The sequence below is a fragment of the Dysidea avara genome, chromosome 4, assembly GCF_963678975.1.
Source record: "Dysidea avara chromosome 4, odDysAvar1.4, whole genome shotgun sequence".
NCBI lineage: Eukaryota > Metazoa > Porifera > Demospongiae > Dictyoceratida > Dysideidae > Dysidea > Dysidea avara.
Window position 1 is genome coordinate 44,941,786 of NC_089275.1, and position 60,948 is coordinate 45,002,733.

General features: G+C 37.8%; 4 protein-coding genes and 1 long non-coding RNA gene across 5 annotated transcripts in view; 3 read left to right on the plus strand and 2 right to left on the minus strand.

Annotated features, from left to right (window-relative positions):
• The window catches only part of LOC136254204 (uncharacterized), a 5,715-nt gene extending 844 nt beyond the window's left edge, over positions 1 to 4,871 (plus strand). The window contains exon 2 of the long non-coding RNA XR_010700361.1: positions 4,394 to 4,871. This is a non-coding gene — a long non-coding RNA (uncharacterized lncRNA). The remainder of the gene's footprint in view (positions 1 to 4,393) is intronic.
• Positions 4,872 to 8,685: 3,814 nt separating this feature from the next.
• Positions 8,686 to 22,879, minus strand: LOC136252377 (N-acetylgalactosamine-6-sulfatase-like). The gene is made up of 2 exons (XM_066044802.1): positions 22,790 to 22,879; positions 8,686 to 10,450 (listed from the first exon to the last, which is right to left on the minus strand). Exon 2 carries the CDS (start codon positions 10,436 to 10,438, stop codon positions 8,726 to 8,728), a length of 1,713 nt encoding a protein of 570 aa, XP_065900874.1. The 5' UTR covers positions 10,439 to 10,450; positions 22,790 to 22,879; the 3' UTR covers positions 8,686 to 8,725.
• Positions 22,880 to 28,146: 5,267 nt separating this feature from the next.
• Positions 28,147 to 30,440, plus strand: LOC136252376 (ATP-dependent DNA helicase PIF6-like). Its single transcript, XM_066044801.1, has one exon. It carries the CDS (start codon positions 28,712 to 28,714, stop codon positions 29,702 to 29,704), a length of 993 nt encoding a protein of 330 aa, XP_065900873.1. The 5' UTR covers positions 28,147 to 28,711; the 3' UTR covers positions 29,705 to 30,440.
• A 9,466-nt stretch (positions 30,441 to 39,906) lies between these two features.
• LOC136254206 (sialate:O-sulfotransferase 1-like) lies at positions 39,907 to 43,998 on the plus strand. Its single transcript, XM_066046875.1, has 2 exons — positions 39,907 to 40,893; positions 43,489 to 43,998. Exons 1-2 carry the CDS (start codon positions 39,918 to 39,920, stop codon positions 43,821 to 43,823), a joined length of 1,311 nt encoding a protein of 436 aa, XP_065902947.1. The 5' UTR covers positions 39,907 to 39,917; the 3' UTR covers positions 43,824 to 43,998.
• A 2,894-nt stretch (positions 43,999 to 46,892) lies between these two features.
• On the minus strand, positions 46,893 to 60,714 carry LOC136252378 (N-acetylgalactosamine-6-sulfatase-like). The gene is made up of 2 exons (XM_066044803.1): positions 60,567 to 60,714; positions 46,893 to 48,802 (listed from the first exon to the last, which is right to left on the minus strand). Exon 2 carries the CDS (start codon positions 48,785 to 48,787, stop codon positions 47,084 to 47,086), a length of 1,704 nt encoding a protein of 567 aa, XP_065900875.1. The 5' UTR covers positions 48,788 to 48,802; positions 60,567 to 60,714; the 3' UTR covers positions 46,893 to 47,083.
• Positions 60,715 to 60,948: the final 234 nt, after the last annotated feature.

Here is a 60,948-nt window from a genome sequence, read left to right on the forward strand (position 1 = left end):
TTTATTAATTTTACTGTTAGGCCAATAAATTATCTGTTTCCCGTCCACTGCCTGCATCTGATTACTATCAACTCCAATTTTCCATTTTTCCGTATTCTTCTATTATTTCTTTGCATTCTGTATAGGCTCTTGTAACAGTGTTAGCTCATGTGTCAGCAGTGCTATCAAGTCGTCACATTTGTGCTATTTTTGCAACTTAAATAGGGAAGGTACATGCTTTTTTTATGCAGCTTTTTTATGGTTGTGCCAGGCAAATAATGGCTTGAAATCTTACAATGGAATAATGGAAATGGACCACCTGCTTGCATGCAAATATGCCTGAGTCCAGGACGGGAAACAGAGAATTTATTTGGAGTGGCTTTACAAGCACTATAGCTTGCAATTGCCCTACAGCATCACTAATGTTTGGAATGTTAATTTGGTATGTTTAATTTGCTATTAAATTTGACAATTTTTTCTTGATCACCTGAATGTTTTCAATTAGAGTATCTCGATCTTAAAAAGTAGAGGGCTGTAAAAATTTACCAATATTAATAATATTTTTGGTAGTAACTGAAACTTGTATTGCAATACTGTATAGCCGGAATTTTTCAAGAGACAAAACTTTCACGAATTTCACAAATGATCTCAGATCCTGGTTGTTGTGGCTCCTTTGATGCATGCCTAGACTGTATGTTGATGGAGATCAAGTCACCACTGGGTGTGGGATTTTTCTGCATTTTTCACGTTTTAAATACATGTTTCTGACTTCCTGTATTCGCAGGCTTTAAGCCTTCTCACAAGTCCCTAGTGGAATAGCGTTCACACAGTAATGATAGCTTGTTACCAATCGATTCTATACACTGCATTATAGGAAAAATAGTACCAGATGTATTAAGCTATATAAAACAGTCTTAAAGATGGAGAAAAGTATGCAAAGCCTGTCTGTGATGAACAGTCTTGGTATCTCATCTATATACTTTTCTGTTGGCAGAATGTGAAAGTACCTCTACCACGCATAACACCTACACAAAAGCAAGTCATGCACACAGTCACGCCTATAATGTGACTGGATCCAGGATTTCCATTTTATAAGATTTCGTTTATCCAGATAACGGTCCGCTGAAGTTTCAGTCTGAGATTTAGATACAGAACTACAAATTAAATTGGTAAGACAGCAATAACATGTCTACATGTACAGGAGCTTAATTAAATGGTTGTAACTTATGAATTCAGTCTTGTATGGAGATGTAACTCACACCATTTCATTCCCAATAAAACAGGTGAATCTGTTGCTGGGTAGTTATAACTTACAGGTCTTTACTACAACCAGGCAAACTTGAATACAGTGAGAAAGAGCTAGATGAGAGTGAACCGCATGTTCAAAACACAAAGTAAACTACTGCTCATTATCTATCTTCTGTCAAAACAAGACTTTTGAACTCCTTTGCTGTTGGCAATGCCATAGGCGGATCTGAGGGAGGGCCAAGGGGTGCTGTGCCCCCCTCTGGCCCTTCTCTTGCCCCCCCTTGGACTCGCAGTTTGATACCAGAAACTGTAATCATGCATTCACACTGTATTCAAAAGTATAGAAAGCCAATGGGCAAATAGAAGACAACAGTTATAAAGTAATACTGTACATTGTAAAGAAAGTAAGGCAAATAAGTTTGAATTTTTGTGCCAAGATCGAGATACTCTAAGAGAACAGTCACAATTCCTAATGTCTTAACAGTACTAGATACACCTTATTTTGATTTAGTACATTTTACTATCAAACAGGTTTTATCTCAGATAGGCTACCTAATCTTTATATGCATTGCATACACTTCGTTAGCTAAATGCTATCAAAAATGTTTCAAAATTACCTAGGAGGTCTAATTTTTAAAATTTTCTCTAACCACAGTCTTAAATCTATATGTCTATCGTTCATCTAGCTATACTGAATAAAGTTATGCAACTGAATATAACTTGTGTATTAGAATTCCTCTTAGTGGAATAAACACTGTTATACACTAAAACTTCTTGCCCCCCCCGACCAGGAGCATACTGAGGGGGGTTTCCAGGGGTTTCAGGAAACCCCTTTGGACTTTAGACACTACTTGAAACAATAAGAAATTGAAACTTTAGGTTTCCAGAATCTGAAATCTGTCATGGAACAGGAAACATTTTAAACTTTTACCTTAGTTAAATAATAGTTTGTAACATGATAGCAACACTTATAGCATTGTTCTGAATTATGATTTTGGTGAAAAATTGAGATACTCTAATAGAGCAGTCAGGTATTATACAATACTCTAATATAACAGTCACTTAGCTGTAGTGGAAACCCCTTTTCAAAATTCCTGCATACGCCCCTACTGACAATGCCTCCTAGATCCGCCTATGGGCAATGCAACCATATATACCAAGGATTCTACACAACAAATGCTCAAAAAGTTTATGAAGTAAATAAATTATTGCATTCTACTACAAAATCAGGCTTGCACAAACATGTGGGATTCTTGCAGATCCATGCCTAGACTGCATGTTGCTGGGTATCAAGTCACCACTGTTTTTTTTCTACATTCTTCATGTTTTGAGTTACATGTTATTGACTTCCAGTATCACAGGCTTAAGGCGGCTTAAGCCTTCTCACAGGTCCCTAGTGGGATAGCATTCACAGAATTTAGCCACAAATACCTACAGTAGCAATACTGGGCGACCTGTGCTACTTAGGGGGTAGTTGGAAACCTAACTACTAGTCTAATTCTTACTATTCACACTGACTAAACTCGAATCTGGTGGCATGACAAAAACTGGTTACCACAATTGAACGTAAAGATGAGTATTATTTAGAATATAATAGTTGTATTGAGTCATTGTCGAAGTGGACTACAGTTTAATCTGGGCTCAGATGGCACCAGACTAGTAAGGTGTATAAGTACGTTTATATATATATGTAGACTAGAGTTGTGGCCACCACGTTGGCTTTTTCGATCACCATTGGCTGCTTGGTAAACATTATACGTATGGCCCACAATCCACCTTTACATGTCAGGCTATAAAAGAATTCGAGTGATCTGTGAGGTGTCTTTCCACCTATTAGGTGAGGTGTCATAGTAGTCTCGGCTGCCAGCACTTGTGCATTGCTGCACAAAACCGCAGCCAGTACAATATCTGTATATTGCACTGCAGTCGGTGCATTATAACTTATAATGCACTCGTTGCGGTCTGCGAAACCGCAACCAGTGTGTTATAAGTTATAATGCACTCGCTGCAGTCAGCAGGAGTGCCATATACAAATCATGGCACTGGCGGGGCCTTTGAACTGCCCACGCAGAATGGTACATAAATGGATAGGCACTATGACAAGGTCGACTCCTGGGTCTGGAAGCGAATACTGCTGTAAAAGCAACATTAGGTATGAAAAATAAGTACTTTGTAAATGTAAAAGTGTATTTTAAAAATGTCCGTGTCCGACCGTATCCACCTTTCCCAACTAGGTGCTAGGAGTCAGTGCAGGCAAATTCTTTTGTGGGCAGGACTGGTATATACAAGGGTGGATCCAGGGAGGTTCAAAGGGTTCCTCCCTTTGAAAGAGCCTCTCTTACTCGAGATACTCTAATAGAGCAGTCAAGATCAAGATACTCTAATAGAGCAGTCACAGTATTTAAAAAAAAAAATTAATTGATTAATGCTTTACAGCACAAGTGCTGAAGGTCTGTCTTAAGAGGAGCAGTGTAGCAGGCTATGTGTGGAGTTATAAATAAGGAAATATAGTTGGTGAGGGTATCTATGGTGAGGGGCAGTTATTGTCAGCAGGTGATGCCTTTTTTTTTTGGTCTTTGACTTACAGTTAGGCTGAAGTTGCGATTCCAGAGTGGAACCCCCCTTTTAAAAAGTCTGGATCTGCCCCTGATATACTCTGCAGGAGGTTGTACTGTGTCTCATGGGTGAAGGTATGGGTGTCCAAAGTTCCACTTGAACCCCATTCATACATGGACAATTGTTTATTTCCACAGTTAACACCAGGTACCACAGCTGCTTTCCTTGTAAAGCCCCATTGAAATGGTCCAATACACTTTGGCTTTAATCTATCCTTGCTATTGTTTATAAGTTGATGCACGGTTTAGACTATACTACAGTGGTCTGTTATCATGGTAACAGATTGGTTTACACAGTACATAGCATACATTTTCCAGTTGTTTAACTGTAGGTATTTTAACATACAGTCTAAATTACTTGGACACCTCAACCAATAGAAAATGATAAGCTTCAAGTCCTAGTAGCACCCTAGCTCACTGCACTTTTGATGCTATATGCAGTGTCAGACGTTTGTAGCACTAAATCACTTAGTTCCCTTAGTGTTGGTGTATTACTAATATTATTGTATAAACATTTGGCATTGGTTATCATCAATATTCTGTTCTAATAGGTAAAGAATGGAATTTACGAGTGGATATCTATTCCAAAAGATGGCAAGCTCACGTTGAACAGTTCCTAGCTTCAATGAAGACTTCAGTACTAGTAGTAAAATATGAGAACTTGCTCACTGATTTACATACTGAATTGAAAAGGATGATGTTATTTTTGGAGTTTCCCTACACAGAAGATGACTTACAGTGTACCATCAATTCTGCATTTGAAGGTTTTCACAGAAAACACAAAGGAAATGTTACTGATCCATATACTCCAGAGTTAAGAAAACTTGTATCAACACAAATTCAATTGGCCAATAAAATATTACAGTCCTACATCAGTTACTGACTACATATCAACACTTAGATATGAGCACATAATGAATCTTGCATGTGTTACTACTCTACAACATTTCATTTAATATGTAAGTTATTTATCAACTTTTTTTCATTGTAAAATGACTTTCATATACAAAAAATTATATGAAAATTTAATCTTACACGATTTATTTTTGCAATAGAGCAGTCATTCATGTAAAAGTATTTTTTTACACAAAAATTTTATCATGAAAAGTTTAAAATAATTATGGTATATAATTTAAAAAAAAAATAGAATTGCTAGAAAATTATTGATTGTTCCAGTTAGCCAGTACATAGCTAGCATGTAATTACAAATATAATTATATTTAAGCAATCAAAATATTGTCATGTTACGAATATTAGTGAAACAAGAGAAAGAGTTGACGGTGTGTCGAAGTATGAAACTGAAAATGTGGATCTACTGGTCTAGGGTAACAGGCTTAGACAATAGGATAGTTGTTAATCTGTAGGTGGGGAATTACTGTAACTTTATACTTTAAATTGTTTGACATGATGACAAATAAAATATTAAATGTTTCACAACTCATCAGATCAGTTTCTCCATCACGCATGGTTGAAAAACAAGCCAACACTATATTGCCTGATCCTTTCACTGTCTGAAATGCAATTCCTTATCATATAATATTGTACTACGTAATTGGCTACTGTTCCCTCCTCCTACCACAATTTCTGTTATATAGGCACTTAAAATTCATTTCTGTCAACTAGCCAGCTGTACATAAGATGACTGTAGCATATACGTATATACACAATTTTTCTATATGGATACTATGTGTGTGCATGGTTACATGTAAAAGGACTGACAGAATTGTGAGAATGTGTCACTATATCAACAAAGGTCATAGCCACAAGCACATCCTATTAAGCACACATGTGTGTGTAAACCACACAAACAATGATCCACAAAGACACACCCAGCTAGTGTATGATATGGACATGTTTACACCATTATATTCAAGCACACACATAAGTACAATATGTAATATTATGTACATTACGAAAAACACACACACACTACACTACACACACACTACACACAAATACATAACAACAAATGCGTGATGCAGCAACCAAAACAATACGTCTTAGCTGACATTAATCACATAAAATTTCCATCATAATAAAATTCCTAAGTACTTTGTAATGATGGAAATTTGCAGCATCGCTTGAAAACAGGTACAGATCAAGCTGATGAAAGCCATTCAACAATTCAATTAATAATAATAGTGATTTAACAACAGTAAGCTTTAACTTATTAACTACTAGCCAGAACAAGTTGAATATCAGCCTGAAGGGTCTGCTCCACAGTAGGTAACTGTGACTAAAAAGTAACTCAGTGTCATCGGTAAATAGGGATGGGCGATATACCGGTATTGTTAGTAATCTGTGATATTTAAATCATACCGATTTTGATACCGCCTGTTTTTTTTTTAATACCGCCATACTGTCTGGGCACTATGGCCTCCCGTGGGCTTGTTTCATCCCATATTTAGAAGGCAACCAGACATGTGACAATGTTTGTAGGCAGGTGCTGATGTAGTCAGCTAACCAAACTATGTAAACAAGTTTGTTTGTGGTAATTTGTACCTGAGGTTTGCTGAGTTACCATGGGTATTTGGTACTTTTGTTGAGGTAAATGGCAGTTACTTTAATACCAATGGCTTTAACATTAATACTGTGATATTTAGTAATACCGTGATACTTTTTATGGAAGGTATACCATTTGCTATTTTTCAATACCGCCCAGCACTAATGCCAGCATAATTTCGGGCATAATAGGTATGTGTGGGAATCAGGAATTATGCTAGCATTTTGAGGTGATTATAAAGCTTTAATAGTAGCAAAATCTACAGATTGCACAATTTCGTTAAAAATGATCGAGATACTCTAATAGAGCAGTCAGAAACTCTAATTGAGCGGTCACTGAATATTATTTACTCTAATAAAGCAGTCACATTGAAATGAAATACTCTAATACAGCAACCATCTAAAGAATTCAAGGCTATCTGAAGCTTAAACATCAATGAAAATGGTCTGATACAGCATTAAACCGGCATTATTAGCCAATTATGGTGGCATAATTTTGGGAATAATAGGCAATTCTCAAAAGCATAATAATTGATTTTTTGAGCACTGCTCAAAAACATAATGCTCAAGTTTTGGAGCATAATAGCCTCATGCCTATCGGTAAACAGACAATGATATAACATAGGTAATTCATTAACAAAGAAAGCACAAGTCCCAAGATATACAGAGCCTTGAAGGATATTCAACTATAAGTTGCTGATCACTTATGATGAGAAATGTCTACCTTTGCAGGGACGGATCCAGAGTTTGGAAAGAGGGGGGGCACCTTGCTGAAAAAAGTTGAAGAGCAAAGAAAAAACAGGTTACAACAATAATGCACTTGTCAATTTCATGCCCCACCCCCACCCCGAGGGGTGGGGGAATACAGGGGATTTGACAAATCGTGGTGTCAAATTCCCCACTACTGGGGCAAAATCGGCTGTCAAATCCCCACTATGTCCCCACCCCTATAGTAGGGGATTTGACACCTCAAGGATGACTAAGCGCATATTTCATGCATGCGACTATAGTAATAAACCTGCCCTGTAGCTAGTAAAATTATAGCAAGTGCAATTTTATTGTTTAGAAATGCAACTACCTAAAATCGGTCAGTGAATTGGACAACTGTCAATTGCCCCAGGGGTGGGGACAAGAAGCAATGTCAAATCCCCACCTGGGGTGTGGGGATGCCCCGGGGGTGAGGGTGGGGCATGAAATTGACAAGTGCATAATAGCTAGTTATCCTTTATATCACGTATGTTATGTAAAATAAAATCCTATTTATAGCTTCATAGGTAAGCTACAATGCCTCATGAACATTGTGACTGCTTTATTAGAGTAATTGAATGCTCTATTAGAGTATCTCGATCTGGTATGCAATTTCGTGAGGGGGGGCATTTTCCCCAAATGCCCCATCCTGGATCCGCCATTGCTTTGTATATCTCAGATCTACACAATAACGTATATGACCAGGACTTGAGTGAACTACAATTAGAACAATTAATAAAATACAAAAACGTAATGTATCTATCTACTCCTACATTAGCTATCACAATAATAATTAATATAGTATAATATAAATGTTTGGTGTCAGCAAAATATTTAAAGTGTTCCAACAGCATACCAAGTTAACAAACCTATGCATGAAGAAATAGTTACCAGCTAATTCAGCAGCTATGTTCAGTGAACTGGCTTTGTTCATGCAGTTGTGTTTTTTGTTTTAAATATGATCATGAGGTAGCCAGATTTTGTGCAGTACAGGCAGGGTGTACAGGTATATTAATTGACATGATTGTATATATGGAGGAAGGTAGAGCTAGTTACACTGTAAAAACGATTTTGTCATTTTAACAAATTGTTTGTTACCACCGTTTTGTAATTTCTTGTTTGGCCAATTTTTTTCATCAAAACAACAAATTACAAAACGGTGGTAACAAAATATTTGTTGAAATGACAAAATCGTTTTTACAGTGTAGGCCAACTGTTTGATCAGTTTCTTCTCCCCCTAGTTAAGCTAGCTACATCTCGGTTGTCTTGCAAGCAAAGAAAGTGTTGATACACAAGATCACTACATACTGGATGGTTAGTGATTTACTATGTAATTATTCTTACTAAAATTCCATTTTGTAAGGTGCTACTGAGTCAGGAAATAATAATATTAACTAATAATGACACTTACTGAAATTTATATTGACGTTAATATCATTAAACCATTCCTTGGCTGCCACCTTTGATTTTATAACTGTTGTCAACATAATATGGCTACACTTTATTAGTATACTAGGTTTTTTGGTAATTTGTAGATACATTGTAAAATTGTATCATATATCATATTATATAAGTGTATATCACAATAAAATTATTTAATGTTTATTACAAAATCAAATTGTTTTACTAGACATCTACAAATCACGGCTATACTTAATACAGCCTACTTTCTTGGCACTGTTGATTACAGACAACCTCCATTCTTCAAGTTCACGAAGTAACTGTCTGCTGAGATCTGGATACTGATCTTTCAAATCCTTGCTTTCTTTTAAATTTTTCACCAAATTATACAACTGATAATTTATAACTTTACCATTATTGTAGTGAGCAACTAATTTGTACTGATCTCCGCTAACAACGGCATTATAACTACCATTGAAATTTCCTGGAATCAAAAAAGCCCAAAATATAGAGTGGTTCCTGTGTTCTACTTCTCCTCGTAAATAAGGCAGGATAGATATTCCATCTAATGGACGATCATCTTCTGGTTTAACTCCAAGTATATCATAAACTGTTGGCAGGAAATCACTAGAAACAATTGGAAACCAGGACACTTTGTTGCTCTTGATTACATTTGGCCATTCTATTATTGCTGGAACACGAATCCCTCCCTCGTACACACTACGCTTCCTATCACGTAATCCATTGGTAACTCCAGGTGTGCCATGCTCTGGACCATTGTCACTACTAAACCATGTAAATGTGTTTTCCTTTATCCCTAACTCTTCTAAGAGATCACGTATTTGTCCAATTATTTCATCCATAGCTGAAATGGCACCATAATAGTCAGCTTGGTCTGAATTGAAATTCTTCTTCAAGTACATGTTTCTGTATTTGTCTGTCGCAATATATGGTATATGGACAGCATGAAATGGTAGGTATAGGAAAAATGGCTTTTTAAGATTAACTTGCTCTCTGATGAATTTTTCTGCCAGTGACCAAAGAAAATGTGAGTCTTCACCTTCAATAGGGTTTGGCCATGATATAATCTGATCAGACTGATTACTTGTAGTGTAGTAGTTAGTGCACTCTGGGTGTCTCTGAGTGTGGCCTAGAATACATTGAGCATTCTTGAAACAACCACAGTTCAGTGTACAAGTTCTAGCTGATCTTGTGGTAGCTATCCATTGCTCAAATCCATGTTGACCCGGATGGGAGACTGGCCATTTTTTATTCCCATTTTTTAAGGGTTTAAAATCTCCAAGATGCCATTTACCAAACAACGCTGTAGCATATCCAGCTCTACGCAATATTTCTGCTACTGAAATTTCTGATAGTGGTAGAGGCATTCCTTCAGGTACTCCAAAGTCTGGTTCATAGTGTCCCTTGTTTGCCTCCCAAATACAATATCTATTATGATTTCTGCCTGTTAGCACAGTACCTCTGGTAGGTGAACAGACTGGACTACCACTGTAATATCTCTGCAGTAGCATAGCGTTTGTTGCTTTTGCCATCTTGTTTAAGTTAGGAGTAATGGGATTGCCATTGTTATACTCAACATCACCCCAACCCAGATCATCCGCTAGTGCAAATATAATATTAGGAGTGTTCTTTGTGACTTTGTCTTTTATCTTTACTAGCACTTCCTCAGCTTCTCCTGCTGTTGTTGCTTCCACTTTTGTTGTTGATTTTGCTTTCACGTTTGTTGATACCATTGTATCAGTTGTTGCAGCCATTTCATATGTGTCCTGCATTGTATCTCTATCCTCCTCTTGAGATGATGGAAACACAGCATCATCAGTATTAGTTGTACATGTTGCTAACCAGAATCCACAAATCATAAGAACAAGTATAGATACAGTCAATGTAATTGTGGGAGTCTTGTTTATCTGTATTGGTCTGGACATGTTAGACAGCTCCTGTTATTTATCATAGCACATAAAACAAAGCATCAGTATGGATTAATGTGTGCCACATCAATTTAAGAACATGAACAATAAATGCACTCTATACATAATTTCTGTACACCGTACATAGTTTGGGTAGATGTTTGCAAGATAACTATGATAATACTGTGTGTGATCCACTGAGCAAATCCCGGCCATTTTTGCACATTCTTCGGATTCCATTTTATTGCTTCTCTGTTATCTAGAGAGTAACAAACAAGTGAACAGCCAAAGTTTCAGCCCTTTTGTGATGAATAGTCTTGGAGTTATAGCACTAGACAGTTGGAACAGGAGTAAACTCAATTTATACAGCAACAATACTGCAAATACTGTAAAATACAGGCGCTTATTTAATCGATCATTACTCACAAAATGAAACAAGATACAAAGATGGGATTTGGCTCAATCTGTTCACCATGAACTGGCACATCGATCAAGGTATCACTGTGTGGACAAAGAAGAAAGCCATTTCAACAATTAAATGTTTCCACTGCATCATAAACAGTGGAAGACCCAGGGGGGCACAGGGGGAACATGTCCCCCCCCCCTCCTTCATTCCTTTCAAAAAAATTGCATACGACATCGAGATACTCTAATAGAGCAGTCAATCACTGTAATAAAGCAGTCACAGTGTTCATGAGGCAGTGTAGCTTAACTATGAAGCTAGCTATGAATAAGGATCTTTGTAATATTATACTTTATAGTATTTACATTTGGCAAAGGACAGCCATGCTGTGACCTTTTTCCACCCCCTCTTTCCAAACTCTGGATCCACCCCTGGTAAATAAACCCATAACTCACGTACTGTACACTGTATGAACACGAAACAAAGATTTGTTTACTTCCAATGAACAGGAGAGTCTGGTGGTGTATAGGGTTTATTGATTTGAGCTTTGTTTCAGTGCAAACCAAAGCAATTAAAATGTGCGAAAAATTTTTATGTAGCACATGTATTTCTACCTGGTTTAAGTCAAGAACTTTGCAAAAATGGCCAGTTTTTGCTCAACCGGTCACAAGTAATCATGGTGAGAGAAAAACTTTTACTTGATAAAAACAAAAATAAAAATGCGACTAATTCAGCTACTTTTCTAGGCCCAGAAGAGCAGTCTAAGGACTTGATCAAACTGGGGATGGCTGCATGAATCTGGGGTATAATATAACTCAATGATATTAAACAAAGACCTAGTACTGTAAATTTCCTCTCATTTTAGCCAGTTTTGAACCCTAAATAGTACTTTACCTATCCATCTCTCTGTGTAACGCTTGGAAACAACCACTTTACCTCCTTCACTCACCAACCCAATTGTAAGTGATTCACCTAATATGTTCAAATCTCACTCTAGAATAAAGCCATATCCAAGATCACATGTGATTTATACTGTATAGCAAGAATTTCCTGTGAAAGTTTGAGCATTGGAGGTTGATTCATGAGAAAATGCTTTAAAACTGAATAAACAAATCTACTAGCTATTTGTGGAATAGTTATGGTATAATACGTATAATAGTCCATTGCAGATTTCCTTCATAGTAATAGTTTGAAATCACTCCAACAGTACAGTATCAGGAACCAATACATGTTGCATTAATAACCCTTTCAGGTGACATTCAGAATTCACTAGCACATACGAGTATAAAGGAATTTACATAAAAATATGACGATAATCTTGTTTACATACATACATACCTACTGCAGGCAGAGAAATTTTCGTGTACAAATATTTTTGTTTCAGAAATTTTCGAGTAAAAATATTTTTGTGGGTGCAAACAATCCATGAAAATATTTTTACTCGAACTTTTTTTTAGTATTGTATCTCAGAAAGTTATCTTTCTTTGGTTTATTTGTAGATACACTTTTGGTGATGTACCCGGCCGTGTAGCTGGAAAATAGATGGCCTCCAATCAGATCGCAAAGAACAGGGCATGCCGGCAATGGCACCAGAATTAATTACTTGCTGACCAAGGGACTCAAGCTGACTCAGACGCGAAGAGGCAAAGCTCGGGAGTTACAGCAACCAAAAGTGAAACGAAGCACTGGACTTTACATAATGCCAGCTGTTTATTGGCACCGGCAAATTATATTTGCGTGTGGTGATACGAGGGCGATACGATGTTAACTATACACTTTTAAATGCTATACACCTTTAGGCCACTCCAAATAAATTCTCTGTTCCCGTCCTGGACTCAGGTATATTTGCATGCGGGCGGGCGGTCCATTTCCATTATTTCATTATAAGATTGGCTAGCTTTTCAAGCCATTATTTGCCTGGCACAGCCAAAAAGGCTGCATAAAAGCATGTTCCTTCTTTGTAAGTTGCAAAAATAACTCATTGACAAATTTGTGCTGACTTGATAGCACTGCTGACACGTGAGCTGACACTGTTTCAAGATAGCTTTTACTGAGCCTATCAGTATGCAAGAATAACCAAAAAAAACTTAGGTACTTAAAAAAAAGTATGCAAGAATAACCGGATAATAATGGAAGAATACGGAATAATGGAATATTTAGAGCTGGCAGTAACCAGATGCGGGCGGTGGACGGGAAACAGAGAATTTATTTGGAGTGGCCTTAATAATGCATTATAAGCACAAGAACTATTCTAATACTATGCTTACTTTAATAACCTTTGTAGCTGGATCATAGCTGTATAATTGAGGTAACAAAATTTTCGTGGCAAAAAAAATTTGTTTACAATATTTTTGTGGGCTCAGACCAACCACGAAAATATTTTTACCACGAAACTTTCCCTACCTACGGCATAGATTATGGAGAGAGGGGATAGAAAACTATCACGTGACTCATTAAAATTTGTTTTAACAATCATCCCTATGCGATTCTTTATCGCTATCTAGTGGAATAAAATGGTTTATAGTACTCTCTGGTAATGATCACTTGTGTATCTAGGCATTCCATCCACTATCCGCTGCCTGGTCGAGTTTTATTCCGGTGCGCACTGCTCACCTACACCAGCCCACAAGCTTGTGGTACACCTTATACCAGCGACGGGAATGGAATTGGATAATTCTTGACAGATAAAACCATTCACTGATGAATGCCACACCCCGAAACATATTAAAACTTCGACGAAAGAGTCCTTTGGTTGTCATGGTTGAAAGCGGCAAAACATGTTCAACTTCAAAACGATTCATGCCCTTTGAACTGCGAATTTGTGGCATGGCTTACTCCTCGACAACAATGATTAGGTAGCTCTGCTTCGAGTTATGAAGTCACCTTGTGCTGCTGTAAACCCCGAAGAAAACAACTTTTCTCTACAAGCGTTTATAAGAGTTTTAAAAGGGTGTAAATGGAACTGTAGGTGAGGAGTGCGCACGTAAAAATTAGTTTGCTATCCCCTCTCTCTATAATCTATACCTACGGTATATGCCAAATTTAAATGTACATGACAAACATACTTTGTAGCTATAGGAAGAAATTTGAACTCTGCATGAGGAGGTAAATAAGATTGTATATATAAGTTTGATTGATTTAAGACTTGCCTCTCTGTAATTGCTCGATTGAAACTTGCACATTTATTATTTGTTTTTTGTATAGCATGTATAATTTTTCCTGTCATAAAATTGTTATATTAAAATATGACAGTGATTCGTAGAGCTGGGCAGTACTAAAAAGTTTACTATCATGATTATATCATGGGAAAAATATCATGACATTACTAATTATCATGATATCCTTTTCATATTTTGACAGGTGGTCTAACATCAAACTACACTTGCCTGCACAAGTGAATGGATTTGCAAAATAACATATTATTATGCATGATGTATACCATTCATTGAACTATGTGTATATGCATGGAGGTATAACAGACATCAGATAGACTTCAATTTTGCTATATACAACTAAGGATGCATTTTGTACAGCCAAGTGTATAAGTCCCATGCATGACTAAAAAGTCTGCAGACTATATAGCAATAAAAGTGCTCATACTCAGTTTTCGTATTTGCGTGAATGCTCTATTAGAGTGTTCTTGACTGCTCTATTACAGTATCTCAATTCTAGAAGCAAAGGTGTGACATCCTGCCATGTTTACAATAGTCTTTTTTACTATGAGTATATGAATATTTACTTTATGGTATTTACGGAGAACACCGCGGCAATTACAATTGTGCGATAATATCATTTCTAAGAATTTTGCATCATTTCATCATAATATCACGGTTTGATGATAATATCAAGACACACGGTAGTGTGTCGTGCGGCCCAAGAAGCCGGTGCGCCACACTGTGAGTATATTAACAGGAAGAAAGTAAACGCGATTTTCACACCTTTGTAGCTCCGTGATTTCTTATAGAGCAGTTTCAAAACCATGGTAACCAAAAATTATGCAACGGACCACACCCAAATCGCTATGTTTTTGTATATACCAGACTGTTTCATGTTGCAAGTTGAACTCCTCACTAAATTCATGCCAAGACTTATTAATACGTAAGTAAAATAGATGCCAGTGATAGAATAAAGTATGTAGGTGAGTTATTAAGCATTAAAAGATCCGTACTGCCTCCCAACAGGGCAGTTTCGTAGGAAAGAGAAATGCATAAAGATGGATTTGGCCAAATTTCGACCTATTCACTGCCCAAAGGTGGTTAAAACTAGGAGAAACTTGTCTTCATCCAGCACCACAACATCGTACAGCCACATCCAGCCATCCCCGAGTTAGCCAGAATCGCTCATGTGCTGGGATTCCCACTTCATGTGAAAAAGCAGACAGCAAAATAAGACCGCTAAACTTTAACTGGTGGTTGATTTCGACAATAAAACTTAACTCTAGCAAAATTCACCACTAAGAGTCTTCTTTTGCTGGCGTTTTATCACAGTTTGGTAGTATGCCATCACCGGTCTCGTGCCTTTCAGGAGCTCTGTCTAATCTTGGGATAGCTGGATGTGGCTGTACGCTGCTGTGGTGTTGGATAAAGACCTATGCTTCAAGTTTCTTCTAGTTTTAATCACCTTTGGGCGGTGAATGGGTCGCAATTTGGCCAAATCCATTTTTGCGCATTTCTCTTTCCTACGAAACTGCCCTGTTGGGAGGCAGTACGTATCTTTTAATGCCTAGTAACCCACCTACATACTTTATTCTATCACTGGTGTCTATTTTACTCACATATTAGAGGAGCGTGATATGTGAGAGGAGCGCAATCTCCACAAGGTCATTACATCAAAAGTGCTCCTGTGGCCTTGGTGCAACCAGAGACTTAGTTTTTGATTTAATTGTTTAACTGTTTATTTGTATGTTCTAATCTTATTTTCTTTATATCTTCCAAAAAAAAACAAACAAAAAAAAACAAACAAAAAAATTTTTACTTACATTGGCATGAATTTAGCGAGGAATTCAACTTGCAACATCAAGCAGTCTGGTACAAAACATGGCGATTTGGGTGTGATCCACTGCGTAATTTTGGTTACCATGGTTTTGAAACTGCTCTATTGAAACCAAAGTTGCTACAGAAGTGCCGGCTAGGTAGGGGAGTCCACATTCCAAATTTGAAGAAAATCGCTCCAGCCATTTCCGAGATACGAGCGGCCAAAGTTAGGGTTTTTTTTCTTCGTTTTTTTTTTCTTCTACTTCTTTTCGCACACTTCGCAAAATCCGCCATAAAACACGAATGCGTGCTCCAATCGGGCTGAAATGTGGCACACTTAAAGGGCTCATTAAGGCGAATCGTAGTACCATGTTTGGTAGGAATCCGATAAACATTCACGGAGTTATGACCGATTATTTGCGTAAATAAGGTCGAAGGTCTGTCACGCCCACAAGGTAAACCGCTTGAAGGAATGAGCTGAAAATTGCTATGTAGATGGAGTAACTATCATAGCAATGCCTGTTTGTGGTTTGAAAGGAATCCAAGTAAAGGCCATCGAGATATGACACAAAACCCAACCTGTGTCACAATTACGCGATCGATTTTTATGAATAAAAAACTATTAGTTTTCACGCCTACCAGGCAAACTGCTTAGAGCGATGAGCTGAAAATCGGTGTGTAGCTGGAATAATTATCATAGAAAGTCCTTGCAGTAGTACAGAAGAATCGGAGTACAAACCACTGAGTTATGATTCCAAAGCCAACTACGTGTAGCATATGCGAGATCGAGATACTCTAATAGAACAGTCACCCTAATAGAGCATTCAGCTACGTTTATAACTTACTCCATTATAGAATTATATTACATTGCAAGTTATTTGTAGGGAATTCAGCTACAAAGAGTTAATCTTATAGACAATTCAGCTACAAGCAAGTCACCCTGTAGAGAGTTCAGCTACAAATATGTTGCTGTAGAGATTCAGAACATTATAAGTCACACTGACAGAGAATTCAGCTATAAACAAGTCACCCTGTAGAGAGTTCAGCTACAACAAGTCACTCTGTAGAGAGTTCAGCTACAAACAAGTCACTGCGTAGAGGGTTCAGCTACAAAAAAGCTACCCAGTAGAGAGTTCATCTAGATCAGCTACAAACAAGTTACTTTATACAATGTTCAGCTACAAGTAAGTCACTCTGTAGTGCAAACAAGTCACTCTGTAGTACAAACAAGTCACCGTGTAGCTGGAGAGTTCAGCAACCAATCAAAAAAACACTCTGTAAAGAGTTCAGCTATACAAACATGTTATAACTCAATAGAGGAAGTTATAACTCTATAGAGAGATCAGCTAGAAACAAGTCATCCAGTAGAGAGATCAGCTACAAGACATCACCTTGTAGAGAGTTCAACTGCAAACAAATCACCCTGTAGAGAGTTCAGCTAGAAAAAGTCATCCTGTAGAGAGATCAGCTAGAAGGATCACCTTGTAGAGAATTCAACTACCAACAAATCACCCTGCAGATAGTTCAGCTACAAACAAGTTACCCTCTAGAGTGATCAGCTAGAAGAAGTTACCTTGTAGAGAGTTCAGCTACAAAGAAGCCATTATATAAAGAGTTCAGCTGCAAACAAATCACCCTGTAGAGAGTTCAGCTACGAACAGATCACCCGGTAGAGAGATCAGCTAGAAGAAATCACCTTGGAGAGAGTTCAGCTATAAAGAAACCACCATGTAGAGAGTTCAGCTACAAACAAATCATCTGTAGAGAGTTCAGCCAGAAACAAGTTCACCCTGTAGAGAGATCAGCTAGAAACAAGTCACCCCGTAGAGAGATCAGCTACAAAGAAACCATCCTGTAGAGAGTTCAATTGCAAACAGAAAACCCTATAGAGAGTTCAGCTAGAAACAAGTCATCGTGTAGAGAGATCAGCTAGAAACAAGTCACCCTGTAGAGAGATTAGCTACAAAGAAACCATCCTGTAGAAAGTTCAGCTACAATCAAGTTACACTATAGAGAGATCAGCTAGAAACAAATCATCTTGTAGAGAATTTAGTTGCAAACTGTAAAGAGTTCAGCCACCCTGTAGAGAGTTCAGCTAGAACAAGTCACCTTGTAGAGAGTTCAGCTACAAAGAAACCACCATGTAGAGAGTTCAGCTGCAAACAAATCGCCCTGTAGAGAGTTCAGCTAGAAACAAATCATCCTGTAGAGAGTTCAGATAGAAATAAATCACCCTGAAAAGAGTTCAGCTACAAACAATGAGAGTTTCAGCTACAGTTCAGTTATGTAAGAAGTCACCTTATTAACTACAGTATGTGATAATCATTATTCAATGTTAAATATACAAATATTTCATCAGACAAAAGCTATACACACTTGCTTTGTTCCACAATTCCTGCAGTATAGAAAAAAACAAGGTAAAAGGAAGCATCAAAGCCATATGGCCAGCTTTGTGGCTTGCAATACAAAAAGAAGTGATATATAAACCAAAACAGCCAAGCTGTAAAAAAAGAGTGTGGCCCCAAAAAAGGCCAAGGTGAAAAAAGATGTGAAATTCAAGGTGGCGGCCAAGAAATGGCTGTGATGGTAGATTAATGGCAAAAACTTTAATTACGACAATTCAGGTGAATTTGGTGCTGAATCCTAGTGGAGGAGGCAACGCAAATTCACCTGAATTGTCGTAATTAAAATTTTTGCCATTAACCTACCATCACAGCCATTTCTTGGCCGCCACCTTGGATTTCACATCTTTTTTCACCTTGGCCTTTTTTGGGGCCGTACTCTTTTTTTACAGCTTGGCTGTTTTGGTTTAGATAATGTATAGCCTAAATATTTTGAGGGGAACTTTTTGCTGATTTCACAGTTTTGGGGGTTAGCTACCAGCAAAAATTTTATCCATAAAATATTTAGATCTTCGTATAGTCTCTAATACATTTTGAAACTGTTTTGCGAATCTGCAAAAAAAAAAATTTAGCAACATTGCTCAACCTCAAAAAATTTGCCGCTTGAAAAATTTGGCTATACTGTAACCGAGGTACTACCCATGACCCATCCCTAATTGTGAGAACTATACATAGGCTTGAGTCAAATATGCTAGCTAGTTGGTCATGTGTAGCGAAGTGGTCACCTACAATGTAGCTGAACTGCTTATAGTGTAATACCAACATATTGCTGGTATGTTACCTGCTGGTAGTGCGTGCAGTTGTGCACTGTTGTCACATCAGATGCATTTCTGTATCAGGACAGATGAGGTTGTCTGCTGATCACTCTACTGACTGACTTATTGCTGAGACCAGCTCACCAAAAGGATTGCTTTAAGAGCGAAAGAATCCACCTAACTACATGCAAGACAAGTCTTTTGTACTCTCCCACACTCTCCACATGAGAGAGCATAATAAATTAATAATTATTAACTTTGCAGGTAAATACACAGGTGGTCATATTTTGCTAAAACAAAAGTTGAAAATCTTTTTGAAAAGTTGAGTTACTAGCATTCATTTAATCGTGCCTATTTTTGGAAAGAATTTTCATTGGAAAGAAAGGGCAAATATTTTACCTTTTTAGAAGATAAAACTGCTATCTTCCATACGGAAATATCATACGTACGGGTATAAACTAGGGCTGAAATGGATAGTAGTTTTTACTGTCCGGATATCCTGAACAAAATCTTTCCAGATATACTACGGATAGTGACATCATCACTTGCTATAAAAGCATTGTATATTTTGTTGTGAACATGTTTGTTTTACTAGTACTTTAGAATAAAACATAACACTTAAATGAAGATTAAGTAAGTTTGTAATAATGTTTAACTGGATCAAGGAAACATCAACATAAAATTGCTTCAAATTATTAGAAATTATCCTGATGGCATCAAATCACTATCCGGATAGTAAATTATTATCCGGATATCCGGACAATACAGATATCTGTTTCAGCCCTAGTATAAACACATGCCTTGTTATGCTGATCATGAGGAAACTCACCGCAAGAGCAATACCTTGACTAGATAATCACTATAAAGCAAGTCTAATGTCGGCAAGACTTAATGAAATCTATGGGAGAAAACTTTTTGTAGTTATTGCAAGGTTTTGACATCTCTAATAAAACAAGATGTGCAACTTTAATTTAGATAGCGATTCCCGGAGAATTTAAATTGAGTAGAAGCTAGCATAACTTTGTGCAGTAGCTACTCCCTACTCCCTTGAACATCTGGTTTTTTTACACTTAAGCTTTAAATCCGTCTTAGTTAGCTACTACATATACATGAAAGAATGCTCCAGGTTATTGATAGAACAGTTGTCAGTCATTGCTATATGTGCAGCCTGTATTAGTTTTCTGGCAATGCTATGCAACTAATAAAATACGAAGTGACAATCTCCCATACATCATTTGCTTTACTTTGTTCCATGGATACCAATGGCAATGAAAACATTGACCCCATTTGGATGGAGCCCAGCTACCAATGGTGCAATTTTAAACAGTGGGTTTAGTAGAGCTTCTGTTTGGTAAATTTTTGATGGATCTTGGCTCATGTCAAAAAAATGTGCAGGAATGTCTAGAATGTTGTCCATTGCTTTTTTGGCTATGTTACTGGATGAGGTGCTCTACAAAATAAATGGTGATTCGCTGTACTTCAATTTTCACTAAAACAACACTTGAAGCCGGGGTATACAATAAAAAATTAACTCACTGAAACTTACAAGATTGATTTACTAACTCTCAGACACCTTTTTGGATCTTAACTATACCTTATTAATGAGTGAATTCACATGCTAATGCAAGCTGACACTCTTGCTCATGCTATGATTTTAGAAACTTGCAGTATCCATACCCTAAGAATACGCATCCATTTTCAAAAGTATATAAAGACCACTTGTAATGTAGCTACGTACCCTTGATGGAAACGCATACATTGATGTGTGCTAAACAACCAGCAGTGCTGGTGCTGTCATTCAATTTTATCCAAAAAACCTGAAAAAATTCCAAATAAATTAAACGGCACAACAGAAACAGCAAGGGGAATCACCGTATCACTAGCCTATGGCTTTGATGTATGTAGACTTGATTACCCAGAATTGGAGAAGCTATAGATAGGGTCCGCAACGCGAAAAATCGATATCCTCCAATCAACTACCTAACTATTTTCATGTGTTAGGCTAAGTATAACTTGAATAACACCAGCGTGGCAGCCAAGTTTGTCACTTTCTTCTGGTAGAAAACGATACAAATGTCTTAAAATCACGTGATTTTTCGTTCCAGCAGTTCGTAGGGTTCTTCGTATGCCACGATATTCACTCTCAACATTGTTCAAGTGGTCTATCATCAACTCAAAGTATTGGTGGTTTGATTTTATTGGTCAGTTTCCGGTGGCAGCACGATCTGTGCAGCTTTTTGGCGACAGACAAAATGTTTCTTGCTCTGGAGCACAGGACAAGCAGAGCAGCAACTGCGCCGTGGGTCAGCAATGACCAGTACTAGGTAAAGTACCTGCATGTGGAGTATGGTTATAATTGAAGCTTGTTAGCCATCTGGCTGAGCCATCTATATGCTGAAATTCGGCCAAAATGACGCGATTTTTGCAAACAAATACCAGAATGGTTGATACATCAGTGAGACAGTCTCCAACAGCAAGGATACGAAGCTTATAAACACCTAACAATATGGCTATCTTGCCCAGTAAACGCAAAGAGCAATCCAATGCATGAAATAAGCACTCACGTGATCGATATTTAAATCTCGGGAAATACAATCATAATCTATTCCAATTACATTAAAATCACTTGGAATCAAGTGACAATCAGTTTGTGTACATTAGGTTCAAGATCTCGATTAGCCCAGCAGTCTGAGGCTCTCCCTATGATGCCATCACAGCATAAAACACACCCGCACTGGCCCAGACCACGCCTGAGTGAACAATTAACACAAATATTTACAAAAGGAGCACACTGCATGGTTCCTATTCAGAAATGAAAGTAATTTCATGGGTATTTTCGCGATTTGAATTTCGATCACGTGAGTGCTTATTTCATGCATTGGATTGCCCTTTGCGTTTACTGGGCGAGATAGCCGTATTGTTAGGTGTTTATAAGCTTCGTATCCTTGTTGTTGGAGACTGTCTCACTGATGTATCAACCATTCTGGTATTTGTTTGCAAAAATCGCGTCATTTTGGCCGAATTTCAGCAGATAGATGGCTCAGCCAGATGGCTAACCAGCTTCAATTATAACCATACTCCGCATGCAGGTACTTTACCTAGTACTGGTCATTGCTGACCCACGGCGCAGTTGATGCTCTGCTTGTCCTGTGCTCTAGAGCAAGAAACATTTTGTCTGTCGCCAAAAAGCTGCACAGATCGTGCTGCCACCGGAAACTGACCAATAAAATCAAACCACCAATACTTTGAGTTGATGATAGACCACTTGAACAATGTTGAGAGTGAATATCGTGGCATACGAAGAACCCTACGAACTGCTGGAACGAAAAATCACGTGATTTTAAGACATTTGTATCGTTTTCTACCAGAAGAAAGTGACGAACTTGGCTGCCACGCTGGTGTTATTCAAGTTACACTTAGCCTAACACATGACCGGCAATAGTTAGATAGTTGATTAGAGGATATCGATTTTTCGCGTTGCGGACCCTACTATAGAGGATGGCCTGCTCAATAGCGATTTGTCAGTCTAGAAAACCACCCATTTTTTTTATTTAACGTGACAAACTTATCAAAACTGCAGCATTTATTGAGTTCCACAAGATGTTTTAGCTGAACACGAGCGTCTGGTAGGCAGTGGTAGCTAGTTTTGAAGCCGTTTGACATCGTCACGTGGCTGCATGGTGGTATAAAATAGTTAGGCCACTTTAAGTCTCGGGTTAAGTTCGATACTCATGTCTAAGATTATACCATGCATAGACAAGAGGGCATCGAATCCTGTGACTGCGGCCGGCGTGTCATATTTATAGCTAAACACATAATGGCTATTCACAACTTACGCTTAGCTTATTTCTAGAAGAAACAGACACGCTGTAATCAGTAGTTAGCCAGCAATCACGTTGATGGTGAACGTCGTTCCAGTCCCACCCCAGTTTAGAGAGGCATTCCAGTAATGGCAGTATCCGAGTTTTAAGTAAACAAATTATCCGTAAATTCTCCAGTGGCACATAGCTAGTAGCTATCACCAACCACAACTTGTTGACTTGGACTTTATGCACTGACGTTCGTCATCTGTTCGTAACAATTATCCTATCTTTGTCTCTTTTGTTGTAGCTCGGGGTCTGCTCGGTAGTCTACATCATTAGTAAGCAATGACATAATTAATTAAACTTCAACTCCGCCTTGGTATTGCATCATTGACAGGTGGCGCTTATCGATGAAAGAATAGAAGCACCCTCTCTCAATAATGATAAGCCTTCCTTCCCCTGGCAGAAAAGGAAAAAAATGAGACATGGACAGATGCATTGCGACAACAAGGAGGCCATTGGCAAGCTGGTCCAGCCAGCAAATCCTGATAATATTATTATTATTATATTGTTTAATTAGCAGAGCCTGCCTGGGGCATAAGTGCTAATGCGGGCTGGGATCTTTTAGACCACCTTTTATAAACTTTAAGTATTACATATATGTAGATATAGATATTTTTTTGGTGTATTGTAATTTAATTTACTTTTAGTTAATGTAAGTCCTGCCAGGGCTCCTGTACTGATCTATCAACACATGGTACCCCTGTGTCTAGGCCCCTGTATATGCTTGTAATGTATATTTTGTTTTAATCATTAAGACGTTTATTCTCCCTATTAAAATTTTGTATAATAATCGTTTGAAGTTGTCAATAGTTTGTTGGTTGATGATGCCTTGTGGTAGTCCATTCCATTCTGAAATTGTTCTTGGAATAAAATGAGTACTTATAGTTGTCTATTGATGTATGATAGTGTAGGAATTTTTGTTCATGATTAGATCTTGTAATGGTGACAGGTGATAATGTTGGTAAGTAGCTGTATCAGTGATGTTGAAAAAAGGCGGCCAAATTACCAGCCAATTAGAGTTAAAAGAAATTACTTTACGATGCAGCAAGAGTGAATATAGAACACAGCCGAATTATAAAGGTTCAGTGTTAAATTTTTGAATTAGTTGTATATGACCATTCATTCTTGGCCGCTTCAGATATCAGCCATTTCAGTTTCCAGTTACTTTCATGTACACAAATGTTTTATAGCCAAGGTGTTCTTGCATGGATTAAACTTTAGTAATTGTATTCTTGGCTGCTTCAGATATCAGCTCTTTAAGTTACCAGTTACTTTTCACTTCAGCTGAGCTGTTTTCTTTTTGTTTTTTTACATTGGGTTCCAGGTACTTGTAGTTTCTTGGGCGCGCCTTTTTTACAGCGAAGGTGTTTTGGGGGTGGTAATATGTAACTGTAACTAAATAGTTCAGTTGCAAGTAATATGTAACTAGTTACTTTTACAAAGTAACTTGCCCAACACTGATGACAGGTATATAGACATAGCTATACAGAGCAGCTGTTTACCTTAGCTAACACACGTGATCACATCAGCATTTCTGTGCACTTGCATAAGGCAGTCTCGTGCTCTTTACATTTCCATGCATGAATGGTGTTGATATATATTGTATAAATAATATTTACCTGCACATAGGGTAGTTACATTTTTGTAGGGCAGGCACCAATGCCGTGCAGTAAAGCTGGCACCAATACTACTATGCTATGTCATAATACTTCTGTTGCAATTATAAATGACTATGTACTTGGCTGTAGTTTTCACACATGTATGGTAAAATATTTATATAACAGGTATATGCAGGTAGCTATACATTATCAACTTTTCACATCATTACGCCTGGAGCTGATCTATGGCTGCCAAAGAGTTCCATTCATGGAAACCTCCTTTTGGTAGAGCCTCAATATCACATGATGAGGTGCTGACAAGGTCACGACACTCATGTTTACTGCTTGAAACTACTACCATGCATCATAGATGCACTTTCATACAAAATATGCATCTCTATATGTATAAAAATAGTTATTGTATTAAAATATTAAAGCTATTATATATGCTTTAGTTGCATTTTTTAGGGTTTGAAGTTTGACTGTGAAACATTCACAAATAAGAAACATCAATAATTATGACAGGTATTATTTAGCTGTAGCTTACAGCTCTGCTGTATAACTTAGCTGCGAAATCATATCATCATGTTGATGCACTTACATAAGGCAACCTTAGCTATGTTCTTTAAAAATGATATCTCCATGAATGTATGCATTACATAAATATTTGCAAATTTTACCAGCATGTATAGGACACGTTATAGTAGTATGTCACCTCCTTATGTGTTATACCATGACATGTAAGGTGCCCAGCACCTTTTCTGATATAATATGGTATGTATTATAGATTAATCATGCATGCTTTCCTAGAAGCTCATGCTATCTTAATTAAACTAGACAGATGCAAACAGCATCGTGGGGCAATCCTGAACATAATTCAATTAGATGTATACATAATAGATGCAGCTAGCTGATGATGATGAGTGTATTCAAATGAACATGGTAGCAAGATGTGATGAAACAGGGATATATGCATGCTGTACATATAAACTGTATAATATAGCTATTGCACTTTTTAGGTAGCTACTAATTGTGATAGTGTTCAACTGGATGGTGAACTGATGGTACCTTAATTAAACTAATACATGTACATTACAGATTATACACTTTCTGTATAATTATCAGTTTAGTTTAGACTGCTCTATTAGAGTACCGCAATCTCTATAAAGCATGTTTCCTTGTTCTGCTTTTGAACACTTTCTACTATTATAGCCTTAGCTTCTGTGGGACCCCAGGACCAATAATATTCCTACCAGTGCATGCAGCTGCATGATAGAGTACACTTTACTATTATCATCATAACCAAATAAATGCATAGAGTATGTTTTACATACTACCACAGCTTTACACATTTCATTGTACACAGCGCGCTAGCCCTGTCTATATGTGAGATTTTTATTACAAGCTAAATAGTGATCAGGAGTTAATAGTATATTGGTGTTGCATACAAGATCTCCAGATTTGGTGCTTGGCATTGAGGGAGGCATGCGTAAGTTAATATAACATTACACAGTAATTGGTACTGTTATGGAATTATCCATATCTGTCTACACCTAAAGATGCATCAAGGCATACGCCTATATACTCATGAGAGATTAGTAAACTATGCTAAGACAAAAGTTCATTATGGTCTTCAGAAGTGAAGTCTAAAACAAAAGAGAGGAGGCTTTACTCAGGGTTGGCTTCACTGCATAGGCCACTTGCCTAGATCTGCCCAATCTCCATATACGAGAGCAGTACATCGACACTGATCAAACTATAGTGAAGTGTAAGACTTTACATTGAATGTTTGCCTGATCAGGCCTATATAGCTATATATCTATATTATAAGAGTGAAAAGCCGTCTGTCCGTCTGTCTGTCTGTCTGCATTCCATTTGATGTCACGCATTGTACTCTCGAACCGCTGCGCGTTTCGTAGCGTCTTTGGCGTCACGGAAGCGCTGATTTTATTGAGCTCAACAATGACGCTTTCGAAAAGTTCGTGCGAGCTATCGTTAGTCGTCTACGGGCCGTTGAAGGCAGGTGTGTAGACTAAAATTCGCTTGAATTCTTTCTATAAACCGCATGCAAACCGCAAGTAAACACCTATCTCAGTCCATTTGTACAAGTCTTTATAAGACAAAAATATTGCTGTAACAATGTGGTGAAGTAGATAGGTTAATGGTTTAGGTGCCTGTCTTACGTGCGCGAGGTTGTGGGTTCGAGTCCAGCTGGTGTGAATTTTTTTTTTCGTTTTGGGCACCTTTTCAGTACACCTTTTTTCGCACTGTACTACATGTGTTTTTGCCAACTGTACACACGTGATATTTCTAATTCAAATTCATTTGATGTGCTGTGTAAGCATGCCCGAGCATGCCGCCTAAGCGAAAACGATCGTCTACTTTTTGTGCGTTTCAAGCAAAGAGACGCCCGGCAAGCAGAACCAAAGATTGGATCCAGAGAAGATACGGGAAGAAGCAGAACGCGCCGCCAGGAGGCTTCAACTGGAGCTACCACCTCATCCAGTGCTAGGTGTGAACTCGACTCACAACAGAGACGACGACAACGTGACGCAGAAGCCCATCGTGTGGCCGCCAGGACGAAGAAAGAAGATCACAGGAACGGATCCACGATGCAGCTGCCCGTCGACTTGCGCGTGCGGACTCGGCCAGAGAAGAAGAACAGCAGCGTGATACAGCTGCCCGTCGACCTGCGCGTGCGGACCCGGCCACCAGAGAAGAAGAACGGCAGCGTGATACAGCTGCCCGTCGACTTGCGCGTGCGGACCCGGCCACCAGAGAAGAAGAACAGCAGCGTGAAACAGCTGCCCGTCGACTTGCGCGTTAAGACCCAGCAACAAGGAGGGAGGAGCAACAACAAGATACAGCTTCCCATCAGCAAGCTCGAGCTGATCCACTCTACAGAGCTCTGGAGCAGCAGGCTAACACAGCACGTAGACAACAGGTACGTGCAAGCACACACCCAAGCTTTAGGGGGCTTAACTATCAGCCACACAACTTCTTCAACACTACAGATGTAGGCACACTTAGTGTAGAATGCACACACTGCGGCGCATTAAAATTTCCCCAGGAGACCGAATCCCTTTGTTACTTGAAGGGTAATGTCCAGTTAGAGACATTTTCACAGCCCCAGTCATTCTTGAGACACCTGTATGAAGGTACAAACACAGCAGGTAAACATTTTCTAGCTAGCATACGTAAGTATAATAGTGCATTTCAAATGACAAGCTTTGGCTGTAACGAGATAACTATGGCTGGCTTCAATCCTTCTTTTTTAGAGTACAGGGTCAAGTCTATCATCGTGTAGGTAGTTTAGTTCCATCAACAGGTGAGTCTCCTAAATTTTCCCATATTTATTTTATCGACAACCAGCAAACTGAAGTAGCTACAAGATGTGGGATAGTTGATGGGTTAAGGCTTGACATAGTTAGGGGTATTACTGAGCTTTTGCATGACGATAATCACTATGTTCAACTTATTAAGGTAGCTAAAGAAATATTTGAGCAGCATGATGAGCCAGCAAATATTAGGGTAGTGATTAATGAGAACAAACGGCCTGTAGGAGAGCATGCTAGGAGGTACAATAGCCCGATGTGTGACGAGGTAGGAGTGCTAATGCCTAATGATAATGTAAATAATAGGGATATAGTTTTGCACTATAGGGATGGGTCTTTGCAGTGCATTTCTGAACTTCATAGGGAGTATGATCCTTTACAGTATCCTCTTATGGCACCGATGGATGGCACATCAACCTGAAATTGGCTAATGGTAGGAAATTGACAGCCATGGTGTATTACCGCTACCACATCATGGTCAGGCAGCAAGTGCCTGTATTGCTTAAGGCTAAAAGACTTTTCCAGCAATTCCTGGTTGACGCCTACTGTAAGATTGAAACTGAGCGCTTACAGTTTCTCAGGCGTGAGCAAAAGGCACTACGTGCTGATTGCTACCAGGATTTGCGGGATGCAATGGTAGATGGGGATGGTGACCCCAGGAATGTTGGTCGTAGGGTGATCCTACCGTTGTCATTTACTGGTGGACCACGCTACATGCATGAGCGTCAGCAGGATGCAATGACCTACGTTAGGAAGTATGGCCACCCCGACCTCTTTATCACCATGACCACCAATCCTAATTGGCCAGAGATTAGGAACAATCTACTACCAGGTCAAGAGCCTCTGGACCGTCCAGACTTAGTGGCCCGTGTGTTTAGGCTTAAGGTGAAGAAATTGTTAGAGATGCTCACAAAGGAGATGATTTTTGGGAAACCACGGGCTTGGCTCTACTCAACAAAATGGCAAAAGGGAATGATAATCCAATGGGAGGCAAGTGCATGCTACTGTGTGGTGACTTCAGGCAGATTCTACCTGTCATTCAAGGTGGCACTAGAGGTAACATTGTTGATGCTTGCCTCAAGCGATCCCATCTGTGGGACAGTGTGGTGGTTAAACAACTACACACTAACATGAGAGTGCACCTGTGTGGGGATGTGGCAGCTGGACAATTCGCTGAAGAACTATTGGCCATTGGAGATGGGAAGTTTCCTATTGACACTCTACCTGATGTTGTCCAGCTACCTGACACCATGGGAACCTTTGTGGATAGCAAGGAGGAACTGGTTTCCAGGGTGTATCCAGATTTGCTCTCTAACTTTAGGGACTTGGCTTGGCTTTCTGAACGCTGCATTCTTGCTCCTCTTAACAAGACCACTCATTCCATCAACATGACTCTGGTGGAGCAGTTACCTGGTGACTGCTGTGACTACAGGTCCTTGGACACCATACCTGATGAATCTCAGGCTGTTCACTTTCCAACAGAATTCTTGAACTCTTTAGAGGTATCTGGACTACCTCAGCATCTTCTCTTACTTAAAGTAGGCGCTCCTATTATTATTCTATGCTCTCTAGATCCTCCAAGGGTTACTAATGGCACTAGGTGTGTAGTTACTAAACTGTCGGCTAACACAGTAGAGGCCAAGATTTCTCACAGTAGATATGCAGGACACGATATTATAATACCACGCATTCCTCTCATTCCGAGTAACTCGGTTTTGCCTTTTGAATTTAGACGGCTTCAATTTCCAATTGCACTTTGCTTTGCCATGACCATTAACAAAAGCCAGGGCCAAACTTTTAAGGGTGTAGGATTAGATTTGACGGATGAAAGCTTCACACACGGCATGCTTTATGTGGCACTATCTAGGGTAGGTTCAGCAGATAGATTGACACTTTTAGTTAGAGGGGATTGCAAAACACGTAATGTAGTCTATAGTGAGGTTTTTAGATAGGCAAACACATGCACTTTAGTTAGGTTTGTCTGCTGCTACTGCTGCTTTGTGATATTGTGGATCAGTACCTGTGGATGGTGGTAAGGAAGGTATTATGGTAAAAAAATGTATCAGATGGTTGCTTTGTATATATGTGTGAAACTATGTATCTTTTCTATTCTTTTGTCTTTATGCATATCCTGGATGGTTTGCTCGGAGGAGGGATGACTGCAGCTACACAGTGAAATGACACGGTCCCGTGGCAGACTGTTCTTCACAACGTGGGGCACGTTGTGAAAATGGGAGCTATTTATAGACTTTGCAGCAATGATTTGAACTCTTTCTACACATGCATACAAAGCAGAGTGGAGCATTTTTCGGTTTTTCCTGTGCAGCAAAACAAAAGAAAAGGCTGGCAGGTTTTTTCCATGAGCTGTCTTGGGCTGGATGACTCAAAATTTTTTGTTTTCATTTATTATTATTCCTTGCTAGCCCCCACTCTGTACCCATGCTGTTATATTTTGTCATAACAGAATCGTTGTAGTGCAGATTACAGTAATTCATGGTATGTTTGGTTGATGGTAGAATTTGAGCAACTTAAGTCACAAAATATTCCAATAAGAGTGCACTTCTCCACAATTATTGCATTCATGCAATCCTTACACCACATTGTTTCCTTAGTCTTTTATAAAGTATCTATAATAGTATATTACCAACTGTAATTTCATTTAATTTCCATGTCATTGTACATACTGCCCTGCACGATAGGGCAGGTACTACAGCTAGTATATATATATATATATATATATATATGATTTGATATCCTAGACAATCATAATAAAGAAACCATGCATGCAATGACTCAGTTCAAATTCAAACAACCGCATAGCTTAGTGGAAGAACCCTTAAAATCTCATATAGCCAGCTTTGAGATTAGAAAGCTTAGAGCATGTTGAATCTGAAAATCAACGTTTACAATTGCACAGATTCCTACAAGGTCAGCATTTTAAAATTAATGTTATGATAGCTGCCAATGAAGTTAGGAATTTAATTTTAATTTGACATAAAGATTCATCAAATAATTCTCTTAAGACATTTTTACATCTCTATTCACTAGATGTGAGGTATATAATTATATTCATGAAAACTACTAACGAAGTATAGTTTGTGTCTGTTATGCTGCAGTAACTCACAAATGAATTTTAGTGTAAAGAATGAATTAATTGGCCATGAATGAGATATATGCATAACTGGTGGAATATATTAGTTTGGCTTCAGTTGAAGCCTAAGTTAGAGCAGTCACACACTCTAATACAGCAGTCAATTTACAAGTCCATATTTCTGAATTAGCAGTCATTTTAATGAAAATCCTAGCTATAGTACTAGTGCATAAAAGGTGATACTGTCAATTGGCAACAATATGACTGGCTTCAAGAGCACATGTATCAACACATAATAGTCAGGACATGTACAACTTTGTTTAAAATTTATACGGGCCTACATAAAGCTTGAAATCAATGCTTACATCTATACTGCATACATTTGCCTGTATGGTAGTCGATTGGCAGTTTGAAAATAGCAGTATTTAGTTTGAAAATAGCAGTCTCAAATTTCTGGCCTCTTATTGACAGATAATTGCAACAAACACCATTTTTACTCATATAGAATCCATTACTGAAATGGCCTCTAAAGTACTAAGAAAATAATTGATAGCTATTATGCATGAAACAAAATGAATAAGCTACATAATACGAAGATATCATGGCTATGTATGTATGTATGCACATATATACTCAGCACTGTCACTGTTGTCATTTTCGATGCATCATAAGTATGCAGTATGATTGTATATTATAGGGATCATGCAGGATTGAGCTTTTCCAGTTTAGAATAACTACCTTCCTAAAATTAGTCTCAATCTCAATTTCCCTTCATGACAGCTTGGCAGAATCGCAGTCAAGCCAAAAAAAATGTCAACTCCAAACTCTCGTAATAGTATTTAAAACTTTTCTAATTTTATACTAACTGACTGACTGCATGACTGACTGACTGACTGACTGACTGACTGACTGACTGACTGACTGACTGACTGACTGACTGACTGACTGACTGACTGACTGACTGACTGACTGACTGACTGAGTGACTGACTGACTGACTTTCTCCCAGCCAAGCACATAATATAGTACAGGCTTGATTTTGGAAACCGACCACAATAACACATCATGCATCATGGACGTACGTTTGTCCTTCTTTGTGCTTTAGATCTCTTCACTGACAATGCATGTAAGGTGTCAATTTATGCTATATATCGTTCCCTGTTACTGTATTGGCTTATTGCCAATATTTTCCATAGCAATATGATTGATCTTTTAGACACTCGGCTTCTCATGCTGTTCTTTTTTGTAATGTCGTCTAATGTGCAAAGCTTAATAATACTTCAGAGCAATATATAGGCTAATGGATCTGAAATTACAAAGAGAAAAAACCTCACCTCCTGTAAGTGCTTGAGCGTAAATTGATTGGGTGGCTGCAGGATCAAGGTTGCTTAGGTCCAGTCACGGATTTTTCTCTTTCTACAACCTTTTCAAACACACATCTCTGTAGAACCAGGTGTCTCAACACTTGTGCTGTTAAATTTCATCACTGTTTAACTATTTCTTAGTTGTTGTTTTTTAATTTTTCGATCTCTCCTTCTATACTTAGTTAGATGTGCCAAATGATTGTTTTAATTTTTATCATCTCCTGCATGGATGAGAATTGCTTTGTCAACAATGGCAGTGATCTTTGATTTAATTACATATTCAAGGGGTAGTCACTACCAATAGTCCTAGCCTTTTGGTGCCACCCCTTCCTATTTGGATGAATTAGATAATAAATAAATAAAATAAAATGTAGAACCATCTGCGACCGGGATCAAAATCATATGCACTAAATTATCAAGCAATCAAGGCTATTTTTAAGGTGAAATCAAGCGATCAAGGTATATTTTCGTCGATCAAAAACCTTGATCCTGGTCGCAGATGGTTCTACAGGACTATTGCTAGTGACCACCCCTCCCCTTGATTTGTCTGATACATCATACAATCATTCTGTCACTGGAAAACAAAATTTCGTTGCATGGATTTACAGTGGATACTAATATTCAAGATTGCTTTCAATTATTAATGAGTGAATAATGACTAATTCTAATTGATAGGGTGCCACCTCTTGCTGCGGATAGAGGCGTAAACATGTCACAAGAGAATTTATTATGAAAACTTTTACATTGAAATAAAAAGTTTATTTTTAGCTATCACTTTGAAACTAAAAAATTCCAACCTTGCAGGCGGAATCTGTGCAAATGTAAACATTGCATTATTTTCAGATTCCCATCCTCTATTAGCTTTCCAAAAATGTATTATTTTGTTTGCTAATCTCCATAAATTTTGAACAAAGCTGACATATAGAACCTGACTAATAGTTTACCTCATTGTTTCTTTAGAATCCAAGCCATGGGCCTTCCAAGCAGCTGTAAGGCTACCAATTTTCACACACATCCCGTCTTGTTCATGGTCTAACTACATAGCTTCTGCTTTCTTGCATGCTATAGATGCACGGTATATTGTAGTAAAGATTGGAACTAACATTTGTTGTGGCAGAGTATATTGTGGAAAGGGAGGGCCAAAGGGACATGCAGTATGGTCAGTATCACAAAACTGCAATGAACTAAATTGGTCATCTCTTCAAGGGCGTAGAAAGCAAGTACATGTACCTCATCCTACTGTAAATCACTTTTATTATAGCTAGCTATAGAGAGTTTTTAGATCAAGTTATGCATGCATGAATAATGAATAATTATAGCTTGCATTCCATTCTTCTCCTTCATGGCTTTGCCTTTATGTCTTGGAGCTGCAGTAATGCATGCACATGCATGCACATGCCCCCTACGATCAGGAGATTAAAACTCATACATGCATGCGTAACTGCTTTATGAGCAGGGGCTAAAAACATATATTTAATTTTACAACTAGCCAGAACCTAGCTCGGATTATGAATGAGCAGTGGTATCGCTACATGCATGCACTTACACTGATACCCAAGCAGGTCCTGAATGTAGTAGACTCTCTGGTTTGGTAGGCCGAAGATCCGTAAGAGATCACAGACCACACAATTAGAAATGTTTATCTCAAGAACAACTGTATAGACTGTAGCTATAAAGGACAGTTAAGAAATGCACAACACACATGCATGTGTAAAAACTTAGAAAAAATTATAGTTGCATACTTTTCTGCAGTTTGCTATTTTTGTCTTACAACTATATAGCCCACCATTTACAACTATATTAAATATTAACTTGACCCGCTTATATAATTTGTTTTCCTACTGCAAATATGCATGCACAGACAAAACTTTTATTTACATGTTGTTGTCTTATTATTTAAAATACCAAGCTATAACTACTAAGCTATACAATACATTATGGTATCACAACAAGGTTGAAGACTGTGTGTGTGCATGCATGTGTGCAAGTGTGTATGCGTGGAGGGAAGGGGGCGGGGCCTGTGGATCCGCCACTGACTAGAGAGAGAGCCGCAGGAAGGGAAACCAGCTCAGTTGGCATAGCTATAGCTAGGCCGGACACTCACGGTGGCAAGCCCCATGCAGTAGAAATCAGACATTCCTGCATGGCAGGTAATTCAAGCGTAAAATAACTTATCGATATTGAAATATAAACATTGATTAAAACTTGGGCTATATCACCCTAGTGAAATCGCTATGAATATTAAAAGTGCTAAACTCAGAGAAAGCGCTGCCTGTAATTATAGCGCCTTCCAAAAAGCGCTGTCTTCAAAATAACCGTCCTCCTATCAGCGCCCTATGCATATTTTCCTTTCGCCTTTGCCTTATTTTTTAGTGTAATATATGAGTATAATTATGGCACTAATAACACTCCATAGCGTATGGTACATACCATACGCGTACGGTACGATTTTCCGTACCATACGCGTATACGCATATGGTATGTACCATACGCGTATACGCATATGGTATGTACCATACGAATAATTTAAAAATTATTAAAAAATAAATAAAAAATGTACCATACGCGTATGGTACAAAATACGCATATGGTATAGAACAGAGAGACCATTGCTCCTGTTTCTGCCATTCATAATGATGAGGCCCGTGCAGATGTTCGTGCGACTGGATTTTGGGGTAGACGCCAGGGTGCATTTTTTATATAAAGGTTTTTCACCCCAACGCACCAAGCTACCTTAAGACTCAGCCTGCATCACTTTTTCGAAGGCATGAGTTAGAGAAGAAGCGGGAATATGGTGATAGGGTTCGCAGTGTGGAGTGTGGTTCATTTACCCCTCTTGTTTTTTCTACATTTGGTGGACTTGGTAGGGAGGCAACTATATTCTATAGCCGCTTAGCTGATTTACTCTCTAAGAAACATGGCACACCCTATACCAAAACACTTTCACTAATGCGATGTTCCATCTCTTTTCTTTACTCCATTCTGCCATCTTGGCTATCCGGGGCAGTAGGACCATGAGACATGTACATGTGGAGCGCCCCACTACCTCTGCTGAACTGCGCCTGGCAGAGGTTCAGCTTGACTCATCTGTTTAATGTGTTTATTTTATTTTGTATCTGTTTAATGTGTTCGTGTACGATTACGTAGTTTTGGATTGTGAAAAAAAAACAAAAAAAACACACTCTTGAGAGACGACGATACATTTGAGTAGTCTCGCGTAGCCAGACCACTACTTTTGTGTGGGAGTCGGGACTTTTCCTGATTCCCACACAAAAGAAAAGTGCAAGTGTCTAGAGAGGCAAAACTTAGTTTGCTCTCTTGTATTGGTACATCTTTAGACCAAGCAACACCACAACTAGAGGTCACCATCAAAGATTTCTGCAGTTGCCAACAAGGGTAGATGCTTATATGAACTCCTTCTTTCCTTTTACAATAAAATTATGGAACCAACTAGATGATCATATTATCCAAGCTCCATCTCTTGATTTATTTAACAATTATATAAATTTGTAAATAAGTAGCTAACTACATATGTACGAATATACTCATGATTGAGTTTGTACATTAACATGTATATATATATATCTTCTGATCCTAGGCTGCGGGAGTTGGGATTGCATCTCCATCTTGGCGATAATCCCTTGCAGTTTCAGGAACAGGATTACTCCATTTTGTAGTACGCCCAAAGCCAACTTTCCAATATGCCATCAGCATGATCTTTGTATAAGAAGGCTAAAGACCAGCTTATAGTAGTGTCCTTGTGTCGGAAAACGAAGCCAATCTCAAACAACTTACTGTACAATGTAATTTCTGGATTCTGCCATGCAGATTAGAGACTAGCTGTAGAACATGGAATAAGCTATTGACTGGTTTTCACCCTGGGCAACTTTCCTTCCTGTTAAGAGCTTCTTCTGACACATTTCCCACAGCAGTCAGCTTGCAGCATTGGTATATCCATTGTGGTGCCAAGTGTAAATTGTGTGATTCCAACCGTCCAACAACAGCACACATTTTGGGTGGCTGTCCAGTCGCTCTATCACAGCAACGGTACACCTATAGACATAATAAAGTTTTACATATTCTGGCATCCAAGCTAACAACCCTCTTCGCTGACTGTCATGATGTCAAGGTCTACGCTGACCTACAGGGATTTTGCTCCAATGATCCTCCACGTGAAACCATTCCTTCATCTGTCTTAGTCACCCCCTATAGACCTGATGTTGTTATCTACAATGCTCATTCCTCATTGATGGGTATTGTAGAACTCACATGTCCACTCGACTCAGTTCAGCACATCGAATCAACCCGTGACCGCAAACAGTTTAAACCAGAATATCAGCAACTTTTGGCTGAGCTGGATCGTTTGAATATTTCTACCTGCTATAGAACTGTAGAAGTCAGTGTTTTGGGTCACTTTCAACCTAAGTCTATCCATGCAATCAAGGACGTAACTTGTTTCACCCAGCAAGTATTCTCTTTGTCTAAAGCTAGTATTAGAGGACTTTTGAATGAGATGGCCAGAGCCTCAATATCTGCTTCTCAACAGATATTCTTTGGTCGAAGCTCAAAGGAATGGACTATTAACCTGGACTGCTTTTAAATTTACTAAATCTGTTTTGTAATTAATTTTTGTATGTAATTAATTTTTCTGTATGTGTGTGTGTAAATAGTCTTTCTTTTCCTTGCCATGCCCGTATGCTGACCCAATTACTGGTCAGTTGTGCGATCACATGTTTTCTGAGGATCCACTTGCTTTTATTTTGTATACCCCTTGTTCATCATAATTTAATGGTTAATGATAATAATAGTGGTCTGGCTGCGCGAGACTAACATTTGAGCAGGGGCGTAGCTAGCCAGAAGGTGATGGAGGGACAGGCATGCCCCCACGAAACGCTCAAAATCATTCATGATTGCAAAAAGGGCTAATGACCCAATGGTGGACTAGCCAACATACGGTGTTGTATTATTACAGCTCACACAACTAGCTACGTAACTACTTCAGTACTGATTGCTTATCTTTTATCAATGATTCAATGGAGGTACATTCGTCGAGCATCATCGCACGTGCCACAACTGTACTTCAACAAATTCATCCACAGTCCGGTAGAGCTATATTGTTAATATTTTAGTGCTACTTTACGTTAACCACAGCTTGTGTTGCAGTCCTAGCACACTGCTGACAGGATGACATGTTCACTCACTTCACTCGGTGAAATTCAAATGCCACGTATTACATGAAATCCCACCGGTCTTTCTTGCTAGCAGAATTTGTAAGCTTGTGACTGATCCAGGGAGTTCTGAAGAACCGCCCTCTTGGAATAGGCCGACTACACTGGCAGCACTGCCGTACAAAGCCGATCTAGTGTGATCGACTCGAGAAAATAAACTTGGTACATTCAACACTTTATGACCTCATAGGCAGTAGGTTCTTAGCGTCATCTGATCTCCTTTGTCACTTGTGAGTTGTCACTGTGACTCCTGCCGCGGCGAGGTCCTTGGGTTTTACTCTTTTCACCACCTTTCATAACCCTAGGCCTTACGTAATATTAAGCTCAAAAGCATCCAGACTTCCTACTGTAGTTGTTGCTCTCTCTCTTCGACTTTAGGGCACGCATCTAGTAGTTGCCGCGAGTAGTCAACTTTAGGCCACACCAAGTCAAACCTTAGTTTCTGGTCACCCGCCCGCATGGTAAACCTGGAACCCTAGTTTATGAGGACTATTATTAATATTACAGGTGCTTAAGTGCATGTGACCCAGCAAGACACTTATTTTTTACTGTAAAAGATCGAGATACTCTAATAGAGCAGTCAGGGATTCCAATAGAGCAGTCACACTACTCTTAACTCTAATATTAGGTATATATGTCACACTTTTAAGTCTAATAAAATGTTTCTAACTATAGCTAGTTTTGTCCTTGATTATATAGCTGTTCAGATTATAACTGCTACTAATGCTTCTGTAACCAAAGTAATTTCAGTAGCATTAACTACTAGCCCATGCAGATGGGCCATAGCTTTAACTTTATAATTCAAATGTAGTCCTCTAATGATTAGTCTAGTAACTTCAAATTCCTTATCACTGAACACTACAGGGGTATGGAAAGCCGGCAACATTCGGTGAGCTTAAACTTAAACTTTTCCATAACTAAAATTAGATTGGCAAGTAGAAACCCTTATAGTTTAAACATTCCCAGATGATCACTAAAAAACACTAGTCTGGAGCACTCAATGACTCAAAACTTTGACAGTTACTTTTCTCAAGGTTACTGAATAGAAGGCTGGAAACACATAGCTAGTGGGCTACGACTTCACATCTGAATGAAGAATTTATGATGTGAAAATAGAAGTTAAATTTCATTTTGGATCATGATCATTTAAACAACTTAGCTATATAAGTCGTAGTAATATTTTCCTGACATAGCTAATGACTAGTAATGAGACATTTATTTCACTTGGAAAGCATAAGTAGCTACATGAGCAAAACATTTCCTATAGTATATTCTAAATAAATAATTAAATAAATAAATAAATATACTTAAATGCTATACATCAGTGTATAGCTAGCCATGATCCATCAACAACTTTCCTAGTGCATTTTTGCCGAAGCACAACTACTTATGTTGTTGGTTAAGTTTGACTAAAAACAAAATCAACATGAATTTGCTAAATTGAGCAAATAATAATACCATACAGTATATTGTCACAGTAGAGTCTATAGTCCTGAAGTCCTGATCATCCGCCCGCCCGCATCCATTTGTAGGCTTGGGAGTGACCAGAAACTAAGGTATGACTTGGAGTGGCCTTAGGCCAGTAGTTGCCGCAAGTAGTAGACTTTAGGGGAAGCGTCCAGTAGTTGCCACGAGTAGTAGACTTTAGGGGAAGCATCTAGTAGTTTAGCGTTAGGGTTAGAGTTCAGCTTTGGTTTCTCAGTTCTTCACCTTTAGGGTTAGGTTCTTCTTACTATATACAGCTTATTTCGTTAGTCACATTTATAAGATACAAAAGAAGGGAATCAAGGGAGCTAGCAGCGGTAGCATAATTGGTAGCACACTGGACCATCACACTGGGATCCTGGATTCGATCCCCCTTCAAGACTGCACTTTTTTTTCGCCTTTTTGGTTCACCTTTTTTTGTCTAAGTTCTGTAGGGTTATGAAATAGGGTGAAAAGAGTGATACCCCGAGGTCCTTTGAGCGGGTCACTCCTTAGATTCGAAAATTCTCTATCACGTGAGTAATCTAGGCTAAAGAAGTGCGTCTCTAATATTTTCGTTCGGTGGATTCACGAGTGAGTTGAATGTTGTGTGTGCGCGTTCACTAGCAACCCCTGGTGGTACCGCGCAGCAGCGCACATAATTTATAGTCATTTGCGTGTCAGTTTAATATTGGTAAGCTTGTGACGGAGGTTTTTAAAAAAAAAACACTACGGTGATGGGGTGGCAAATGCCTCCCCCTGCCCCCCCTTGGCTACGCCTCTGCATTTGAGCGGTACTGTATAGAGAGCATTTTAATACTTTTTAATACCAAGCACAGAAACAAGTAAAAATTTTATTGCTAAAAAATTTATTTTTATTTTTAGCAACATTGTTCAATTAAGCTCGAAATATTTGCCCCTCGAAATATTTACCTGGTAGTCTATACGGTACCTGGCGCGTAACCATGCGTTGACAATTAAGTTACGAGGCGCTTAGGACCACACCCCTTGTTTTCAAAATGATATCAGTACGATCGTCGAGATCTATGGTGTATTTTGTTGCGTTGTGTACCCTATCCGTCTGCGTACTCTGGGTATTTCGTTCCAGTGAAGATTTTTTGCAGATTAACCTAACCAGCCCCACGAACACACTGTTTGTAACATTCCCGAGGCGTACACTTAAAGTGGACAACAAAAGCATTGTGATGATGAATATCATTAGCACCAGTAAGCCACAGGAAAGTGTTGATAAATCAACTGCAACGGTGAATACACTGGTCTCACAGAGACCAACACACAAGCAGGACAATAGTATCAGCAACACCAGCAAGCCGCAGCAAAGTGTTCATAAATCAAATACAAGACAAGAGCTCACTAAATTTCTCGAAATTCTTCGGAGCAAAGGTAAATCAATCAATGGCCTTACCTATGAACGTCGGTATCCAGTTTTACTCAAATTTTCTGGATCTCAAATTGCCAACTTTGTTAATGACTTTGGGGTACCCGGAAACTTATTTTCTTCAACCTTCAATCAGCAATTTTTGGTTTGTACAGGTCAAGCATTAGCAAAGGCAAAGAAGCCAGTGAACATAACAAATGAAGGAAATGTGGTTATGCCTAAACACTTTCAGAAATGTAAGAGTATAAGTTTTCAGAAAAATCGTAAAACTGTTGCATTGCTGAGCTTCCCTGGATCAGGTAACTCATGGGTGCGACAACTCCTAGAGACCACTACCGGAATTTATACTGGTACCTACAAGGATTGTGATGAAAGCTACATCTCTAAAGGCATGATAGGAGAAGGAGTTTATACTGATAATGTTATTACTGTTAAGTTACATTTTCCCCAAACTAATGATCTGAAGTGGTTATACAAACATAATATCATTTACGTTGTTAGAAATCCATTTGATGCTATCCTTGCTGAATGGAATCGATGGAGATCAGCTTTTAAAGATCACAGCACAGCACATCTTTCTACAACAACTGTCTTTGGTGAGTAATATTGTACGGTAGATCCACTGTAAAGCTGTCCAATAAGTGTTCATGTATATAGTTATATAAGTGAATATGTTTAGATAACTAACACTCTTTAGCGGCATGTGTCACTTTAAGGGGGAACCCTACTAAACAGTACAACCATAATACTGTTTGATATACTAGGATAGTAATAATATTAATTTTACTGTTACAAGTGCTATAGCTTGCAAGTGCCCTACAGCATCACCAACCTTTGGAATACTAATTCGGTATGTTTGGTAATAAGTTTGACAGAATTTTTTTGATATGTACCTTAATGTTTAATTTGAGTACACGAGTGTTCAATTAGAGTATCTCGATCTTGAAAAGTAGAGGGCTGTAAAATTATTTTACCAATATTAATAATATTAAATTTTTTTGGTATAGTCTGTTCGCATTCATCTGAGCCCTCATTTCAGAGTAATTGACTGAGATGTAACTTATATTGAGAGGAATTTGCTCCAAATGCACCATTCTGGATTTGCTCTTGAGTAGAGATTGATTAATAGATCTATAATAATTTCCCTCTAGAAATTGGCATTTACTGTTCTTTCTTTGCAGAGGATCAGTGCTGAAGCAAAGGAGATGATCACCCAACATGCAAAGTTAATTCCTACCTTAGTTAGTTACCAATCAATTCTATACACTGCATTATAGTACCAGATGTATTATGAAAGATGAAGAAAAGTATTCAAAGTCTGTCTGTGATGAACAGTCTTGGTATCTCTTCTATATACTTTTTCTATTGGCAGAATGTGAAAGTACCACTGCCACACACAACACCTACACAAAGTAAAACCTACTGCCATGCACACAGTCATGCCTATAATGTGACTGCATGGATCTGCAAGAACTCAGCATTTTTTGATTTCCATTTTATAAGATTTCATTTATCCAGATAATGGTCCACTGAAGTTTCAGCCTGAGATTTAGATACAGAACTACAAATTCAATTGGTAAGACAGTAACATGTCTACAGGTGCTTAATTAAGTGGTTGTAACTTATGCATCCAGTCTTGTATGGAGATTTAGCTTTTCATTCCCAATATAACAGGTGAATCCGTTGCTGGGTAGTTATGCCTTACAAGTCTTTCTTACAACTAGGCAAATTCAAAAACAGTGAGAAAGAGACGAGAGTGAACTGCATGTCCAAAAATCAAGGTAAACTACTGATCATACAGTATCTCCTGTCAGAACAAGACTTTTGAACTCCTTTACTTTTGGGAATACAACCACATATATCAAGGATTCTACACAAGTGCTCAAAAAAGTTTTTTTTGTATTGCATTCCACTACAAAAGTAGGCTTGCACAAACATGTGAGATTCTTGCAGATCCATGCCTAGACTGCATGTTGCTGGGTGTCAAGTCACCACTGATATATTTTTGTTTCTACATGCATTCTTCACGTTTTAGTTACATGTTTCTAACTTCCTGTATCACATGTCCGTAGTGGGATAGCATTTACAGAATCTAGCCACATATATCTAGCAACACTGGGCGACCCGTGCTACTTAGGTGCTAGTTAGTGCAGGCAAATTCTATCGTGGACAGGACTAGTATATACTCTACAGGAGATAGAACTATGTCTAGTGGGTGAAGGTGTGGGTGTCCAAAGTCTCACCCATACATGGACAATTGTTTGAATTTCCACAGTTAACTCCAGGTACCACAGCTACTTTCCTTGTAAAGCTCCATTGAAATGGTCCAATACACTATGGCTATAATCTATCTCTGCTATTGTTTATAAGTTGATGCACGGTTTGGACTATATTACAGTGGTCTGTTATCATGGTAACAGATTGGTTTACACAGTACATAGCATACATTTTCCAGTTTTTTAACTGTAGGTATTTTAACATACAGTCTAAATTACTTGGACACCTCAACCAATAGAAAATGATGAGCTTCAAGTCCTAGTAGCACCCTAGCTCACTACACTTTGACGCTATATGCAGTGTCAGACTCTTGTAGCACTAAATCACTTAATTCCCTTGGTCTTGGTGTATTACTAATATTATTGTACAACACATTTGGAATTGGTTATCAGTGTTGGGACAGTTATTTTGTAAAAGTAACTAGTTACATAACATATTACTTGCAACAGAACTATTTAGTTACAGTTACATATTATTACCCAAAAAATAAAGTAACTATAATAATATTACATATTGTATTACTTTGTGTCCACAGCCTTAAGCTGTCACGTGTGAAACTACCACCTTATCACATGCCATGATTGCATTGTTGGGCAATATGCAAATCTTGGTTATAAATAAGAAGTTGGTGAATAAGCTTCATTCAGTAGGCTTCATTACTTTGTTGTGGGCGTTACTCAGTTGATTACTAACGAGATTAGTAACTTCGTTACTTGTAGTAATAATATTATGTAATATTACACTCGTTACAGTAACTATATTACTTAGGTAACTTATTACATTTATTATTAAAGTAACTTGAGTTATATCATCTGTTTTTATAGCGTATTTCGTTAGTTACCACAAAATTAATAATATTATGTAATGTGTTACTACCAACACTGTTGGTTATCATCAATTTTTTGTTATAATAGGTAAAGAATGGAATTCACGAGTGGATATATATTCCAAAAGATGGCAAACTCACGTTGAACAGTTCCTAGCGTCAGTGAAGACTTCAGTACTAGTAGTAAAATATGAGAACTTGCTCACTGATTTATATGCTGAATTGAAAAGAATGATGGAATTTTTGGAGTTTCCCTACACAGAGGATGACTTACAGTGTACCATCAAATCTACAATTGAAGGTTTTCACCGAAAACTCAGCAAAAATGTTACTGATCCATATACTCCAGAGTTAAGAAAACTTGTATCAACACGAATTCAATTGGCCAATAAAATATTACAGTCCTACAACATAAGTTATTGACTACATATCAACACTTAGATATGAGCACATAATGAATCTTGCACGTATTACTATTCTACAACGTTTTATGTATATATGTAAGTTATTTATCAACTTTTTCATTGTAAAATGACTTTTGTATACAAAACGTTATATGAAAATTTCTTACACGATTTTTTTTGCAATAGAGCAGTCATTCATGTAAAAATATTTTTACACATTTTATCATGAAAAGTTTTTGCATGAAAATATGGTATATTTATAGTTTTTAAAAATAGAATTGTTAGAAAATTATTGATCGTACGCGTGCCAGTTAGCCAGACATAGCTAGCAAATAATTACAAATATAATAGTGTTTAGGCAACCAAAACATAGCCATGTTGCAAAAATTAGTGCAACAAGAGAAAGAGTTGATGGTGTGTAAGGAAGTGTGAAACTGAAAATGTGGATCTACTGGTTTAGGGTAACAGTCTAACAGGATTAGACAGTAGGATAGTTGTCAATCTGTAGGTGGGGGAATACTGTAACTTTAAACTTTAAATTGTTTGACATGCATATGATGACAAATCAGTGAAACATTACATGCTTCACAACTCATCAGTTTCTCCATCACGCATGGTTTAAAAACAAGCCAACGCTATACTGATTGCCTGATCCTTTCACTGTCTGAAATGCAATTCCTTATCATATAATATTGTACTACGTAATTGGCTACTGTTCCCTCTTCCTACCACAATTTCTGTTATAGGAACTTAAAATTCATTTCTGTCAACTAGCTAGTTGTAAATAAGATGACTGTAGCATATACTTATACTATACACAATATTATCTATATGGATACTTTGCGTGTGGGAATGGCCATGGTTTAGGCCTGTGGGAATTATGCTCCAAATTTCCATCATTATTCTATGCTGAATTTCTCCTAAAATTTCATCAATATGCTCATTTTTATTCCTTTTGTGCTTCTGATTTTATCATTATTCCCCACTGAATTACAGTTAGTTAGCATATTCACCAAAACATAGCAAAACAGTCTAACACATGTAAAAAATCTAGCAAAACACTGCATACTAATTTCTTATGTAACTGTCAATAACTGCATTATTATTATACGCATAATTTTTCTTAAGGCATTACAGCACAAGTGCTGAAGGTCTGTAGGACACCTGGTCCTACAGCCTGCTCTTCATCAACAAACAAACACATTAACTTTATTAAGTATGTTTGAAAAGTTGAAGAAAGAAGAAAAACATCCATGAATGGACCTGGGCAGGCTCGAATCGAACCTGCAGCCATCTGATTTGCTCATCGGTAAAGTTCGATGACTATTACACTGCAGCTTTAATAAGGACACCTCTATGTAGTCTTGTAATGAACTTGCTGCTGGGAGTTGAAAGAAGGCTTCAACAGTGAAAAGACTTACTCAAACGCTGCTGATAATGGCTGCTGATAATGGCTGCAATGTATTGTTTTCTGTCACTTAGTTTGTCTGGTTTAGTTGAATGTGCTGATTATTCATGTTTTATTCTCATTTATTCGTATTATTCCCAAATTATGCTAGAATAATTCCAGCATAGCTTCTGCAATCAAAATTCCCAAAATTATTCCAGCATAATTCCCACAGGCCTACCATGGTTACATGTAAAAGGACTGACAGAATTGTGAGCATGTGTCACTATATCAACAAAGGTCATAACCACACACCACAAACACAACACAGCATGTGTGTGTAAACCACAAAAACAATGATCCACACACATTACAAAGACACACCCCTATGATATGGACATGTTTACACCATTATTCAAGCACACACATAAGTACAATATTTACACTATGCGCACAGATGTACCGCACGCACAACACACACACACACACACACACACACACACACACACACACACACACACACACACACACACACACACACACACACACACACACACACACACACACACACGCTACACCTACACACACAAACACACGCACTGCACTACACACAAACACACAACAATAACAAATGTGTGATGCAGCAACCAAAACAACACGTTTCAGCTGACATTAATCACATAAAATTTTCATCTTAATAAAACTTCTAAGTACTTTGTAATAACAGAAATTTGCTTTAGAGCAGAATCGTTTGAAAATAGGTACATATCAAGCTGATGAGAACCATTCAACAATTCATATAATAATAATAGTGATTTAACAACAGTAAGCTTTAACTTATTAACTACTAGCCAGAACAAGTTGAATATCAGCCTGAAGGGTCAGCTCCACAGTAATACGTAACTGTAACTAAAATGTAACTCAGTGTCATTGGTAAACAAGTTAATGTCAGACAATGGTATAACATATATAGGTATAATTCATTAACAAAGAAAGCACAAGTCCCAAGATATATAGAGCCTTGAAGGATATTCAACTATAAGTTGCTGATCACTGATGATGAGAAATGTCTACCTTTGTATGTCTCAGATCTACACAACATAATTATATGACCAGGACTTGAGTGAACTACAATTAGAACAATTAATAAAATAAACACAAAAATGTAATCTATCTATCTACTCCTACATTAGCCATCACAATAATAGTATAATATAAATGTTTGGGAAATTTTGATGTCAGCAAAATAATTAAAGTTTTCCAACAGCATACCAAGTTAACAAACTTATGCATGAAGAAATAGCTACCAGCCAATTCAGCAGCTATGTTCAGTGAACTGGCTTTGTGCATGCAGTTGCGTTTTTTGTTTTAAATATGATTATGAGGTAACCAGATTTTGTGCAATTTTTTCAGTACAGGATGTACAGGTGTATTATTTGACATCTATATATGGAGGAAGGTAGAGCTAGTTAGGCCAACTGTTTGATCAGTTTCTTCTCTCCATAGTTAAGCTAGCTACATCTCGGTTGTCTTGCAAGCAAAGAAAGTGTTGATACACAAGATCACTACGTATGCGATGGTTAGTGATTTACCAAGTAATTATTCTTACTAAAATTCCGTTTTGTAAGGTGCTACTGAGTCAGGAAATAATAGTATTAATTGATAATGACACTTACTGAAATTTATAGTGACGTGAATATCATTCCTTGGCTGCCACCTTTTATTTTATAACTGTTGTCAACATAATATGGCTACACTTTATTATTATTAGTATAGGTTTTTTGGTAATTTGTAGATACATTGTACCATATAAGTGTACGTTGTTCTTTAATCCTTATAAAAATATAATTATTTAATGTTTATTACAAAATCAAATTGTTTTACTAGACATTCTACAAATCACGGCTATACTTAATACAGCCTACTTTCTTGGTACTGTCAATTACAGACAACCTCCATTCTTCAAGTTCATGAAGTAACTGCCTGCTGAGATCTGGATACTGATCTTTCAAATCCTTGCTTTCTTTTATATCTTTCACCAAATCATACAGCTGATATTCTATAACTTTACCATTATTGTAGTGAGCAACTAATTTGTATTGATCTCCACTAACAACAGCAGCATATTTACCATTAAAATTTCCAGGAATTACAAAAGCCCAAAATATAGAGTGGTTCCTGTGTTCTACTTCTCCTCGTAAATAAGGCAGGATAGATATTCCATCTAATGGACGATCATCTTCTGGTTTAACTCCAAGTATATCATAAACTGTTGGCAGGAAATCACTAGAAACAATTGGAAACCAGGACACTTTGTTGCTCTTGATTACATTTGGCCATTCTATTATTGCTGGAACACGAATCCCTCCCTCATACACACTACGCTTCCTATCACGTAATCCATTAGTAACTCCAGGTGTGCCATGCTCTGGACCATTGTCACTACTAAACCATAGAAAGGTGTTTTCTTTTATACCTAACTCTTCTAAGAGATCACGCATTCGTCCAATTATTTCATCCATAGCTGAAATGACACCATAATAGTCAGCTTGGTCTGAATTGAAATTCTTCTTCAAGTACATGTTTCTGTATTCATCTGTTGCAATATAAGGTATATGGACAGCATGAAATGGTAGGTATAGGAAAAATGGCTTTTTAAGATTAACTTGCTCTCTGATGAATTTTTCTGCCAGTGACCAAAGAAAATGTGAGTCTTCACCTTCAATAGGATTTGGCCATGATATAATCTGATCAGACTGATTACTTGTAGTGTAGTAGTTAGTGCACTCTGGGTGTCTCTGAGTGTGGCCTAGAATACATTTAGCATTCTTGAAACAACCACAGTTCAGTGTACAAGTTCTAGCTGATCTTGTAGTAGCTATCCATTGCTCAAATCCATGTTGACCCGGATGGGAGACTGGCCATTTTTTATTCCCATTTTTTAAGGGTTTAAAATCTCCAAGGTGCCATTTACCAAACAACGCTGTAGCATATCCAGCTCTACGCAATATTTCTGCTACTGAAATTTCTGATAGTGGTAGAGGCATTCCTTCAGGTACTCCAAAGTCTGGTTGGTAGTGTCCCTTGTTTGCATCCCAAATACAATATCTATTATGATTTCTACCTGTTAGCACAGTACCCCTGGTAGGTGAACAGACTGGACTACCACTGTAATATCTCTGCAGTAGCATAGCGTTTGTTGTTTTTGCCATCTTGTTCAAGTTAGGAGTAATGGGATTGCCATTGTTATACTCAACATCACCCCAACCCAGATCATCCGCTAGTGCAAATATAATATTAGGAGTGTTCTTTGTGACTTTGTCCTTTATCTCTACTAGCACTTCCTCAGCTTCTCCTGCTGTTGTTGCTTCTACTGTTGTTGTTGATTTTGCTTTCACTTTTGTTGTATCAGTTGTTGCAGCCATTTCATATGTGTCCTGCATTGTATCTCTATCCTCCTCTTGAGATGATGGCAATACAGCATCATCAGTATTAGTTGTACATGTTGCTAACCAGAATCCACAGATCATAAGAACAAGTATCGATACAGTCAATGTAATTGTGGGAGTCTTATTTATCTGTATAGGCCTGGACATTTTAGACAACAGCACCTGTAATTTATCATTACACATAAAACAAAGCATCGGTACAGACTACTATGTGCCCACATTAATTTAAGAACATGAACAATAAATACACTCTATATACATATTCTGTACACTGTACATAGTTTGGGTAGATATTTGATAAATATGACAATACTGTGATCCACTCAGCAAAAACCGGCCATTTTTGCACATTCCTCAAATTCCGTTTTATTGCTTATCTATAGTAACAAACAAGTGGACAGAAAAAGTTTCAGTCTTTTATGATGAATAGTCTTGGAGTTATAGCACTAGACTGTTACTATGGCAAATAAAATACAGGCGCTTATTTAATCGATCATTACTCACAAATGAAACAAGGTACAAAGATGGGGTTTGACTCAGTCTGTTCACCATGAACTGGAAGAATCTAGGGTTTATAGAGTTGAGCTTTGTTTCAGTGTAAACCAAAGCAATTAAAATGTGCGTAAACTTTTTACGTAGAACACGTATTTCTACCTGGTTTATGTCAATACATTTTTATAGCAAAATAGAATTTTGCAAAAATGGCCGGTTTTCGCTCAGTGGATCACAAGTAATCATGGTGAGAGAAAACCTTTTACTTGATAAAAACACAAGTGAAAAAGATCAAAATACAACTGGTTCAGCTACTATAGGCCCAGAAGAGCAGTCTAAGGACTTGATTAAACTCTGGCCAACCTGGGAATGGTTGCATGGATCTGGCTGTATAATATAGCTCAGTGATACATATCAAAACTTGTGTCAAGTTTACCGCAAAAATTAAATTACGCGTATACGAAAATTTGACTCTGAGTTACTAGTAGAATCTCTCTTCCTACTTGATATAAAATACATTACTACAAACCTCAGTCCACTAGAACTCCTGTTGCATCGAGTAGCATCCGAAAAGTAGCTCTCTGGGAAGTAGGTATTTCATGTGTCCATTCAAATATATGGAGTTTTTGTTACAAACGTTTAACCCACCAGAGCACTGGCAAATACTGTCGCAATCCACATAAATTTCACACCAACCTGTTGCTGCTAGACTGCTCTAAATAATGCTACCCGTTTTAATGGGGATTTCCCCATGTGTGACTTAGAATCATCGCGATAATTGAGCCATGCGCAATCATCAATACGCAATGTATGGGAGTTATTTGCAATCAACGGACTTCAGCCTCCAAGAGCAGTGACTTCCCGGTTGAATTGTGATAAAATTGTATTGAACAAAAGAAAGCTGAAGGTTAGAAATTGTTAATTCCACCCGTTTTTTTTGGAAAAGTCTAATGTGTAAGGTGTAATGAAACTTTACGCTTTAAAAACATGTGTTTTGCGTACAAAATGTATTGAAAAAACGAAATACGCATATGGCTTCATTTGACAAAATGTACAGACTAGTTTTGATATGATTAAACAAAGGCCTGTACTGTAAATTTCCTCTCATTTTAGCCAGTTTTGAACCCTAAATAGTACTTAGGTGAATCCCTTACAATTGGGTTGGTGAGTGGAGGGGGTTAAGTGGTTGTTTCCAAGAGATACATATGTGACCGGATCTGCGAAAACCAGACATAATGGCGCATTTTTAAAATTCTTTATTGTTGAATATTTATAATCTACTTAGCCAAGTGTATGCTCTGGCCAAGTTTCAGCCTCATATGGCAACAACTTTCGGAGTTACAGCCCTACAAAGTAGCAACAACAGAAAGATTGATTTGTACAGCAAGTATTGGGAAAATAAATTACATGCGCTTACAAAAACGGCTGTAACATACAAATACAATGCAGTACAGAGTTGCAACTTGCATCATTGTGTTCGCCATGAATAGGGGAGTCCATTACTGGGTAAGTGTTTTTTCTATTACCATTCTTCACTGCATACAGAGACGAAATCAGTGAAGAAAAATTGATCGCGTACGATCGTTTCGACGTGACGTAAAAAAATGCCCATAACTTACGTATCCTTTGATCTACTGCAACGAACCAAAGATTTTATAACTCTGCTTGAGTAGGCGAATAAGACAATATCCAGGTTTTTATCATAGGACCCTTCCTTCACAAAGAACAAAGCGTTTAACAATTTAATGAATTTTTTTGTCGATTACGCAAATATTTTACCCATTGCAAATCAATGGCTTATACTATGCTTGCGCCATTATGTCGGGTTTTCGCAGATCTGGTCACATATATACATAGAGAGATGGATAGGTTAATATGTTCAAATCTCACTCTAGAATAAAACCATATCCAAGATCACATGTGATTTATACTGTATAGCAAGAATTTCCTGTGAAAGTTTGAGCATTGGAGGTTGATTCATGAGAAAATGTTTTAAAACTGAAATAATATTATAAACAAATCTACTAGCTATTTGTGGAATAATTATGGTATAATACGTATAATAGTCCATTGCAGATTTCCTTCATAGTAATAGTTTGAAATCACTCCAACAGTACAGTATCAGGAACCAATACATGTTGCATTAATAACCCTTTCAGGTGACATTCAGAATTCACTAGCACATACGAGTATAAAGGAATTTACATAAAGATATGATGATAATCTTGTTTACATGTGATAGTTGTAACATGGGCATGAGGGCTTTGCCTGATATGAATGCCCGACTGCCCGAGGGCCGCAGGCCTGAGGGCAGAGGGCATACATATCAGGCAAAGCCCGAATGCCCATGTTACAGCTAATATGTAACACTTGTTAGGCTGATAGCCTGTACAGGGCGATCAATCACCCAAGCCAATACGAGTGCAGCCACTGGATGTATTATATATGCATACCAAAATTTTTTGGTTATGGGTCAGCAGCTAGTATGTTCTGGTTACGTTCGGTTATGATAAACGGACATATCCTAGAGGTATCACGAAGAATTTCCGTTAAACGAGTTTAATGTTTTAGTCAGTGCTATTGAATCATTTATGGAAAAACTACGAAGCTCACTAAAGGCCTAGGCAGGTAAGCTTGCTTGTAGAGTGGTTACTCCATGCAGAGTGGTAGCTTCGTGATGGGGGCGTTCCGTATTTGAAAATGTGCGGAAACAATTGATGAATAAGCTATAGCACTAGTTTTCACCTTAGCCCAACGGTTTTCAACTCGTAGGATGGCGAGGATAACAAAACACTCCATCTGAGTGGTTTTCATAGCGAAATCCAAGTCGTGCATCCTAATAACATGAGTGTTTTCCACAATCGATTTCAGCATCAACGTCTATATAATCACTGCCTAGTTGTAGACTACATACAAAATGTAGCCCGGGCGGCTCCTTTGATCTGAGGTGTGAAAGTGTTATATACATACAGTAGGACCTCCATTATCCGAACACCTGTGTGCCAGTTCAATCATAAAAGTGTTCAGATAAGTGAATTTGTTCGGATAAATGAAGCCCATTCATTTTTATAGGGAGTTTCTGTTCAACTACTCTAATAGAACATACGCTACTCTAATAAAACGTTCACTTTATGACGAAAAACTCTAATAGAGCAGTCACTTATACTGTTCGGATAATCGAGGTTCTACTGTACATACATACATGTATATACCAAATGTACATGACAAGCATACTTTGTAGTCATAGGAAGAAATTTGAACTCTGCATGAGGAGGTAAATAAGATTATATATATAATATTATATAAGTTTGATTGATGTAAGACTTGCTTCTCTGAGTAATTGCTCGATTGAAACTTGCACATTTATTATTAAATTTGTTGTTTGTATAGCATGTATAATTTTGCCTGTCATAAAAATTAAAATATGACTGCAACTCGCAGTACTAAAAGTTTACTATCACGATTATATCATGGGAAAAATATCATAATATTACTGATTATCATGATATCCTTTTCATATCTTGACAGGTGGCCTACCATCAAACTCCACTTGCCTACACAAGTGAATTAATGGAACTGCAAAATAACATATGCATGACGTAATACCATTCATTGAACTATATGTATACTAGATGAATAAAAAATTGGAAATTTTAAAATGGGAATAGAGATCACTGAAAAAAGCCACCAAACAAGAAGGGATCGCTGGGGTGGTAATGTAAACCACAAATCCCTATTTTGACTCTCTGTCATAAATCTTTAGTTACATGCTCTGTCATTTTGAAGTGAGTCAAAATAGGGATTTGTGGTTTAAATTACCACCCCAGCGATCCCTTCTTGTTTCGTGGCTTTTTTCAGCGACCCCTATTCCCATTTTAAAATTTCCAATTTTTTATTCATCTACTTTGCGTACTTTTTATTAATTCAGTAATGGATTATAAAGAGACTATTGTGAATAGTGTAATTTTGCATTCTGCATAGTAACGCTGTCAACATTTCAGTACACACATGAAACTGATCAAATTGCAATGTGCATACAGACTGAGCGTCTCCTAATATGAGCTACAATTTACATTACTGGTGCCTTTAGTCAAATTCAGTGCAAGGATTGTAGTTATAAACTTGACTGCATTATTAGAGTATTTAAGTGACTGCTCTATTAGAGTATTTCATCTGGATAACCCGCCCACATACAATAATCACGGAGCGAAAAACCACAAGTCATCAGCCCAGATTAAACTTCCTGGCCTATACTGAATTTAATAAAGATATATTCTATTAGCCACAAGCAGCGCACACCAAAAAACCTAACTTTGAGTGCAATCTTGTATGGCTTCTCCAGCGTAATGGTGTTTTGGCAAGAGGAAACAGCTGTTTCCATCTGAAAACGAAATCAAAAATAGGTCATGGACATGCACAATGATCCATTCAGCAAGCCTTGCTACTTTTTATCCCAGGATTCTCCTTGTAAACTTCGCTATGCCTGTGAAAGAATAATAATAATAATACTACTATGAATAATAAAGATGAATTAAAAATTGGAAATTTTAAAAAGGGAATAGGGATCGCTGAAAAAAGCCACAAAACAAGAAGGGATTGCTGGAGTGGTAATGTAAACCACAAATTGTTATTTTGATTCTGTCATAAATCTTTAGTTACATACTCTGTCATTTTGAAGTGAGTAGGGATTTGTGGTTTACATTACCACCGACAGAGAGTCAAAATAGGGATTTGTGGTTTACATTACCACCCCAGCGATCCCTTCATGTTTTGTGGCTTTTTTCAGCGATCCCTATTCCCATTTTAAAATTTCCAATTTTTAATTCATCTACTTTTTGATTAATCGAGTAATGGATTATGAGATTTCTTTTATTGATAATAAAGACTGTTGTGAATAGTGTAATTTTGCATTCTGCATAGTAACACTGTCTACATTTCAGTACACATGAAACTAATCAAATTGCAATGTGCATACAAACTGACAGTCTCCTAATATGAGCTACAATTTACATTACTGGTGCCTTTAATAGCTGTCAAATTCAGTGCAAGGATTGTAGTTATACACTTGACTGCATTATTAGAGTATTTAAGTGACTGCTCTATTAGAGTATTTAATCTGGATAACCCGCCCAGGTACAATAATCACGGAGCAAAAAAAACCACCTTGCAACAAAGTCATCAGCCTAGATTAAGCTTCCTGGCCTATACTGAGTTTGATAAAGACGGATTCTAATAGCCACAAGTAGCGCACACCAAAAAACTTAACTATGAGCGTGTTCTTGTATGGCTTCTCGAGCGTAATGGAGTTTGGCAAGAAGAAACAGCCCGGTTTGGGCTGTTTCCATCCGAAAACGAAATCAAAAATAGGTCATGGACACGCACAATGATCCATTCAGCAAGCCTTGCTACTTTTTATCCCAGGATTCTCCTTGTAAACTTCGCTATGCCTGTGAAAGAATAATAATAATTATGAATAATAAGAATAATAATAATATGAACAAACTGGCAAATTTCAGTGTTGTCTGAAATAAACATACTGTTTCCTTTTCACTTGATACTTACTAGTGGACCTATACTCATTGCAAAGAACCACCAGAGGGTTGTTTTGAGTTGAAGGATGCTTTTCAAGGTGGTTTTTAGGTCTGCGCTCTATTAGGATTTTTGCAAAAAACATGGGCGATCCCTATTATGAATCCACTATCGTGGTTCATGATAAGAATAATATGAACAATCTGGCAAATTTCAGTGTTGTCTGAAATACACATACTGCTTCTTTTTCACTTGATACTTACTAGTGGACCAATACTCATTGCAAAGAACCACTAGAGGGTTGTTTTGAGTTGAAGGGTGCTTTTCAAGGTGGTTTTTAGGTGTGCGTTCTATTAGGATTTTTGAAAAAAACATGGGCGATCCCTATTATGAACCCACTATCGTGATTCATGATGCATGGAGGTATATCAGACATCAGATAGACGTTAACTTTGCTATATAGCTATATATAACTAAGGAGGTGTTTTGTACAGCCAAGTGTATAAGTCCCATGCATGACAAAAAGTCTGCAGACTAGCAATAAAAGTGCTCATACTCAGCTTTGCATCACCCTCATAATTTTATAATGCTAGCAATTAAAAACTCACTAATTAAAGGGCACGGCACCCATTTTGCTTGCGAGTGTTCATCCCGATTTTTATCCAAAACAAAACGGGATGAATACTCACAAGCAAAACGGGTACCACACCCTTGAGTTTTTTAATCACTCGCACTCTCATGAGATGATGTTACATTGGAGCAGTACTGTACATTGTTCCCATGAGTTCCTTATCACATTGACAAATCTCAGTGTTAATACTTTCGTATTTGCGTGAATGCTCTATTAGAGTGTTCTTAACTGCTCTATTACAGTATCTCTATTCCAGAAGCAAAGGTGTGACATCCTGCCATGTTTACAATAGTCTTTTTTCACTATGAGTATCATGAATATTTACTTTATGGCATTTATGGAGAACACCACAGCAATTACAATAGTTTGATAATATTGTTTCCAAGAATTTTTACATCATTTCATCAGAATATCACGGTTTGATGATGTAACGTATAGCCTAAATAGTTATAGGGGACATTTTTGCTGATTTCGCAGTTTTGGGGGTTAACTATCAGTGAAAATTTTATCTGTAAAATATTTAGACCTTAATACACTTTGAAAGTGTTTGCAAATCTGCAAAAAAAAATTGCTCAACCTCAAAATATTTGCCGCTCAGTAACCAAGATACCACTCACAGCCCACCCCTAATTGTGATAACTATGCATAGGCTTGAGTCAAATATGCTAGCTAGTTGGTAGGGCTGAGCAATAGTATCGATAGTGCGATATATCGCAATAGTAAATCACTATCGTTATCGTGATAGTAGGGATATCACTATCGTGATAGTTATGATAAGTTCAGATCTGCATTAAAATGGTATTAACAACCCTTCTATACAGCAGCTTTCTTACAAAGGAGTGGCCTGTAAAAGCTTTACCAAAAGTCCATATTCATCAGCCGCCCACGCAGTTAATTAACAAATGTCCTGTACATGCAAAATAACTCTCTATATGACTGCAAATCATAGCTATACAATTAAGACTTTGTTAAGAGCAAAGTTTTTCATAAACTATCGTAATAGTATTCACTATTGCGATATTTAATGAGTAACTATCGTGATAGTAAAATTTTTACTATCGCTCAGCTCTACTAGTTGGTCATGTGTAGTGAAGCGGTGACCTACAATGTAACTGAACTGCTCACAGTGTAATACCAACATTGCTGGTCTGTTACCTGCCGGTAGTGCGTGCAGTTGTGCACTGTCATCACATCAGATGCATTTCAGTATCAGGACAGATGAGGTTGCCTGCTGATCACTCTACTGATTGATTTATTGTGTCCCACACAGATGACCCGTCACTGCACTTAGTGACTGATTGGCATGTTGATGGTATAAGACATATAACACAGCCCAATCTGAAACGTCCATGTGTTGCCATTGCCAATCTGATACTGGTGCTATCAGTGTTCTGTTACACACGCATTTGTAATGTTGTTTTTTTATGTTCCCTTTGTGAAAAACGACCAATCATATTCCTCACCTCCAGTTCACTGAGACGCTGTTAGCCACTAGTAGAATTTTCACTTTAGTACTGCAGCCACACAGCTACACCAGGAAGTATAACATAGCAGCAGATAGGCCAGGTCAGCAGACATAGCTAGCTAATCTCAAAAGGTGACAAGACCTCATTTATACAACTAGATGATCACTGTCACAAGGCTTAAGTGTGAGACATCTTTCACATTTCGTATTTTGGTAGCTTTTCTGTAGTAAAGAATACTCCAAGAGTCATCCGTGAGTTCTATGTACAATATACTAGAAATAAACTTTGGAGTTTTTGTCCACTGGAGAAAGAGATATCGAGTTGTGCATGGTGGCAAGCAAAGAGAAGATAGAGAGTTGTTAAACTACATTTTGATCTAACTCACTTGTGCTACCCTTAGCTAAATGTATAAGGGAGCACCTACAACAGAGCAAATCCAACACCAACTAGCTGAGACCAGATGGTTTTAAGAGCAAAAGATTCCACCTAACTACATGCAAGACAAGTCATTTATACTCTCCCACACATGAGAGAGCATAATAAATTAACTTTGCAGGTAAATACACAGGTGGTCATATTTTGCTAAAACAAAAGTTGAAAATCTTTTTGAAAGGCTGAGTTACTAGCATCCATTTAATCGTGCCTATTTTTGGAAAAAATTTTCAATGGAAAGGAAAGGAAAACAATTAACCTTTTTAGAGGATAAAACTGCTATCTTCCATACGGAAATTATTATACATAGGGGCATAAACACATGCCTTGTTATGCTGATCATGAGGAAACTCACCACAACAGCAATGCCTTGACTAGGCAATCATCATAAAACAAGTCTAATGTTGGCAAGACTTAATGAAATCTATGGGAGAAAACTTTTTGGAATTTTTGCAAGGTTTTGACATCTCTAATAAAACAAGATGTGCAACTTTAATTTAGATAGCGATTCCGAGAGAAATTTAAAATGAGTAGAAGCTAGCATAGCTTTGAGCAGTAGCTACTCCCTACTCCCTTAAACACTTAGTTTTTTTACACTTAGCTTTAAATCTGTCTTAGTTAGCTATAGGCACTACGCTAGTTTTGTGGTACACTGCATATGCATGGAAGAGTGCTCCAGGTTATTGATAGAACAGTTGTCAGTCATTGCTATATGTGACCATCTCAGCAAAAACCCGACTTGTTCGCACAAGCATGCGTATTGAGAAAATCGAAATTTAAAAATAATTCATAAAAATTACGCATGCTACAAAAAACTACGCAAGTTTTTATCGGGCCAGTACTCAACAAAGGAAGACTCAAATTGATTAAAACTATATACCATCTTATTCACCTATTCATGGAGAGTTGAAAATCTTTGTTTCGTGTCTCTAGCTCCAACGGTATGCATGTCACGTGTGTTTGTTTACGATTCGGTAAACGTAAACAATATTGTCATCGTTTCTTCTACCAAACCGCCTTCATATCCATATGAGCAAGTATCTACAGGGCTAATACTATACTGTGGCTGATGTGCCGATCCATGGTGAACGTTTAAAGCCAAATTGCAATGCTGTAGACTATTCCAAACGGAAGTTATGGCTGCGAATGTAAGCGCCTGTAGTTCATTTTCAGTATAGTCGCTGTACAAATTGGTTACCTTGCTCTTCCTACTGTCTAGTGCTATAATTCCAAAACTACACATCACAGAAGGCTGAAACTTTGGTGGTCCATTCCTTGGACAATGCTGATATTGCTGTGTGAATACAATTTTTTTTTTAATTGTGCGCACAAGTCAGGTTTTTGCTGAGACAGTCACATATATGCAACTTGAACACCTATATTATTTTCCTGGTAATGCAACTAATAATACAAAGTGACATAATCTCCCATACATCATTTCCTTTATTTTGTTCCATGGATATCTATAGCAATGAAAACATTGACCCTTAACTTGTAACTCAGGGGATGGAGTCCAGCTACCAATGGTGTAAATGTAAACAGTGGGTTTGGTAGAGCTTCCGTTAAGTAAATTTTTGATGGATCTTGGCTCATGTCCAAAAAAATGTACAGGAACGTCTAGAATGTTGTCCATTGCTTTTTGGCCAGGCTACTGAGTAAAGTGCTCTACAAAATAATTAGTGATTCGCTGTACTTCAATTTTTACTAAAACAACACTTACAACAATAAAAATCAACCCACTGAAACTCACAAGATTGGTTTACTAACTCTCAGACACCTTTTTGGATCTTAACTATACCTTATTAACGAGTGAATTCACATGCTAATGCAAGCTGACACTCTTGCTCATGCTATGATTTTAGAAACTCACAGCATCCGTACCCTAAGAATACACATCTATTTTCAAAAGTATAATGACCACCATGTAATGTAGCTATGTAGCCTTGATGGAAACATACATTGTAACATATGCTAAACAACCAGCTGTGCTAGTGCTGTCGCTCAATTTTATCTAAAATAAACTTCAAAAAATTAAATGCGCACTACAGAAATGGCAAAAGGAATCACTGTATCATGAGGGTGGTAGACGAGGTAGTAGATTTAAAAATTCATTTGACATTGCGGCTGCATGGTGTTATAAAATAGTTAAGCCACTTTAAATCTTGGGTAAAGTTTGATACCCATGCCCAATGCGCCTATCAGTGTATTGCCCCACCCCCCACCCTCAGGCGTAAGTGGGGCTTTACAAAGGAAATTGACACGAAACTGCTGCCCCACTATGGGGCATTTGACAATCGTTGATTAAGCATCCAAGTATTTTTTGTTGTAACTTTCTACGTTATGTCAAATCCCGAGTAAATCATCGTATTGCAACTGAGGCCAACAGTGGGAATGTGACACTATAGGTTTTCCCAACTATGGGGCATTTGACATTTGGCTGCGTCAAATCCCCACTATATCCCCATAATTATATGCCCGAGTGGGGTGTAGTGGGACAATTAGTCTCGCAGTGCCCGACCTCAAAATAAGGGTCTGGTGAAACTGTGTATAAAAAAGTTTGGCACTACCGGAATGTTGGAAGCTTCAATCAGATCGCTCCATTTCAAATTGATTATGTAATGCGTACATTACAAAAGATTCGCGGCTTACGGTTAATTACATCCGGTGACTTGCCCCTTCATCATCCGCCTACAGTTAGTAGTAGACCTTTAGCACTTTCTGGACCAGATCTGTCTGTTTACGAACTGACATCTGACTTTAATGCTACACACTATTCCAATGATTACCATCCATTCATCTCTTGTTTCAATCCACTAGTACCTATATACCAGTTCCCACTTTTCCTCCTTTACCCTGTATTCATCCTTCCTCACTATGACCAGCGTCTCCCTTCCAACTTGACTGTATATTTAGTATAATTATTGTTTTAGCTCCAATGTGTATGTTGTATTATCTGGTGACTTTGCCACTTAAAATCGTTGAGAAAACGGCCATACAATTCTGTTGGGTTCGTTTTAATGTTGAACAAATAAAGTAGCGCCATTAATTTGGTGATGCTGTAAGCGGATCTGGTTGAACTTGTGACGTAAACATTGCACTTACGTAACACGTAAACGTCATCCAATAAACATTCCACCAGAACTCAAACTTTTCGTACACAGTTTCACCACACCCTTTTGGGGGTTAGGCGCCACGAGACTATACATTAATAGGTGCATACCATAGACACGAATCCTGTGGACAAGAAACCATTAATTGGACTAAGACAATGATAATATAAATAAACACTTAAACAGTGGTAGCTAGGATTCGCTTGACTGCGGCGTGTCATATTTTAGCTATACGAGCTAAACACATAATACTATTCACAACTTACGCTTAGCTTATTTCTAGAAGAAATAGATACGCTATAATCAGTAGCTAGCCAGCAATCGCGATGATGGTGAACGTCCCACCCCTGTTTTTAGAGAGGAATTCCAGTATCCGAGTTTTAAGTAAACAAATTCTCCGTAAATTCTCCAGTGGCACATAGCCAGTATATATAGCTATTACCAAGAGTCCATTCTTATTATGGACTCTTGCTATTACCATGTTGACTTGGACGGCTTTATGCACTGACACTTTCGACATCTGTTCGTAATGCCTAATGCCTTTGTCTCCTTTGTTGCACCTCGGCAGTCTATACATCTTTAGTAAGCAATGACATCATTAATTAAACTTAAACTCCGCCTTGGTGTTGCATCATTGACAAGCTGATT

Bases quoted from the DNA above. Each gene is read 5' to 3' on its own strand.
- LOC136252377 (XM_066044802.1), bottom strand. From the start codon at position 10,438: ATGTCCAGACCAATACAGATAAACAAGACTCCCACAATTACATTGACT.
- LOC136252376 (XM_066044801.1), top strand. From the start codon at position 28,712: ATGGCAAAAGGGAATGATAATCCAATGGGAGGCAAGTGCATGCTACTG.
- LOC136254206 (XM_066046875.1), top strand. From the start codon at position 39,918: ATGATATCAGTACGATCGTCGAGATCTATGGTGTATTTTGTTGCGTTG. The intron at 40,894-43,488 runs GTGAGTAATATT...TTGTTATAATAG, and splicing joins TTCTACAACAACTGTCTTTG to GTAAAGAATGGAATTCACGA.
- LOC136252378 (XM_066044803.1), bottom strand. From the start codon at position 48,787: ATGTCCAGGCCTATACAGATAAATAAGACTCCCACAATTACATTGACT.